The sequence below is a fragment of the Macaca thibetana genome, chromosome 6 (genome assembly GCF_024542745.1).
Source record: "Macaca thibetana thibetana isolate TM-01 chromosome 6, ASM2454274v1, whole genome shotgun sequence".
NCBI classification, from domain to species: Eukaryota; Metazoa; Chordata; class Mammalia; order Primates; family Cercopithecidae; genus Macaca; species Macaca thibetana.
Genome location: NC_065583.1, coordinates 35,958,034 through 36,030,122, shown reverse-complemented (window position 1 = coordinate 36,030,122; position 72,089 = coordinate 35,958,034). Strand labels below are relative to the sequence as shown.

At 39.7% G+C, this 72,089-nt stretch overlaps 1 long non-coding RNA gene across 1 annotated transcript; it reads right to left on the bottom strand.

The window, feature by feature from the left end:
* Positions 1-23,354: 23,354 nt before the first annotated feature.
* LOC126956817 (uncharacterized) lies at positions 23,355-48,683 on the bottom strand. The gene is made up of 3 exons (XR_007726475.1): positions 48,606-48,683; positions 28,484-28,566; positions 23,355-23,520 (listed from the first exon to the last, which is right to left on the bottom strand). It is a non-coding gene; the product is annotated as an uncharacterized LOC126956817 (long non-coding RNA).
* Between the last annotated feature and the right edge of the window lie 23,406 nt (positions 48,684-72,089).

The window sequence follows — 72,089 nt, the reverse complement described above, 5'->3', positions numbered from 1 at the left end:
CATTGAAGGCAACATGATAGCAGCAGAGAAGTGAGGCATAACACATTACCACATCCTGCTGAATTACTTTCCAGTTGCCTAGCACTATTCTAAGCACTTTACATTCATTACTGTGTTTAATCCATACAACTCCCTATGATAGATGCTATTGTTATACCCAATGTAGAGATGACAAAACTGACAAAGTAGTTAAATAATATCACTTAGGTCACTCAGCTAAGAAGTAGAAGAGCAGTAATCAAACACAAATCTGTCTAACTCCATAGCACATGCTCAATGCCATTCTGATATACTGCTTCTGATATCTATCCATCTCAGTCTGTATAGTACACTGACAAGCATTACCCAAGCTTATATCTAAGGAGTGTGCTCAGAATTGCTCTCCTTCTGCATAAGTGCTTAGAACAAAACAAAGAGAGCCCCAGGCATATCAACCCAAATAACTTCTCACTCCAGGGGCCTTCAAATCCCAAAGCTACTTTCTCAAGCATCTGGGTATTTGTCCCAAATCCTGACCTATTTCTAACTTGCATAATGATATTGTCTTCCTAATTGCCCTTGGGTATTCCACTGGGTGAAACCATGGCACAACCAGTTCTCAGCCACTAGGCAATGTTACTAGGCAGCCATTAAACAGCTGTTTCTATCCACCAGAAGAAGTAGATGCATGTCTAAAAGGAATGAAAATATTCTTTCAGAGTTTCACCACTTTAACAACTGAAAATTGCCTGGGACTTCTTTTGGGGGCATAGATCCCAAACTTTGAAGATGTGTATTCTTAAAGGACTAACCCAGTGATAAAACTGTAGCCTTGGAGAAACATTACTGAATTATTATATTTTTAAGGCAAATAATTCCTCTGGAGGTGAGATAATCCGTTCTTTCTCCCTTTCCAGGCTATTTCCACTATTTTCAAAATTTATCTTTTTATCAAAGCTATTCTATCAATGGAAAGATAAAGTGAACTGCTCAAGGCAGAACATAGTCAAGCAGAGAATAGACATCTATCATTTATGGGGTCTAAATAAAGGCCATTTGCCTCAGACGGGAGGTTAGACCCAAAGACTCTTCCAACTGGAATTATCTCACATTCAATTCAGATCAGAAACTGATCATGAAAAAATAACCAGTTCTAAAGGTCTTCAGGTGTACTGAAATAGTGATAATATTAACAACCAACATTGATTGGGCACTGCATAACAGACATTTTACATGCATTATTTCATTATAACCTCATAAAAATCCAATGAAGGAGATACTACCATTGCCTCCACTTCATATGCCAGCAAAGAAAATGTGAGAAAGGTGAAGCCATTTGTCCAGTGCCCCATGCCTGGGAATGGTGGAATCAGGACGTGAACCCAGGTACCTCTGACTCTAGAACCTAGTCCCCTCATTTCTACACCATGCTATGTCCATACATTTTCAATACTCTGTTTTCTCCTTGGAATAGTCCTAAAGTCTTGCCCAGAATTGGGACTTCTCTGCCAAAAAAAAAAAAAAAAAAGCATTTCTCAGAACTGAATCATATGGCTAACTATTAAAGGAAAACTTGAAGATGAAGATGAAGATGAAATGAATAATGAATAACCAGTGGGAAGAAAAACCCAGTATAAGAAGAAGGCACATGAGGACCAAGAGAATTTAAACACTTTTTTCATTTAGTAAGAGTGTGAGAGGAAACATAGAGGTCATCAGTTCTAACTGCCTCTTTGAACATACACATGGGAAGGGGGAAAACAACTTTTTCAAAGTCTTAATGTTAATGTTACAGTGATACAAACACAAAACCATTCTTTTTTTTTTTTTTTTTTTTTTTTTTTTTTTTTGAGATGGAGTCTTGCCCTGTCTCCCAGGCTGGAGTGCAATGGTGCGATCTCTGCTCACTACAACCTCTGCCTCCTGGGTTCAAGTGATTCTCCTGCCTCAGCCTCCCTAGTAGCTGGGATTACTGGTGCACACTACCACATCCAGCTATTTTTTGTATTTTCAGTAGAGACAGGGTTTCACCATGTTGGCCAGGCTGGACTCAAACTCCTGACCTCAGGTGATGCCCCTGCCTCGGCCTCCCAAAGTGCTGGGATAACAGGCCTGAGCCACCGCTCCCAGCCAACCATTCTTAATATATTTCACAGCTGTCAGTTTCATTATTGCTAGTACTATTATTGATATTAGCACCATTACTACCACCAGCACTACTAATACAACCACTGTGATTTTACAAGAAAACCTAAGAGATGCCTAACTTAAGCTGTTCCATGCTGTGCTCCCCACCAAATGGGCGTTACAATGTATTCTGGCACTTGTGCTTTATTTATGTGATAATGATATACACTATTACAGCATACTCAAAGCTGCTTTTATGCTCAAAACATAGTTCTCACCCCCTTCTCTCACACACACAGTCATCCTCAACTCCATTCCTTTAATTTTTTCCAAGTACTTATTATTATCTAAAATTATTTTTTATTAATTTAGATGTTAACTGGCTATATCTTACCCTTGCTATTCAATGCAAGTACTAGAAGAGCATAATCCATGTCTATCTTGGGTGTCACTATATACCTAAAGCCTTAACAGTGTTTGTTGAGTGAAGGACAGTGCCATTGGCATGGGTCAGCTCAAGTACATGAATGTTTCCTTTTAAACAGATCTGTCTGGAGCAAGATAGATTCTATGACGAAAAAACAGAAAGACAGAAGAAACATAGAACATTTCTATATTTTATATCTTATCATGATATGATCTCTGGCATCATCATTTGTAAAAAATAAACCTTGTAAATAGCATACATCTCCTTCGGCACCCAGGAAGCAGAGAGTAGAAAAATGACGTGCTGTCCTATCTTATTCTGTAATGAAAATTGGTGTAGACATTGTTCAATACTTGCTACTTCCTGGTATAGGAGCTTATGCCAGCTTTGGTTGCCCACATGATTCTGTGGGCAAGCTAAAGCAAAATAGTGTTTTAGATCTTAAATGGTGTTTTAGACCTGGGTTAGGTATTTTGGACCTAACAGTCTATTCTTCAAGATATTCAGTAGTCAAATAAACAGCAAAATATGAAAGAAGTAGATTGGTTTTTCCCAAAACATATAACTCTAGCTTTAGAAGACCACTTACAGAGGTCCCCACATAGCAGGTTTCAAACTGTAGCTAATACTTAAAAGGAAAACCTATTGCATATATAATTCTAAGAAGACAACTTTGGGCCCCATTATTTTATTAAGATGCAATCTCAGAAACATAAATATTACATACTGATTGTAATAAAGATGTGGAGGAAAGTGAGATAATTATAATAAAAGTCACTTCCAAGAAGAAAGAACACAGCTTGAAAACCAGAGGGAGGAGGGCAAGATGGCAGGTGGGGTCACAGAGGTCTCAGTATAGTAGAATGTATTGTTTTTGCCATCTAAAATCCTCTTATTAAAATGCTCCATGCCATAATTCCCTGAAAACTGTCTCAAACATTTAGAGCTAAAACATCTAGCACTGAAATAATTACTTTGGACTCTTGGGGCTCATAGGACTATACTCTGGATCCACTGATGAGCTTACAAACATAGCACCTCAATGTCACATGACAGCCCCAAGATTCTTTGCTTCAAACTTACGCTTTTATCTGCCTTTTTCCTATTCAATGTGATCTGGAAACTATTTAAATCCGATGTTGGGAAAGTGCCTTGGGTTGGGCCTTGGAGATATTTTCTTTAGTGCACACATTTTATAAAGAATTGACATAATATTTAACAAAAGTAGGTAGGAGCTAAGAGGTACAGAAAGAAAAAAAAAGATTTAATAAATAGAAAAATTCATATTGAAAAAGAAAATACAACTTTCCAGATTCTCCTGAATTTTCTTTTTTCTCTTTAACTTAGTCTATACTCCCAGATGGCCAAAAGCAGCTGAAGCTGATGAGAATTGTCCCCTTGGAAAAGGGCACGTGTTCTTCAGTTTTGCACAGTCCCCACCATCCTCTATTGTCTCTTAGCTTTAAGGTCTGTATATTGGCATTTGTCATTACACTCACATCGGTGAGTTTTTTTTAATATATAATATACAAATGTTTCTTGGAATCGGTGTCACTATCAAACATGGGAAATCAAAATATAAAGAGAGCAGTGATGGTTCAAGAAAATTCACTTGGAACGGTGAAACTCCGTCGTCCCTACAGAAAAAATACAAAAAAATTGGCCGGGCATGGTGGCAGGTGCCTGTGGTCCCGCCTTGGGAGGCTGAGGCAGGAGAATGGCATGAATCCGGGAGACGGAGTTTGCAGTGAGCCCAGATTGCACCACTGCACTCCAGCCTGGGCGACGGAGCGAGACTCCATCTCAAAAAAAGGAAAGAAAAGAAAATTCACTCGGAAAAGGCAAGGCCAAGTGTCATCAAGACAGCTTTGAAGTACAAGTTGGAGGATTCACCAACTGTCAATAACAAAACATATTACAAAACTATACTAATGAAGACAGCATGATATAGGCATATGAACAATAAACAATCAACAGAATACAATGGATGCAAACTCCTATATATGACAACATGATATATGATGAGTGTGGCATTACAAACCAACGGAGGAAGAAGGCCTGCTCAATAAATAATGGTAGGACAATTATTTAATTGATCTCAATGTTGTAAAATAAATTACCATATAGCCATATTTTATACCAGGTCCTAGTGGGTTAATACTCCAAATTTAAAGAAAAAACAAAATTTAAAAACTTGAGAGAATATAGAGGAATACACTTACAATATTGGGGTAGAAAAGGATTTGCTTAAATAATACATATAATGTACAAGCCACAGGAAAAATGAGGTAAATTTGACTATTTAAAACCTAACAGTTCCTCTCAACAAAAAGACACCATCAATAAGTTAAAACATAAATTACAATATGGGAGAAGATATTTGCAATATACATAACTAGCAAAGGATTAGTATCCAAAACTAATATAAATCAATCCAAAAAAAAGAGAGAGAGAGAGAGAGAAATAGGTAAAAGACGTTAGCAGACAGGTCTTTTTTGTTGTTGTTTTTGTTTTTTTAGTTTTGTTTTTAATTGCTTTATTTTCCCAGTGAATTGAACGTTTTGTTGAGTGAAGATGCTGAAACTAACTTTTACTCATAAGAGTTGCAACCCATAAGAGCTAAAGTTAAATTTTTAGAATTTTGTGAGTCAGTTAACTTCACATTGGCGGATTGAAATTGGCCAAGGTAAGGATATTTTCACCACAGAAATTAAAAACACTAGAAATAAGTCTTCCCCTTCCCCTGAGTGCCTATTAAATATTTACCAGTATACTATAGCTTTTTATCAATGTCTAGGAATTCATTTTATTTCTGATAATGGTTTTTTCCTTAAATATTTGTCTTAACACTATCATATATCTCCCGGATTTTATTTCCCTGATACATTGTTTTTCTTTTTTTCCCCCACTTTTTTTTTTAATTTATTTATTATTATTATACTTTAAGTTGTAGGGTACATGTGCATAACGTGCAGGTTTGTTACATATGTATACTTGTGCCATGTTGCTGTGATGCACCCATCAACTCGTCATTTACATCAGGTATAACTCCCAGTGCAATCCCTCCCCACTCCCCCCTCCCCATGATAGGCCCCGGTGTGTGATGTTCCCCTTCCTGAGTCCGAGTGATCTCATTGTTCAGTTCCCACCTATGAGTGAGAACATGCGGTGTTTGGTTTTCTGTTCTTGTGATAGTTTGCTAAGAATGATGGATTCCAGCTGCATCCAAGTCCCTACAAAGGACTCAAACTCATCCTTTTTTATGGCTGCATAGTATTCCATGGTGTATATGTGCCACATTTTCTTAATCCAATCTGTCACTGATGGACATTTGGGTTGATTCCAAGTCTTTGCTATTGTGAATAGTGCTGCAATAAACATACGTGTGCATGTGTCTTTATAGCAGCATAATTTATAATCCTTTGGGTATATACCCAGTAATGGGATGGCTGGGTCATATGGTACATCTAGTTCTAGATCCTTGAGGAATCGCCATACTGTTTTCCATAATGGTTGAACCAGTTTACAATCCCACCAACAGTGTAAAAGTGTTCCTATTTCTCCACATCCTCTCCAGCACCTGTTGTTTCCTGACTTTTTAATCATCGCCATTCTAACTGGTGTGAGATGGTATCTCATTGTGGTTTTGATTTGCATTTCTCTGATGGCCAGTGATGATGAGCATTTTTTCATGTGTCTGTTGGCTGTATGAATGTCTTCTTTTGAGAAATGTCTGTTCATATCCTTTGCCCACTTTTTGATGGGGTTGTTTGTTTTTTTCTTGTAAATTTGTTTGAGTTCTTTGTAGGTTCTGGATATTAGCCCTTTGTCAGATGAGTAGATTGCAAAAATTTTCTCCCATTCTGTAGGTTGCCTGTTCACTCTGATGGTAGTTTCTTTTGCTGTGCAGAAGCTCTTTAGTTTAATTAGATCCCATTTGTCAATTTTGGCTTTTGCTGCCGTTGCTTTTGGTGTTTTAGACATGAAGTCTTTGCCCATGCCTATGTCCTGAATGGTACTACCTAGGTTTTCCTCTAGGATTTTTATGGTATTAGGTCTAACATTTAAGTCTCTAATCCATCTTGAATTAATTTTCGTATAAGGAGTAAGGAAAGGATCCAGTTTCAGCTTTCTACTTATGGCTAGCCAATTTTCCCAGCACCATTTATTAAATAGAGAATCCTTTCCCCATTTCTTGTTTCTCTCAGGTTTGTCAAAGATCAGATGGCTGTAGATGTGTGGTATTATTTCTGAGGACTCTGTTCTGTTCCATTGGTCTATATCTCTGTTTTGGAACCAGTACCATGCTGTTTTGGTTACTATAGCCTTGTAGTATAGTTTGAAGTCAGGTAGCGTGATGCCTCCAGCTTTGTTCTTTTGACTTAGGATTGTCTTGGAGATGCGGGCTCTTTTTTGGTTCCATATGAACTTTAAAGCAGTTTTTTCCAATTCTGTGAAGAAACTCATTGGTAGCTTGATGGGGATGGCATTGAATCTATAAATTACCTTGGGCAGTATGGCCATTTTCACGATATTGATTCTTCCTATCCATGAGCATGGTATGTTCTTCCATTTGTTTGTGTCTTCTTTTATTTCACTGAGCAGTGGTTTGTAGTTCTCCTTGAAGAGGTCCTTTACATCCCTTGTAAGTTGGATTCCTAGGTATTTGATCCTCTTTGAAGCAATTGTGAATGGAAGTTCATTCCTGATTTGGCTCTCTGTTTGTCTGTTACTGGTGTATAAGAATGCTTGTGATTTTTGCACATTAATTTTGTATCCTGAGACTTTGCTGAAGTTGCTTATCAGCTTAAGGAGATTTTGGGCTGAGACAATGGGGTTTTCTAAATATACAATCATGTCATCTGCAAACACGGACAATTTGACTTCTTCTTTTCCTAACTGAATATCCTTGATTTCTTTCTCTTGCCTGATTGCCCTAGCCAGAACTTCCAACACTATGTTGAATAGGAGTGGTGAGAGAGGGCATCCCTGTCTTGTGCCAGTTTTCAAAGGGAATGTTTCCAGTTTTTGCCCATTCAGTATGATATTGGCTGTGGGTTTGTCATAAATAGCTCTTATTATTTTGAGGTACGTTCCATCAATACCGAATTTATTGAGCGTTTTTAGCATGAAGGGCTGTTGAATTTTGTCAAAAGCCTTTTCTGCATCAATTGAGATAATCATGTGGTTCTTGTCTTTGGTTCTGTTTATATGCTGGATTATGTTTATTGATTTGCGAATGTTGAACCAGCCTTGCATCCCAGGGATGAAGCCCACTTGATCATGGTGGATAAGCTTTTTGATGTGTTGCTGAATCCGGTTTGCCAGTATTTTATTGAGGATTTTTGCATCGATGTTCATCAGGGATATTGGTCTAAAATTCTCTTTTTTTGTTGTGTCTCTGCCAGGCTTTGGTATCAGGATGATGTTGGCCTCATAAAATGAGTTAGGGAGGATTCCCTCTTTTTCTATTGATTGGAATAGTTTCAGAAGGAATGGTACCAACTCCTCCTTGTACTTCTGGTAGAATTCAGCTGTAAATCCATCTGCTCCTGGACTTTTTTTGGTTGGTAGGCTATTAATTGTTGCCTCAATTTCAGAGCCTGCTATTGGTCTATTCAGGGATTCAACTTCTTCCTGGTTTAGTCTTGGAAGAGTGTAAGTGTCCAGGAAATTATCCATTTCTTCTAGATTTTCCAGTTTATTTGCGTAGAGGTGTTTATAGTATTCTCTGATGGTAGTTTGTATTTCTGTGGGGTCGGTGGTGATATCCCCTTTATCATTTTTAATTGCGTCGATTTGATTCTTCTCTCTTTTCTTCTTTATTAGTCTGGCTAGTGGGCTGTCAATTTTGTTGATCTTTTCAAAAAACCAACTCCTGGATTCATTGATTTTTTGGAGGGTTTTTTGTGTCTCTATCTCCTTCAGTTCTGCTCTGATCTTAGTTATTTCTTGCCCTCTGCTAGCTTTTGAATGTGTTTGCTCTTGCTTCTCTAGTTTTTTTAATTGCGATGTTAGAGTGTCAATTTTAGATCTTTCCTGCTTTCTCTTGTGGGCATTTAGTGCTATAAATTTCCCTCTACACACTGCTTTAAATGTGTCCCAGAGATTCTGGTATGTTGTATCTTTGTTCTCATTGGTTTCAAAGAACATCTTTATTTCTGCCTTTATTTCATTATGTACCCAGTAGTCATTCAGGAGCAGGTTGTTCAGTTTCCATGTAGTTGAGCGGTTTTGATTGAGTTTCTTAGTCTTGAGTTCTAGTTTGATTGCACTGTGGTCTGAGAGACAGTTTGTTATAATTTCTGTTCTTGTACATTTGCTGAGGAGTGCTTTACTTCCAATTACGTGGTCAATTTTGGAGTAAGTATGATGTGGTGCTGAGAAGAATGTATATTCTGTTGATTTGGGGTGGAGAGTTCTATAGATGTCTATTAGGTCTGCTTGCTGCAGAGATGAGTTCAATTCCTGGATATCCTTGTTAACTTTCTGTCTCGTTGATCTGTCTAATGTTGACAGTGGAGTGTTGAAGTCTCCCATTATTATTGTATGGGAGTCTAAGTCTCTTTGTAAGTCTCTAAGGACTTGCTTTATGAATCTGGGTGCTCCTGTATTGGGTGCATATATATTTAGGATAGTTAGCTCTTCCTGTTGAATTGATCCCTTTACCATTATGTAATGGCCTCCTTTATCTCTTTTGATCTTTGATGGTTTAAAGTCTGTTTTATCAGAGACTAGTATTGCAACCCCTGCTTTTTTTTGTTCTCCATTTGCTTGGTAAATCTTCCTCCATCACTTTATTTTGAGCCTATGTATGTCTCTGCGTGTGAGATGGGTCTCCTGTATACAGCAGACTGATGGGTCTTGACTCTTTATCCAGTTTGCCAGTCTGTGTCTTTTAATTGGAGCATTTAGTCCATTTACATTAAAGGTTAAGATTGTTATGTGTGAACTTGATCCTGCCATTATGATATTAACTGGTTATTTTGCTCGTTAGTTGATGCAGTTTCTTCCTAGCCTCAATGGTCTTTACATTTTGGCATGTTTTTGCAATGGCTGGTACCGGTTGTTCCTTTCCATGTTGAGTGCTTCCTTCAGGGTCTCTTGTAAGGCAGGCCTAGTGGTGACAAAATCTCTAAGCATTTGCTTATCTGTAAAGGATTTTATTTCTCCTTCACTTATGAAACTTAGTTTGGCTGGATATGAAATTCTGGGTTGAAAATTCTTTTCTTTAAGAATGTTGAATATTGGCCCCCACTCTCTTCTGGCTTGTAGAGTTTCTGCTGAGAGATCTGCTGTTAGTCTGATGGGCTTCCCTTTGTGGGTAACCCGACCTTTCTCTCTGGCTGCCCTTAAGATTTTTTCCTTCATTTCAACTTTGGTGAATCTGGCAATTATGTGTCTTGGAGTTGCTCTTCTCGAGGAGTATCTTTGTGGCGTTCTCTGTATTTCCTGGATTTGAATGTTGGCCTGCCCTACTAGGTTGGGGAAGTTCTCCTGGATGATATCCTGAAGAGTGTTTTCCAACTTGGTTCCATTTTCCCCCTCACTTTCAGGCACCCCAATCAGACGTAGATTTGGTCTTTTTACATAATCCCATACTTCTTGCAGGCTTTGTTCATTTCTTTTTCTTCTTTTTTCTTTTGGTTTCTCTTCTCGCTTCATTTCATTCATTTGATCCTCAATCGCTGATACTCTTTCTTCCAGTTGATGGAGTCGGTTACTGAAGCTTGTGCATTTGTCACGTATTTCTCGTGTCATGGTTTTCATCTCTTTCATTTCGTTTAGGACCTTCTCTGCATTAATTACTCTAGCCATCAATTCTTCCACTTTTTTTTCAAGATTTTTAGTTTCTTTGCACTGGGTACGTAATTCCTCCTTTAGCTCTGAGAAATTTGATGGACTGAAGCCTTCTTCTCTCATCTCGTCAAAGTCATTCTCCGTCCAGCTTTGATCCGTTGCTGGCGATGAGCTGCGCTCCTTTGCCGGGGGAGATGTGCTCTTATTTTTTGAATTTCCAGCTTTTCTGCCCTGCTTTTTCCCCATCTTTGTGGTTTTATCTGCCTCTGGTCTTTGATGATGGTGATGTACTGATGGGGTTTTGGTGTAGGTGTCCTTCCTGTTTGATAGTTTTCCTTCTAACAGTCAGGACCCTCAGCTGTAGGTCTGTTGGAGATTGCTTGAGGTCCACTCCGGACCCTGTTTGCCTGGGTATCAGCAGCAGAGGCTGCAGAAGATAGAATATTTCTGAACAGCGAGTGTACCTGTCTGATTCTTGCTTTGGAAGCTTCCTCTCAGGGGTGTACTCCTCCCTGTGAGGTGTGGGGTGTCAGACTGCCCCTAGTGGGGGATGTCTCCCAGTTAGGCTACTCAGGGGTCAGGGACCCACTTGAGCAGGGAGTCTGTCCCTTCTCAGATCTCAACCTCCGTGTTGGGAGACCCACTGCTCTCTTCAAAGCTGTCAGACAGAGTCGTTTGCGTCTGCAGAGGTGTCTGTTGCGTTTGTTTAGTTTACTGTGCCCTGTCCCCAGAGGTGGAGTCTACAGAGACAGGCAGGTTTCCTTGAGCTGCTGTGAGCTCCACCCAGTTCGAGCTTCCCAGCAGCTTTGTTTACCTACTTAAGCCTCAGCAATGGCGGGCGCCCCTCCCCCAGCCTCACTGCTGCCTTGCCGGTAGATCACAGACTGCTGCGCTAGCAATGAGGGAGGCTCCGTGGGTGTGGGACCCTCCCGGCCAGGTGTGGGATATGATCTCCTGGTGTGCCTGTTTGCTTAAAGCGCAGTATTGGGGTGGGAGTTACCCGATTTTCCAGGTGTTGTGTGTCTCAGTTCCCCTGGCTAGGAAAGGGGATTCCCTTCCCCCTTGCGCTTCCCAGGTGGGGCGATGCCTCGCCCTGCTTCAGCTCTCGCTGGTCGGGCTGCAGCAGCTGACCAGCACCGATCGTCCGGCACTCCCCAGTGAGATGAACCCAGTACCTCAGTTGAAAATGCAGAAATCACCGGTCTTCTGTGTTGCTCGCGCTGGGAGTTGGAGACTGGAGCTGCTCCTATTCGGCCATCTTGCTCCGCCCCTTCCCCCACTTTTAAATCTTTCTTTGTCTTTTTCTTTTTATCTTTTTTTTTATTATTATTATCCTTTAAGTTCTAGGATACGTGTGCACAACGTGCAGGTTTGTTACATATGTATACTTGTGCCATGTTGCTGTGCTGCACCCATCAACTCATCAGCACCCATCAACTCATCATTTACATCAGGTATAACTCCCAATGCAATCCCTCCCCTCTCTCCCCTCCCAATAATAGGCCCCAGTGTGTGATGTTCCCCTTCCAGAGTCCAAGTGATCTCATTGTTCAATTCCCACCTATGAGTGAGAACATGCGGTGTTTGGTTTTGTGTTCTTGCGATAGTTTGCTGAGAATGATGGTTTCCAGCTGCATCCATGTCCCTGCAAAGGATATGAACTCATCCTTTTTTATGGCTGCATAGTATTCCATGGTGTATATGTGCCACTTTTTCTTAATCCAGTCTGTCACTGATGGACATTTGGGTTGATTCCAAGTCTTTGCTATTATGAATAGTGCTGCAATAAACATACATGTGCACGTGTCTCCATGGGCAAGGACTTCATATCTAAAACACCAAAAGCAATGGCAACAAAAGCCATAATTGACAAATGGGATCTAATTAAACTAAAGTGCTTCTGCACAGCAAAAGAAACTACCATCAGAGTGAACAGGCAACCTACAGAATGGGAGAAAATTTTTGCAATCTACTCATCTGACAAAGGGCTAATATCCAGAACCTACAAAGAACTCAAACAAATTTACGAGAAAAAAACAAACGACCCCATCAAAAAGTGGGCAAAGGATATGAATAGACATTTCTCAAAAGAAGACATGCATACAGCAAACAGGCACATGAAAAAATGATCGTCATCACTGGCCATCAGAGAAATGCAAATCAAAACCACAATGAGATACCATCTCACACCAGTTAGAATGGCAATCACTAAAAAGTCAGGAAACAACAGGTGCTGGAGAGGATGTGGAGAAATAGTAACACTTTTACACTGTTGGTGGGATTGTAAACTGGTTCAACCATTGTGGAAAACAGTATGGCGATTCCTCAAGGATCTAGAACTAGAAATACCATATGACCCAGTCATCCCATTACTGGGTATATACCCAAAGGATTATAAATCATGATGCTATAAAGCAGACAGGTCTTAAAGAGAGAAAATCTAAATGGCCATTAACATCATAAAGAGATGGTAAACTTTGTTAAGATATCAGAAACATGAAAGTTAAAACAACAATGAGATGCCATTTCATAAACACTAATGACAAAAAAATGTAAACTTGACAATACCTGTGTTAGGATACAGAGAAATGGAGATTTTCTATCATTATTATTATTATTATTATTATTATTCTTTAAGTTCTGGGGTACATGTGCAGAACATGCAGTTTTGTTACATAGGTATACACTTGCCATGGTGGTTTGCTGCACCCATCAACCAATCTTCTACATTAGGTATTTCTTCTAATGCTATCCCTCCCTCAGCTCCCCAGCCCCTGACAGGCCCTGGTGTGTGATGTTCCCCTCCCTGTGTCCATGTGTTCTCATTGTTCAGCTCCCACTTATGAGTGAGAATATATGGTGTTTGGTTTTCTGTTCTTGTGATAGTTTGCTGAGAATGATGGTTTCCAGCTTCATCTATGTCCCCACAAAGGACACGAACTCATCCTTTTTTATGGCTGCATAGTATTCCATGGTGTATATGTGCCACATTTTCTTTATCCAGTCTATCCTTGATGGACATTTGGGTTGGTTCCAAGTCTTTGCTATTGTGAATAGTGCCACAATAAACATACGTGTGCATGTATCTTTATAGTAGAATGATTTATAATCCTTTGGGTATATACCCAGTAATGGAATTGCTGGGTCAAATTGCATTTCTAGCTCTAGATCTTTGAGGAATCAACACACTGTCTTCCACAATGGTTGAACTAATTTACACCCCCACCAACAGTGTAAAAGTGTTCCTATTTCTCCACATCCTCTCCAGCATCTGTTGTTTCCTGACCTTTTAATGATTGTCATTCTAACTGACATGAGATGGTATCTCATTGTGGTTTTGGTTTGCATTTCTCTAATGACCAGTGATAATGAAGTTTTTTTCATTTGCTTATTGGCTGAATAAATGTCTTCTTTTTAGAAGTGTCTGTTGACATCCTAGCCCACTTTTTGAAGGGGTTGTTTTTTACATATAAATTTCTTTAAGTGCTTTGTAGGTTCTGGATATTAGCCCTTTGTCAGATGGATAGATTGCAGAAATGTTCTCCCATTCTGTAGGTTGCCTGTTTACTCTGGTAATAGTTTCTTTTTGCTGTGTCGAAGCTCTATGATTTAATTAGATCTCATTTGTCAATTTGGCTATTGTTGCCATTGCTTTTGGTGATTTAGCCATGAAGTCTTTGCCCATGCCTATGTCCTGAATGGTATTGCCTAGGTTTTCTTCTAGGATTTTTATGGTTTTAGGTCTTATGTTTAAGTCTTTAATCCATCTTAAATTGATGTTTGTATAAGGTGTAAGGAAGGTGTCTAGTTTCAGTTTTCTGCATATGGCTAGCCAGTTTTTTGAACATCATTTATTAAATAGGGAATCCTTTCCCCATTGCTTGTTTATGTCAGGTTTCTCAAAGATCAGATGCTTGTAGATGTGTGGTATTATTTCTGACACCTCTGTTCTGTTCCATTGGTCAAAATATCTGTTTTGGTACCACTACTGTACTGTTTTGGTTACTGTAGCCTCGTAGTATAGTTTGAAGCTAGGTAGCATGATGCCTCCAGCTTTGTTCTTTTTGCTTAGGATAGTCTTGGCTATGCAAGCTCTTTTTTGGTTCCATATGAAGTTTAAAGTAGTTTTTCCCAATTCTATGAAGAAAGTCAATGGTAGCTTGATGGGGATAGCATTGAATCTATAAATTGCTTTGGGCAGTATGGCCATTTTCACAATGTTCATTCTTCCTATATATGAGCATGGAATGTTTTTCCATTTGTTTGTGTCCTCTCTTATTTCCTTGAGCAGTAATTTGTAGTTCTCCTTGAAGAGGTCCTTCACATCCCTTGTAAGTTGTATTCCTAGGTACTTAATTCTCTTAGTAGCAATTGTGAATGGGAGTTCACTCATGATTTGGCTCTCTGTTTGTCTGTTACTGGTGTGTAGGAATGCTTTTGATTTTTGCACATTGATTGTGTATTCTGAGACTTTGCTGAAGTTGCTTATTAGCTTAAGGAGATTTTGGGCTGAGACGATGGGGTTTTCTAAATATAAAATCATGTCATCTGCAAACAGAGATAATTTGACTTTCTCTTTTCCTATTTGAATACCCTTTATTTCTTTCTCTTGCTTTATTGTCCTGGCCAGAGCTTCCAATATTGTGTTGAATAGGACTGGTGAGAGAGGGCATCCTTGTCTTGTGCCGCTTTCAAAGGGAATGCTTCCAGTTTTTGCCCACTCAGTATGATATTGGCTGTGGGTTCGTCATAAATAGCTTTTATTATTTTGAGATATGTTCCATCGATACCTAGTTTTTTGAGAGTTTTTAGCATTAAGGGGTGTTGAATTTTGTCGAAGGCATTTTCTGTATCTATTGAGATAATCATGTAGTTTTTGTCATTGGTTCTCTTTATGTGATGGATTAAGTTTATTGATTTGTGTACGTTGGACCAGCCTTGCATCCCAGGGTCGAAGCCGACTTGATCATGGTGGATAAGCTTTTTGATGTGCTGCTGGATTCTGTGTGCCAGTATTTTATTGAGGATTTTTACATCGATGTTTATGAGGTATATTGGCCTGAAATTTTCTTTTTTTGTTGTGTATCTAGCAGGTTTTGGTATCAGGATGATGCTGGCCTCATAAAATGAATTAGGGAGAAGTCCCTCTTTTTCTATTGTTTGGAACAGTTTCAGAAGGAATTACCGGTATCAGCTCCTCTGGTAGAATTAGGCTGTGAATCCATCTGGTCCTGAACGTCTTTTGGTTGGTAGACTATTAATTACTGCCTCAACTTCAGAACTTGTTATTGGTCTATTCAAGAATTTGACTTCTTCCTGGTTTAGTCTTGAGAGGGTGTATGTATCCAGGAATTTATCCATTTCTTCTAGATTTTCCAGTTTATTTGCATAGAAGTGTTTATAGTATTCTCTGATGGTAGTTTGCATTTCTGTGGGATCAGTGGTGATATTCCCTTTATCATTTTTTATTGCATCTATTTGATTCTTCTCTCTTTTCTTGTTTATTAGTCTAGCCAGCAGTTTATCTATTTTGTTGAACTTTCAAAAAAAAAAAAAACAGCTCCTGGATTCATTGATTTTTTGGGTTTTTCGTGTCTCTATCTCCTTCAGTTCTGCTCTGATTTTAGTTATTTCTTGTCTTCTGCTAGCTTTTGAATTTGTCTGCTCTTGCTTCTCTAGTTCTTTAATTTTCATATTAGGGTGTCAATTTTAGTTCTTTCCTGCTTTCTTTTGTGGACATTTAGTGCTATAAATTTCCCTTTACGCATTGCTTTAAATGTGTCGCAGAGATTGTGGTATGTTGTGTCTTTGTTCTTATTGGTTTCAAAGAACATCTTTATTTCTGCCTTAGTTTTGTTACTTACCCAGTAGTCATTCGGGAGCAGGTTGTTCAGTTTCCATATAGTTGTGCAGTTTTGAATGAGTTTCTTAATCCTGAGTTCTAATTTGATAGCACTGTGGTCTGAGAGACTGTTTGTCATGATTTCTGTTTTTTGCATTTGCTGAGGAGTTCTACTTCCAATTATGTGGTCAATTTTAGACTAAGTGTGATGAGGTGCTAAGAAGAATGTATATTCTGTTGATTTGGGGTGGAGAGTTCTGTAGATTTCTGTTAGGTCCACTTGGTCCAGAGCTGAGTTCAAGTCCTGAATATCCTTGTTAATTTTCTGTCTCGTTGATCTAATATTGACAGTGAGAGCACTTAATGCCTAGAAAAAGACCTACAATGCAAAATAATAATCATCACAACTCTAATATTAATAATAGTAACAGTAGCTACCATATATTGAGCTACAGTGTCAAACGGATTGAGCACTTTATGTATATCATTTTCACCTCTGCTTACAAAATCGCCATGAGGATGATTACTCCATTTTGAAGATAATGGGAAACTCAGGTTCATGGAGGCTAAGTCTTTTGCCTAAGGATTCATAGTGAAGGATGAGCAAGGTCAGAAATCACAGATTTCTCTGGAGGACAGTACAGTAGTTAAGAGTATGGCCTTTGGAGTCAACAGAAGAGACATCCTGGGAAACATGCCTTCCCTAATCTTTTTGTGTGTTTCTTTTCTAAATTATGAAGGTGTTGAATTCTGTCATCTCCACAGCCTTTTCTAGCTCAATGCTCCAAATTTTCACAATCCAGCCCAAGGCAGGACCACACTACTGTGTCTTTCTTTCCTGTTCTGATCCTCCTACATCAGCTCCCGGCTCCCCCTCCTAATCCTCTAGGCAGAATAAAGTCCAAAAGTAAATTCGAGGAGACAGCTTATTCCCATATTCTTTTACTGACAGGGAAGACTGAGAAAAAATGCACTCACTCGATGACTCCAGCACTAATAGCAGTGCTTTCTAAGCCACCAAAAGGACTCTTGAAATAAAGAATTAATGGACGCCAGAACCAGCATCAGGCCTATTGGTGCCAATGGGGTTCTGCATGCATAATTTAGTGTTATACTGTCAACTATGAAATATCTTTGGGCAACAGCCTACATTTCCTTTGAACAACATGAATCTTCAGAAGAAATAGGAATAGGAGAAGAGAGAACAGTGTCAAAAGCACTCTAAGAAAGAAGATATCAAAAATGCATCTGAAGAGTTTGAATAAAATTGTCTCAAAAAATATAAAAGTGGGAAAAGCAGTATTTCTAAATTAATATATTACCTCTTGAGGTACGTATCTATATATAAAGAACTAAATAAATACTATTTGTACCTCAGCAACTATGGTACTTCATCTATAGACTTAGAAGTGTGTATGTTCAATTGGACCAAAACCTTTTTTTAAAAATATTATTCTTTTTGGAGAAAGTGCAGGATCACCTAATTCAAGATTGCCTCATACTGGGGCATATGAGGTTAAAAAGCAGGTGCTAGCCTCAATCTTACTGCTTAGGTTACAAAACAGTTCTTGAATGCCTTCGTTATGTCAGGCATCAAGCTAGTCTCTGGAAATAGAAAAAGGTACAAAACACTCTAGAATAGTGATTTCCAACAAATGTCTGAGTAAAAGCATTGTCTGCCTTAACTTTGACTTTCATATATGTATACAAGGCCTGCTTTTCCTTACGTTTCAGTAAGTATACGGTCTCTTTTGGCACCAGCTTAATGGTACGCTATGTATTTTTTATTTGCGCCAAGTCTTACTCAACTCTGTGCAGCATGGCATGATCCACTTAACTATAAATTAGAACAGATGTGAGTTTACCCATATGAAGCCTCAGTTACAGCAAAAATCAGTTCACACATTATTGTTAATCGTTTGACAGCTCACTTCTGCTAGGGATGCTGGTTGAGATCCACTGCCTGGAAGCATTCAAATAGAAGAATGGCCCCGTCACTGTATGATTCAGTGAAAACCTCTAAACCAAAGGTACTTCCTCCACTGGCCTGTCCCAATGCCTGAGATTCACACCATGGACATGATTCCAGGATGTTAAAAACAAACAAGCCATTTTTTAAAAAAGCGCGTTATGCTTGCAAGTGCCATTTAGAAGGGAAAATGCATTAGCCGCCTGAGGATAACTTATTCTAAACAGCATGTAGTCAACAAGCTAAGAGAAAAGGTTCTGAAGGAATGTGACCCAGAATGCTGCTGGGTGAGTTAGAATTGAGGAAATAATATAAAAAACAGATTATATTTTCTCAAGAAAAGAGGGCCCTGCCCTGGAGATAATAAACATCTCAGAACAGTGTAAAGAATAAACAGAGCATGGCCAAAGGAGAGATGAGCAGAGCCTGAATTGGCACTCTGCTTACTGCATAGTTTTGTCAAGAAATGCCTAAGCTAGATGAATATACAGGATTCTGTTTCCAGATCATTATTCCCCGGCTATAATTTGATATCTCTGAGTCCAATGCAGGCACTTGTCTAGATCAATAGCCCACTGTGAACAGATCTTGACAGCTGCTGTTTTTCACCCTAACATGATGCTGGTGAAATCTCAAGCAGAGACCATGGACCAATCATTCCTAGCTATCAGCCATCCGTTCTTTGGCAACAAGTAATAAAATCATAGAGAAAGTCAGAGAGACATGAGATCAAAGGAACAAAATGATTGACTAAGACTGGATTCGCATAGGAGAAAAACTGTCTCCCAAATGTTATTGTGGAAGCTCATTTTGGCCAAACGCATTGCTTTACTGATCCATTCCATTTCTTGGCTTCTCTCCCACATCCTTAAGTCTCCTGTTCAGTACTTACTGGATTACAGTGTAGGGAGAAAGGAAAAGGCAATGCTCTTCGGTAAGCAGCTATTTTGTCTTTGTTATAGTTTGAATGACGCCTTCAAAACTCATGTTGAAACTTCAACCCCAGTGTGGCAGTATTGAGAGGTAGGGTTGTGAAGAGGCGATTGGCTCATGAGGGCTTTGTCCTCATTAATGGATTAATTCACTCATGGATTAATGGGTTAATGGATTAATGGGTTGTCATAGGAGGGGAATTGGTGGCTTTATGAGAAGAGGAAGAGAAACCTGAGCTAGCATGTGAACAGGCTCAGCCCCCTTGTCTGTAATTCTCTGAGCCACCTTGGGACTCTATAGAGTCACCAACAGCAAAAAGGCTCTTACCAGATGCTGCCTCTCACCCTTTGACTTCTCAGCCTCCATAACTTAAGAAATAAATTTCTTTTTCTTTATAAATTACCCAGTTTCAGGTTTCTGTGATAAGCAACAGAAGATGGACCAAGACAGTCTTCAAACCAGAAGTACAGATTCTACACCTGTAATCGACAGTGAAAATATAATGGCTTCTCATTCTTTTTTTATGTTTTTTAAATTATTATTATTCACAGAAGACTCACTGAATGGCTTCTGATTCTCATGGAATTTCAGAAATGGTCTTCAAAAGAAATGAGAGACAGGATCAGTGAATCTATAGATATGTGACATGCTGAGGGAAGTGCAGTGTATGAAGCAGCCATGGATCATTTTCTCAAAGAGTTACCTGCAAGCTGGAGAACCAAGGCACAAGAATGACAAATGTGCAGCACACAGGCCTCTTCTCACCTCACCTGCCCCAAGACAGACATTAGTATCGATCATGGTGTCCTTTCCTACTAAGCTCACGTGCAACCTCAAATTCCTTTCCAGCACAGCACTTCAGTAGCTGCTATCCATCTTTCAAAGTTAGGACATGATTTGAGATATTTTTGCTATCTCTGGTCACAATTGAAGAGAAACAATAACGACATATTACCACCAGATATTCATGTAAAAAGTCCAGTTTTGTGGTACAAGCAGTAAGGCCGCAGAATTCAGAGGGAAGCTTCACGGAGGAAGGGACTTATACTGGCTGTGGACATTCATGTAGAATTTAAAAGTGAAAGAGTGAATTTGGTAGTGAAACAACTACTTATAAAAAGTATTTTTTTATACACCCTCTAAAATAATCTAATGTGCCTCCATTAATAAGTCTTTATTAATATGTGCCACACCAGCATTAGTGATTAGGAGGATGGGTCTTGAAAGCAAGGTAGATCTGAATCCTAACCCCAACTTCATTACTGAATGTCTGGGAGGCCTTAGGCCAGTCAACCAGCATCTCTAAATTTCCTCATTTGTAAAACTGGCAAGTAATAGAACCCAAAGCATAGTGTTATTCTGAGGATTAATTGAAGAGATTCCAATCATGTGTTCAGCAGTGCGCCCATTATCATTATTTTTAGAGATTTTTAGGTCATTCTATTTCATCCTGGCTAGGGACATCTGTTCCTCAAGGCATTTTCTATACCAGAATATATCAAGGTACAACGAAACAACAATGGTCTAGAAATTATATAGATGTGGGCCGGTCGCGGTGACTCACACCTGTAATCCCAGGACTTTGGGAGGCCGAGGCGGGTGGATATGAGGTCATGAGATCGAGACCATCCTGGCTAACACGGTGAAACCCCGTCTCCACTAAAAATACAAAAAATTAGCCAGGCGTGGTGGCAGGCGCCTGCAGTCCCAGCTACTCGGGAGGCTGAGGCAGGAGAATGGCGTGAACCCAGGAGGCAGAGGTTGCAGTGAGCTGAGACCGCGCCACTGTACTCCAGCCTGGGCGACAGAGCAAGACTCCATCTCAAAAAAAAAAAAAAAAAAAAGGGAATTAGATAGATGTGTCATTAAATCCAGGCTTCATCATTTGCTAGATGTGTAAGCTGAGTAACTTACTTCTGTAAAGTAAAATGAAGGAAATATTGAAGAATGTAAATAAGTCGTATAGAGGAAGTGCTGGCAAATTGTTGTTCCTTGGTAGGTGATAATTCTTTTTATACACACTACTGTGTCCAGGTTTTCTTCTCTGAATTTTTGAAAACTGATACAGGCTTTTGAAATCTGAAATCCTCAATTGTTTATCTGCTTTGGATCTACTTTGTTGTAAAACCTTGGATTCTAAAAAATAATTGTGCATTCTCCTTTCCATTTGAGCAAGCAAGAACAAGACTATACCAAGAAGTAGAATGAAGAAGGCCATCTGAACCTTAGAACCCAAGAACCAGGTTTCTTTCTTCCTGGCTCCTGTTGCCCTCCAAATGAGGAATTTCTCTTCTTGAATTGAAATGCAAATTGTATATGACTTTAAATATCCTTTATCTGACAGATCTGAGGAATACAGCTCCTCTCTGCTATCTGTGGGGTGGGCCACTTCTCAACTCTAAAGCTCCTGCTTTTTTAATCTAACTCTTTGAGCCAGCAAAGGAATGCACCCCCCACTGCCCAACATTGTTCTTTCTCCAGTGAAAGCTCTCACTGTAGCCTTTAACCCAATGGGCTTCAAGGTGGCTCTGGCAAAACCACTTTGACAGGTGGATAGAGTAGCTCTGTCTCCATTTATACCTTTTCCTTTCAGTTTAGCACTCCCTCTCCAGCAGTAACTCCAGCACAGCTTTGCTGAAGTGGACTCCTGCTACAATGAATGGTCCTGAGATCCATATCTCATTTCACAGCAGCTGCCAAGGAGCTGTCAGAAGGTGTTTCTTATGGCCACAGGTCAGATTTAAAGCTGTGACCTCAAGGAAATGCACATGCTTCCTATCCCATTAAAAGTAGCTTGAGCTAGACACTGGCCCCCATGGAGTCCATCAACTTTGTTTTGATGGCTGGAGTAGGGCTGTTGCTTGCATTGAGAGAAGAAGGAAAGTTGAAGTCTCTCTTAGAGATTGAGATTTCACTCAAAATATTTTTTTTCTGCTCAGCAAACACTCACCTATTTACTTCTACAAGTTAAAAAAGAAGAGTTTTAACTCTGCAATACAACCCAAGAATCGAAAGCAAGAGTCAACGCAAGAGAGTTTCAGTCCCATTATGGCATCCATGTCAACTACTTACTGAATGGTCTGGAAGAGCAGGTAGATTTCCGTGTGAGCAGCAGAATCGACAAATTATTGATAGTCACTGTCTGGAACACTGTGCTGAGAATACTAAATTGGAAAGGGGGGTGGTCAATTAGCAGTGTGCGTTAGATCCAGGATTGGGAAAGACAGCAATTATGCCATATATTTACTGACCTTACTCAATGCCAGAGCCTCCAAGTCAACTTTTCTGCTTACAGGTCTCCATACTTCAACCCATTCCCCATTCTGCCACCATAGTCAGTAATTCAACACTCACATCTAATCACATCATTTCTCCTATGGCTCACAGTGCTGTTTTTTATTTTTTATTTTTTACTTTTTATTATACTTTAAGTGCTAGGGTACATGTGCACAACCTGCAGGTTTGTTACATATGTGTCCATGTGCCAGGTTGGTGTGCTGCACCCATTAACTCATCATTTACATTAGGTATATCTCCTAATGCTATCCCTCCCCCCTCTCCCCACCCCACAACAGGCCCCAGTGTGTGATGTTCCCCTTCCTGTGTCCAAGTGTTCTCATTGTTCAATTCCCACTTATGAATGAGAACATGCAGTGTTTGGTTTTTTGTCCTTGCAATAGTTTGCTGAGAATGATGGTTTCCAGCTTCATCCATGTCCCTACGAAGGACATGAACCCATCCTTTTTTACGGCTGCATAATATTCCATAGTGTATATATGCTACATATGTATGGCTCACACTGCTCTTATATGTATGTTCCCTAGCATGGTATATAATGCCTAGTATGGTGTGCAATGCATAACTGGGCTCTAGCCCATCTCTCCAGCCATTCCTCTTATCACTCGCCACCATAACACTATGCCCTGGTCACCCCAAATTTTTCATACTCCCTGAAATGTTGATTCTTTTTGTACATGCTGTTCTTCTTCTCTGAAGTGGCTTTCCCTACCTTACTCCACTTGTGAAATTCTATATATCCTTCAAAGCTCAATTCGAATGGCACTCCTTAGTCTCCCCACCCTGGATGCCAAGATCTTTTGTTCATATGACTATTATGGCACTTTTCATATCATAGTCATATTAATGAGAAACATTTTTTTGTAACTGATGAAACCAATTCAAACTGCCTTAAGAAAAAAATAGCAAACTTGTTTGTTTTTTATTTTTTGAAACAAGAAAGTACTATTTATTCTCTTATGTTAATAAAAAGTTTGGCGATAGAGTCTTCAGACATAACTGGATCAAGACGGTCAAATGGTGTCTTCACAGCTGACTCCTTCCTCTCCAGGTATTTCTCTCCTTTATGTTGACTTAATTCTAAGTGGTTGGTTTCTACTTAGAGAACACTTCGGCTGCAGGTCTGCAGAAAGGGAGTCTTCTTTCCTAATTGTTTCAATAGAAGGTCCAGATTTCAGTCTTATTTGTCTGTCTTGGATTATTTGCCCTCCCTTGAAACAATCACTGTGACCAACAGAAGTGAATTTTCTGATTCTCAAGATATGGGTCAGCTTCCACCTCTGAAGCAGGAAGGGTAAATCAACTACTCCACCCAAATCATACAGAGCTACAGTGGGAAAGACTAGCTTCACCAAAGGAAGACTGGGAGTGTTCTATTCAGAAAAATGAGGCATCTGTTCCAGGCAGGTAAAATATAACAACAAATATATATAACACAAAATATAACAAAATATAACAAAATATAACACAAAATGGTGAGTTTTGAGTTTATATGTGTCTTTCCCCCACCAAACTGAGCCTGTCTCACTCATTCACAGTCCCCTGTGGCGTGGCCCTCAAGGACAATATAAGGACAAGCACTTCTCCTTAGTTCTTTGGGAATGTATAGTAGCTCCATTTAGTCCCTTGAGAACATGGTTATTAATTGTCTGTGTTTACTGAATATTTCCTCATTCTGTGAAGCAATTTATGAGTCGTGGTGCAGCTTGCAGAGACAAGCATTTCTCGAGTCCTTGCTTGACAAGCACAGAAGGAAATTTATGTGTTGTACTGTGATATGTATTATGTTTACTTGCTAATGAAATTTATTCCAGTTTTTGTGTTTATTTATAGCACACCAATTCAGAACTGATGCAGTCATTAGAGAATGGGTTATACGTGACCAATTTAAGATATTTAAAACCTCTTATTGTAGTGACAAAAGATAAGGGAGTTAAAATGAATAAGGAAAGAGAAGTTTTTGTTACTGACAAAAGACAAAACGGAATGAGAGGTCTCTAGCGAATACATATATATATGCATCTTATCTGAAATTTTATTTGAAATCCTATTTGATTTTTAAGTCTCAGTATGCAGAGAAAAATCCTAGTCACTCATGGCTAATCCAGAAAAGTCTAAGAAGATTGTATGAATATTAGCCTTTGAGTGGGTTATAATACCTTTAGTGGTTTTTTTCTCTGTAACTCCCAAAAGTCTCCCATTCTGTGCCTGATATAGTAGGAAACACAATGGCTTTATAGTTTTAAAGACCTGCATTCAAGTTTCTGCCTGCAATATTCTGCCTCTATTGTCAAAATACACAGTTGTATATTTTGATAACTAAGGAAAGGAAACCAAGATAAATTCAAATGCATTGTTCTATGTGCTTTATATATATTTACTCATTTAATCCTTACAACAAGTTTTTGATGCGGGTATTTCCCATTACACAAGTGAAGACACTGAGGCACAAGGCAGTTAAGTAACTTGCCTAGGATTGCACGCTTAGTGAGTGACAGAGTCATCAATTTGACACAGGCACTTGACACTGCAGTTCATGTTTTGACCATGCAGTATGTTGCTATTTACTATGTTGAATGGCTTCTCCAGTATGGCTTGGGAATAAGACAGGTCTAGGCTCAAACTCCAGCTCTACCACCTGCTAACCAGTGACTTAGGCAAGTTACTTCAACTCTCTAATCCTAGGTCTGCATCTGTTAAATGAAGATAATAATATCAATATAAACCCACTAGCACCATACTTTGCACTCAAATGTTAGCTTTCGTCCTGCAGACACACATGGTAATTGTAGACCGGCTTAGTGTCTAACCTCAGCCGCTGAGTGTATGTGGCTTTAGGAGAATATTCAAAAGAAAGCACAATTCTAGAAGTCACCCAGTGAGTTCAGGTAGAGACAAAAAGAAAAAACAAGTATTTCAGACTTGACGTATAAAAGCAAGTTTTGGCTTTGAATTATCCAATTCATTTTGGGAGTGTCAACCTAACTTATGAAACGTTGTCAGTGGTCCAAAAGTCACATTAGGATTTCAGGAAAGAAGAACTAGGCTATTGATCTGCACATTCAAGAAATATCAAAGATTCAGTGTTCCCCTGTGACAGAGTAAGTGAATGTGTATTGCCAAAACAATCCCTACACAGTGGTGTCATATGTGTGAAATCCTTCAACAAAAGACAGGTAGGCCACAGCCAAAGAGAAGATTTTGGCTCCAGTAATCACCCAGCTGGTGTTTTCTGACAACCTAATGACCAAATTGAATCATCTGCATAACCAATCTAATTGATTATATTGAAACAGATTATGAAGGTGGTTAAAAAAAAAAAAAAAAAAGATATCCAGGCAGTCTAGAGGTACATTTGCATGTCCCTATAGATACCCAATATAAACCTAGATTTAAAAAAAAAAAAGACAGTATAGCTGTTTATTTGCTTCCAAACAGTTGGCTAGTATATGACCTGTAGACACATAGCCATATGTAATCAGAGTCCATCCTCACTGATCTAAAATATGAGAAAGGATTATTATTCATCTCCATAGCAACAATTTATTGAACAACTCTTTGTTGGGCACTGGGCTAAGCACATAAGGTATATTATATAATATAATCCTCACAACCCTATTTCAATGCAACAAGTACAACTATTACCTACATTACAGACAAGGAAAGTGGCTCAAAGACTGTAATCGGCTTTCCCAGGTCCACACAGCTGGTTTATTGGTTTCAACACTTTCATCTGCATATCAGAAAAACCTAAGTTCAAACTAAAGACTTTATTATCCCACGTAACAGAAAGCTTATTAGAGGCAGAGCGAGCCCTGGAGATGATTGATTTGCTTGAGTAATAGCTTAAGCATCCTGTTAAGGTCCAAAGTTCTATTCTGTTTCTCAGCTCCCCCTTTCACAGGCTGCAGTGGTTTCAGGTATCATATCTAGAGTCAGTTCCTGTGGATTTCTTTTATAAGACAGAAACTTTCCTCAGACACACATCCCAGTGCTCCCCAGCTTCTTTCATGTCTTCTGGACTCAGAATATGTGACATAGCCATTCCTAAACCAATTGCTTAGGAAAAGGTATAGAATTATCATTAAACTAATTGGGCCACATGGAGGCAGGATGATGCTGAAAAAAATATTGGTTTCAGATTATTGGATAGGAAACAATATTGGATGAGAAAACAAATAGCAGATTGACTCTTTGTTTTCCTCAGGTTGTTGGCTATAAATCAACAGTAATGGTCATTGCAACCAAGATATCAATAAAAGGCAAACACAGGTGTGTCCAAAGTAGGTGTTCTTAATTAATGAACTCTACCACATGGTAGGTTTATATTCCCCTGTCCAGATAAACCAGGGGCCTTTATCCCAGTGCTACCAACCCAGAGAAACTGCAAAACTCCTGTTAACTGGTCATCTTGGGAGGCAATCAGTGCTTCTAGACATAGATTCGACTGTGTCAGCCTTCAAACTGAACTACTTGCTTCTGTTCTTGCCACCTTCCAGTCTGTTTCTCATTATGGCTCAAGGGATCTGATTCAAATTTAAACCAAGTCATGCCATTTTATGTTTAAAATCCTCAGCAGATATCTACAGTTATTAGGATAATGGCCAGCACCTGGAACGTGTTCCATGACCATGCATGTCTGCCTCCTGCCTATCTCTCCAGTAGCCTGTCTCTCTTTTCTGGCCACACGGGCTTCCTTCACACTATCCTCCCATGATTTTCACATGCTAGTCTCTCTTGGTAATTCTTCTCCCACTCTCTTTACCAAATCAACTCATTATTCTGATCCGGGATAAACCATCATCTTCCTCGGAGAAGTCTTTCCTGACCCTTGATAATATCAAATCGCCATCTTAGAGCCTCTCACAGCACCACGTTCCCCTGCAGCGAACTTACATTAAGCTTGGACTATTATGCCCACTTACTACAGTTTCATTTTCTATTTATTTGAGAGGTTAATTGATTAATCATACGTGTTCGTTAGTCTATAAGCCCACTGTCTTAGTCCATTTTGTGTCACTATAAAGAAATATCATGGAATACTATGCAGCCATAAAAAAGGATGAGTTTGAGTCCTTTGTAGGGACTTGGATGCAGCTGGAATCCATCATTCTTAGCAAACTATCACAAGAACAGAAAACCAAACACCGCATGTTCTCACTCATAGGTGGGAACTGAACAATGAGATCACTCGGACTCAGGAAGGGGAACATCACACACCGGGGCCTATCATGGGGAGGGGGGAGGGGGGAGGGATTGCACTGGGAGTTATACCTGATGTAAATGACGAGTTGATGGGTGCAGCACAGCAACATGGCACAAGTATACATATGTAACAAACCTGCACGTTATGCACATGTACCCTACAACTTAAAGTATAATAATAATAAATAAATTTTAAAAATAAAAATAAAAATAAAAATAAAAAAAAGAAATATCTGAGGCTGGGTAATTTATAAAGAAAAGAGGTTTATTTGGCTTGCACTTCTGCCACCTGTCCCAGAAACATGGCATCAGCATCTGCTTCTGGTGAGGGCCTTAGGAAACTTCCATTCACAGCAGAAGGCAAAGAGGGAGCGGGTGTGTCACGTGGAGAGAAAGGAAATGAGAGAGAGGGGAGGAAGGTGCCAGGCTCTTTTCAACAGTAAGATTTCACAGAGACAAAGAATGAGAACTCACTCAATCTTATGAGAATGGCACCAAGCCATTCATGATAGATCCATCCCCATGACACAGACACCTCCCCACTCGGCCCCATCTTTAACACTGGGGATCAAATTTCCACATGAGATTTGGAGGGCACAAACATCAAACCATATCAGCCATGAAGGCAGGGATGGATCCTGCGTTTGCTGGTTTGTATCCCTGGTTTTTAGCATGTTGCCTGGCACACGGTGAGTGCTCAAGACATACTGGTTAAATTAAAAACAAACTAGAGAACTTAACACTCCCACTCTATTGCCTTAGCCTCTTCACTACTGTAATTCATCTCCATTCATTCTCCCTCTCCACCTCCACCTAAGCAGATTCACATCTTGACCCCAATCTCCTCGCTCCCAATCTCTCTCTGTCTTTTTTGGTTCTGCATACTCTAAGGAGTTGGACTCACCTCCAGGATCTTTACAACTGATGCATGGTGCAGCCTGATCTCAGCAGCTGGATCTAGAAAACAACTAAAATGCTCCCAAGTTCCTAAGATGTATTAGAAATAATGAATAAGCAAACAAGTAAATAAATTAGCAGCACAGTGTATGACTAAAAGCCCAAGCTTTGCAAGTTACAACAGTGAGATCTTAATTTACTAAATGTATACCCAGGTTAGCTACATAACCTCTCTGAGCATCAGTTGTTTCAGCATAAAATGGGGATAATGATATTGATTTCACAAGATTTTCATAGGTATTCAATAAGCTAATGTATGCAAACATTTAGCCCAGAAATGGAAGCTATTATTAACAAACCAAATTCCTATAATGACAAAAATGTTCCTCTCAGAAAATCTGTCTTTGAGCCAAACTCTTTAATAAAATGATGGAATGAATTAAGGAAGAGGGGGTTAAAAACTATTGCTATACAGATTTCAGGCAATGGATGTAGTTAATATAAATGGTTCGCAAGGCAAAGTGCTTGACTTTTTGAACCTAGTCAGTCCATGCTGTGCTCAGAACCCCAACAAAACTTTTAGGTCCAATAGAGTACTGAAATCCAGGTCAATTGTTCTTTTTCCAGAGTCCAGTCCTAGATTAATTCTCTGCATTAAAACTTTTCCTGTATTAATTAGCTCACTCCCTTCTGCTCTGTTAAACTTGGTATTATTCTGCCACTTAGTTTTGACAACAAAGAGCAGTTGTCAACAGCAGTTTTGGATGTTTGCATATTCTGCTTGTCTTCTCTGTCACTTTAGCTGTATGTTACAAGAAAAGGCAAGAATAATGTTTTCCAGCAGCTGTGGCAGAGTCTTTGGCATATAAACCATTCACCAGCATTTGACACCCACAGCAGACGTCATTAATCAATTAGAATGTTCTTTCCCACTGAAACGCACATGGAGTTTCTTATTCCTTTTCAATGCCAAACTACAGAAGCTGCACCACTTAATTAGAGTTGCTATGTAAGATATAACCTATTCTCCCTGCTGGACTTAGGAAAATGTTCTACAAGAAACCAGAAATCTAGTTATCATACCAAGAAACGCAAGTGTAACCTTATAAAATATCACCCATGAGGACTAGCTTTGGAATGTTAACACAATCAAGGAACTACAGTGCAGAAATAAAAAAGAACCGCAATCCAGAAACAAAAAATTATAATAATGGCAAAACTGCCCAAGTGCTTTACTTTATTTTCAAATGCCTTGAATGGAATACCAATTAGCTCAGACATACTCTATTTTAAATTTTCACTTTTCTTTCTTCTCTACTTCCTTCACACACTTCTTCCATGGCTCATTTGTCAAAATCCTCAAAATACTTGTCACCAAGCCCTAGAACATCCCCTCTTGCCCTTGTTCTCCTCCCAATTTTCTCTAAATTTGTATCACTGAAGCACAAAAAGCTAGTCTGGAATGATATAGAAGGGGGAAATACTGAAAAGGGTCATATCAGCATCATTTTTCACAGCAGGGTTAAAGAGAGGATTCAGAATTCTCACCCATTAGAAAGGTTTGAATAGACCGAGGCTGTAATTTGGGGGCCATTACTTCACCCTTCCTCCATCTTCGGAATCAACGGTTCCCATTACCAGTGCTGGCATTCGCAAAACGAATCCCAACAAGCCAAATCTAAGCGCAGCTTTGACATAATGAATGGCTTTTTTGAAGCTAATGCTCAGAATTCCCCACAGAGCTTGTGGGAAAAAAAAACAGCCACTTCAAATGATGAGAGCCTATTTCCTCCTGTATAGCCACCTTCTGTCTCTCTCATCTCTTCATCATGTAACAGAAAATGTGAAAGGAGAGGAGACTGCTAAGAAGGAGACAGCCTTGATTTCATTCATTAAAAGAACCAAAAATTAGAAACAAGTGACAACTTCATTGGCTTCTACCTCATCTCAAAACATAAAATCCCTGAGCAATAAAAGATCCAATAAAAACACACAAAAGGACTGATAGAAAATGCGACCCATCACCATCAATTCCCTGACTTTAAAGGAATCTTGATCTTTCCACTGAATGCAGAATTTTTCTTCTAGCTTTGAGTTATATAAATTTTCATTACTGACATCCAATTTTATTTGAATTCTAAAACTTTTTTTAGAATATGTACCTCACACAGCTATGAAACCCAGGATAGCACAGCTTTCCCTAGGGCCCTCTGTAGTTCAGGACAACCAAGCACGTATGTTCTGATTCTATGAGGGATGAATAAGACAAAAGTCTGGAGGAAATAGAGTGCCAGAAAAGCTCACAGAAGGTCAGAAGCAAGTCTTTAGAAGAGAGAGAACCAACTGAGTCAGGGATTCTGAAGTCTACCAGGCCTACTTAGAAAAGACTTATATTCAAATCAGCAAAGTGCCCAATACGCCTCTTCCAACCCAGGGTTGAAGGCACCCAAGAAAAAGTCCCTATGGCTACACTCCAGCACCTCAGGAGATGGCTTACAGGTATTAACTGCAGCAAAATGATATTACATCAGCATCAAATTATATTAGATGGTCTGAGAGAGAGGAGAGAAAGGAAAGAAGGGATTGCTGGCCAACTTCGATATTACTTATAGTAGGGAAGTACCAGACACTATCCAAAACAGATAAATGTTTTGTATAAAGGTATAATAAGGGTAACCATTAGACAGAGCATCCAGATCTTCCTAAATGCTGATCTATCAAGAAGAAAAAGGAAAGAAAAGAAAAAGAAAAAAGAAAGCAATAAAATAAACCCATAGGGAAACATTATTGATGTACACACACCCCACATCACATAAAATAAAACAATATAACACAACTGAGATCAAAGCTCTCAATCATATCAATAAATATAAATGGGCATAACAAATCCATAAAAAATGTTTAGGTTTGCTAGCAAACCAAAATTCAACACATCTGAGAGACACATGCAAAACAAACAAATTACGAAAGATTAAAAGTAAAAAATGGATATATGAATAAGCAAAATCCAATTCAAAGCCATCATTGGAAGGGGAAAAGCCTGTTTACAAGGACAATAACTATTATTATTATTACAGTAATAATAACACCTAAGTAAAATCCACATGAGAAAAAGTAAAAAATATTTCTGAAAAACACAGAAGCAGACTTGAACAAATAAGAAGGCTGTCTTTCCATATTCTAGACAAGGAAGTACCAACATCAAAAAGTTGGCAGCGCACACAAAGTTAACTTTTATTCTTTGTGAGTGCCAATAAGATGTCATCAGGTTTTTATTTTCCTAAAGATGAAGTTGATTATACCACTAATTTGGAAAAACACCAAAAAATATAAGAAATAGGAGGGGGAAGCCTAGCCCTGCCTGATATTAAGATGTTTTTCCAAATCTATAAAACTTTTAAAATATGGTATTGGTTTTATTTTTTATTATACTTTAAGTTCTAGGGTACACGTGCACAATGTGCAGATTTGTTACATATGTATACATGTGCTATGTTGGTGTGCTGCTCCCATTAACTCGTCATTTACACCAGGTATATCTCCTAATGTTATCCCTCCCCCCTTCCCCCTCCTCACAACAGGCCCTGGTGTGTGATGTTCCCCACCCTGTGTCCAAGTGTAAAATGTGATATTGGTATTTGAATAGACAGAAGGACAAATGGAACAAATAGAAAATCCAGAAATAGATCTGATCACATATGAAAATTTAGCATTTAATAACTGAAATGTGTAAAATTAATATTTTTTATTAATTCAGATTCAGCATCTGAAATTAATTGGGAAAAGATGAATGTTTTAATAAGTGGTATTGAGATACATGGTAAGTCACCTGGAAAATGATAAAATTGGATCTATTCCTCACTCCATATACCAATATAAATTCCAAATGTGTCAGATTTAAATGTAAGACTATGACCAGGCACAGTGGCTCATGCCTGTAATCCCATAACTTTGGGAAGCGAATGCAGGCAGATTGCTTGAGGCCAGGAGTTTGAGACCAGCCTGGCCAACATGCCGAAACCCTGTCTCTACTAAAAATACAAAAATTAGTCAGGTGTGATGGTGCACACCTGTAGTCCCAGCTGAAGCAGGAGTATCACTTGAACCCAGGAGGTGGAGATTTCAGTGAACCATGATTTCACCACTGCACTCCAGCCTGGACAATAGAGTGAGATTCAGTCTCAAAAAAAAAAAAAAAGATACAATAAATGTAAGACTACTACTATATCAGTACTATTTTAAAAATGGTTGAACTTGGGAGTAGGAAACACTTTCCTATGACTCAAAATCTAGACGCAATAAGAGAAAAGTTAGATAAACTTGACATACAAATTAAAATTATAAAAACTATACAGCAAAAAATTCTTAATTTAAAATTTTTTAAACCCAGAGAAAAATACTTGCCACTTTTTGCAGGGATAACGAGTTAATATTATAAAAATAGAGGAAAAAATAGGTCAATTAATTATAGTAAACTGGGCAAGAGCTATAAAGAGATATTCCACCAAAAAGTAATGTAAATGGCTCTCAGTCCATATGAAAAGAGACTTAATCTTACTAATAATAAAATAAATGCAAATTAAGATTATATATGCTATTCACTCAGAACGGTAAAAAAAAATCTAAAAGTTCAATAATCCACTCTTTTGGCAAGGTTGGAGGAAACATTCTCATACATTGCTGGTACAAAACAGAACAAACCCATTGAGAAGAGATTGACACTATCTAGCAAAACTAATAAGCATTTACCCTTTGACTCAGTAATCTCACTTCTAGGAGTCCATTCCAATGGCAAAAATAGAAAAAGATGTATGCAGGAAATTATGTGTTACAGCACAATTTATTACAGTAAAAGTCTGCAAACAAACCAAATAGCTATCAACAGAGAACTGGTTTAGTGGTCAGCAAACCACAGTGCATGGGCCAAATCTCCAAGCCTGTTTCTATACAGCCTGGAAGTTGAGAGTGGTTTTACATTTTAAACAATTATAGAAAAAAAAAAAACTGTGACAAATATGTTATTATCTGGTTCTTTAGAGAAAATATTTGCTGAACTCGGCTATGACCCAGCAAGGTACATCTGCACAATGAAGAACTACACAATTGTAAAGAAAAATGAGGACTAAAAATAACAACTGCAATAGATTGAAACACAACAAATATGTGAATTGATACCAATATTTAAAAACAGTAATGTGGGGCCGGGCGCGGTGGCTCATGCCTGTAATCCCAGCACTTTGGGAGGCTGAGGCGGGCAGATTACCTGAGTTTGGGAGTTCGAGATCAGCCTGACCAACATGGAGAAACCCCGTCTCTACTAAAAATAAAAAATTAGCCAGGCATGGTAGCACATGCCTGTAATCCCAGCTACTAGGGAGGCTGAGGCAGGAGAATCACTTGAACCTGGGAAGCAGAGATTGCGGTGAGCCGAGATCGTGCCATTGCACTCCAGCCTGGATAACAAGAGTGAAACTCCATCTCAAAACAAAACAAAACAAAACACAGACAATAATGTGGCTCATTGTTTGTGTGGCAGTGGTTCACACCTGTAATCCCAGCACTTTGGGAGGCCGAGGCGGGCGGATCACAAGGTCAGAAGTTCGAGATCAGCCTTGCCAACATGGTGAAACCCCGTCTCTACTAAAAATACAAAAAATTATCCAGGCATGGCAGCAGGTGCCTGTAATCCTAGCCACTCAGGAGGCTGAGGCAAGAGAATCGCTTGAACCCAGGAGGTGGAGGCTGCAGTGAGCCAAGGTCTCGCCACTGCACTCCAGCCTGGGCAACAGAGCAAGACTCTGTCTAAAAAAAAGAAACAACAACAACAATAACAAAACAACTCATTGCTCACTTTTGGAGAATGCCAAGAAACAGGCAAAAAAAATGAAAGAATTGAGCATTTAACCCACTTTTCCTGAGAAACCAGTTGCTACTATCATGACAAAAAGAGGGACAATAAGGTATATGCTCCTTGATATAAATAATAACCGCCATCCATGAAATAATGTGGAAAACAAATCAAATCTTAATCTGAGTAAGCTTTTAAATCTGGTTATCAATTTATAGAATATACACAGGATAGAAAAAAATGCTTTTAATGACACCACAGAAATAAAATTAGCAAAATTTAGACTACGAGAAACTCTACTGACAAAGTGACCAGATTTTTCAACAAATAAGTTGCAAAGAAAGAAAGAAAACCTTAGATCAAAGGAGGCTTAAGAGACCTATTAAACAAAATATATGAGTCTTATTTTCATCATAAGTCAAACTAATTATGAAAACAAATTGTGAGAAAGCATTTCTGTAGCAACTGAGAAAATTTTAACATAGAGTAATACTTGAAAAAATTAAGAAATTATTAATTATTTTAGTATAATGATTGTATTGAGATTATGTTTTTTGTTTTTGTTTGTTTTCTGGGTTTTGGCTTTTTGTTTTTGTTTTTTTGTTTTTGTTTTTGTTTTGGGACAGAGTCTCGCTCTGTCATCCAGGCTGGAGTGCAGTGGTGCAATCTTGGCTCACTGAAACCTCTGCCTCCCGGGTTCAAGCAATTCTCATGCCTCAGCCTCCCGAGTCGCTGGGACTACTGCCATGTGCCACCAGACCGGCTAATTTTTGTATTTTTTGTAGAGATGGGGTTTCATCATGTTGGCCAGGCTGGTCTCCAACTATGGACCTCAAGTGATCCACCGACCTCGGCCTCCCAAAGTGCTTTGATTACACGCCTGAGTCATCGTGCCTGGCTGAGATTATGTTTTTTAGGAGTCCTTATTTTTCAGATTGAAACGTTAATGGAAGAAATGATATCAAGTCTTGGATTTTCTTCAAAATAATCAAGAGGTAGGGGGGTTAGCAAGAGCAGCACATATGAAGTTGGCCAAGAATTGACCATTATTGAAGCTGGGTGACACATTCATCTAAAAAGGCACAGGGGTTCATTGTGCTTTCTTACTTCGTATATAACTGAACTTTTTCATAATAAAAGTATTGTGTTTAAATAAAACCAGAAAAAAAAGAAAGTAAAAAACTGAAGCACCACCATTCACCTCAAGCACTGGGGATAAAGTGTGAATTTTGAATTTTGGGGTCAGCAGTGGTCTGTGGTTTCATTAAAAATTCTCCACTGAGCACAGTGTTTGAGCTGAAGTTCTACATCATCCACAAAGATATCCATCTTTAAATTCACTTTCCTTTTCTTTCCTTTCCATAGACTTTCCACGTCAATCACTGGCTCCCAAGTTTGGTTAAGAAGCAGAATCATCTAGAGAATCTATTTTCAAAATACAGATTTCTGAGTCTCATCCCAGTTCACAGAACCAGGACCTCTATGGGTAGTGCCCTTGATTCTATATTTTTTAAATGCTCCAGTGATTCAGGTGGAGTTAGCTCACAACTCACTGTGGCACTGAAAATTAAACCAATATTGCTCAAGCTTTTATAATCTATGTCCCCTTTTGCTAAACATAAATATATTATATCTACCTTTCATATTATTAATACAAACACTGGAACTTGAAGAACTTTTTCTAACTATGTAGAAAGCTTCTATTTTATACATATTTATATGTAATGTATACTGTATACATTTTACATATTTTATATATTATTTGTATAAATGAATTCTTTATATAGATATATTATGAATTTGTGTGTGTGTGTGTGTGTGTGTCTGTGTGTATCTATATATATATAGATATATATACTAACTACCTCACCTCTCCAAACTCTCCATTCAAGCCTTGGGTCAGTCTTCAAATTATTTCTTGATTATTAACTCAAAATAGTTTAAGCGGCCGGGCGCGGTGGCTCAAGCCTGTAATCCCAGCACTTTGGGAGGCCGAGACGGGCGGATCACGAGGTCAGGAGATCGAGACCATCCTGACTAACACGGTGAAACCCCATCTCTACTAAAAAATACAAAAAACTAGCCGGGCGTGGTGGCGGGCGCCTGTAGTCCCAGCTACTCGGGAGGCTGAGGCAGGAGAATGGCGTGAACCCGGGAGGCGGAGCTTGCAGTGAGCTGAGATCCGGCCACTGCACTCCAGCCTGAACGGCAGAGCGAGACTCCGTCTCAAAAAATAAATAAATAAATAAATAAATAAATAAATAAATAGTTTAAGCAACCTTAAAATAAGTACTATGTCATATTTATTTCATCAACTTCATCACCATTAGCTTCACAATTGGGCAGAATAATTAATTCTTTTATTTAAGAAGTATTTACCAAGCATCTGATATGTGCCAGACATAGTGCTAAGGATACAATGGTGAATAAGATTTCTGCCCCTTGGGAGACTATATCCTAGCATGCAAAGACAATTAATGACTATGATAAGTCAAGATAGTGATGAATTCTATGAAAATAACAAAATAGGGTGAGGTAATTGGCTGGGATAGAGCATGGACTCTACTTTTGAAGGGATATTCTAGAAAGATCTCTACAAAGAGATAACATTTGAGCTAAGACTCATTGACATCTCAACTTTTGAGTTTCAGAAACTAAAGCAGAAGTTTCCAGATTCCTACACGACAACCCTCCCACGTGGCTTCAGGCTTCTATAGTTAGGAAGTCGGGGCAGAAAAGTTCAAATTAAGGGAGTGGAAGATTCCTCAGCCCAAGGGGAATAGGGAACATAGCAATTATGATCCTGGGAACCACAGCTAGAGAGTTTCAATCCTAAGGAGCCAAGAAGGGCTTAGAAGAGTTGATTAGTGATAAGCAGAGTAGACTGAAGTCCAGAGAGCCTTTCCCAAATGTAGAGGACTGCCTAAAACACATGGAGACTTTCCACATCTTTGGACTGTTTAGAGATCTCTAGAATACAACTGAAATTCAATTTCTGTCCAAGGAAATTGAAGAGATCAATGAGGACACCATAAATGTCATGAGCAATAAAGAAATGTGAGTTTTCTCGCACTTGAGAGTTAAGCCTGAAAATTCATAACTACCACAATGAATAATAACTACAATGAAACAGATAAGGTTACTCTGTACTTGCTCTTTTCTATATATAATTTCTAACTCCTACAATCATCTTACAAAGGAAATATTATTACTCCTCCTCAACTCCCCAGTTTGCAGATAGGACATAGAGGCTCAGTGTAAGGTTTCCCAAGGTCTTAGCAAATGAATTTTAAAACCATTTACCTAGTGGCACTAAACACAGTACTAGGCATCTTGATATTTATTTAGTAACTGGCCAGTTGAAGAATCTCTGGCTCAAAGAGTTTTGAACTCATAATAAGTTGGTCTGGTTTACTATGGGTCACTGAAGTGACTTATATATTTAGCATCATGATTTAGGAATTTACTGTGTATAAGGAAAGCACTATAATCAGTCTTAGGAACAATAAAATAAGGTAGATGCTAACCTGTGCAAGCAACAATCTACCAGTAGATAAAAGCACACAAACAAGTATAATGAAGTTAAATAAACTAGAAGTATGAAGCATTTCTTTGGATATTTATAGGAGGGAAAGATCACTTCTGCCTTGGGATTCTGCAGAAAAGGCACGGGACAGGGAGGTAGTTTTAGGTTTTCAATGCCAGTGAGAACCACCCAAATCTTACTCATACTTTCATGAGGATGCCTAAGCAATTACCTTGTGTATTTGAAAATATTAGCTGGCCTAATTAGTTCAGAACCCAAGCCTCTTTACCCTCAGCATCAAGTTTTTGCCTGGATTATACGGATAGTTTCATTAGTCCTCTTTACACAGCACAAATGAATTCCATTTGTTCCAAGAAGCAAGAATGAAGTTCTACAGACACTGCCCTCATATGGATAGTTAGCAAGTTGCACTGACTCTCAAGAAAAGATAAAACCATGTCACAGCATTGATTTACAAATATGTGGTTACCTATTGAATGCCTGTCCCACAACTTCTCCTTTTCTGTAAAATGCACCTCATCCCTAGGGGCTGGGGAAAGAATAAGGGCCTTTCTCTACTACCTGATCCCTGCCACAACCACAGCTGATTGGACCCAGCCTGGAATAAATCTGGCTTCTTTCTCCCAGCAGTAGAATTGGGATCCAGTGTGAACTTCTTTTCTTAGCTCAAACTGAGAAGATGGGCATTTGGAGGCTATGGAAAGCCATATTCTGGCATGAATCTATGAGAAGAGACAATTTGTTAATAGGGAAAAGTAGACAGAGATGCAAAAACAATCAGAAACACAAGTCCATGTAATTAAGAGAGAGAATTGCCAAGAAGGTAATTAATTGCCTTGGCTTCTGATGTTTTTGATTCCTGGGTATAGCCCTGAGATTCTTATAATAAATTCCCTTTTATTTGCTTAAGATAGTTTTAGTGCTTCTGCTACCTGCAACCAAAATACATTTTCAGGAGGCCAGAAGGAAAAAAAAAAAAAAAAAAAAAAAGAGTATAACAAGACTGGGTATGGAAGAAAGTACTTTGTTCCATCGCTGAGGAAGGCTATGGTTCATGAGATGTCATGTTCCGACACTCAGCATCAGGCCCTGTGCTGTTTTTACGAGGAGCTCTGACAGCCTGTATCCAGCCAGAGCTGGGAAGGCGCTGTGACTTCCACACCCTCACGACCATGGCAATTTGACAGCAGAGGATAATGAACCCCACAGCTGGGGTTGGGATGCTTCTGTCTGCTTCAGCAATGGCCTCTTCACTCAGGTATTGGAAAAAAAAGTACTGAGGGGGAAGCTGCTTCCCAGGTCAAAAATGATCCTCGAAAAATGCTGTCCAAGGGCCGCTTTCAAAATCATAATGTCCACAGTAGGCAGGAAACAGGGAGGCATGAGCAAAAATGGAAACCAGTGCTCCTCTGAGGACAAATTTTTCTCTCTACTGAGATGGAAATTTTTCTCCCTTTCCTTTGCTTCTGCTACCATGGAATGGCCCTCTATCTTTCTCTTTTCTGAATTCTCTTGGCTACATGATATAGTTGTTTGTCTTCTCTCTCTTCTACAGGAAGATAAACACTCTGAGAGTAAAATCCAGGTCAACTTCATTTCTAGACTTACACAGTGCCTCACACAGAAAACATGCTCCAGGATAAATGTTTATGAAGGCTCTGCCACTTACTACCTATGTGATCTTGGGAAACTTTCTTAACCCCTTCAAGTCTTATTTTCCTTATTTATAAATAGTGATAATATTCCTTTGCTTTCTGGATTATGTGTAAGTGAAGATTAAGACATCTGTAAAGTGTCTTGCATGGGATAAGCACACCATAAACGGTAGCTATTATTTGTAAGCTGTGGGCATGAGCAGTGGCAAAACCAAACTGCACTCCCTTCTCCCCTGCCTTGACTGTCCTACCTGGTTTCTGTTTCAACCCCAGTGTGCCCCAGTAGCAATAGTGCATCCATTCGTCCAGCAGAGGGAGCTAGACTAGAAAGTAACTACACTAAGTGAACCCTAAGTACACAATAAATAGCTGCATCATACCCGGTTTTGAAATGTGCAAAAAATTATACCTGCTCACGCCAAATTAGAAATGGCTTTCAAGTGCCTGATGCTACATTCATCACCATGTCCCAGAAAGATGCTGACTGAAGGTTTTCAAAAACTTCAAAAGACTCTTGCAATAATTGCATATTCATTAGACAAATTAGTTCTAGATTATTTTTAAAACCATAACTTGGAGGAAAAAAAAAGACCAACAAAGAATTGAATAAAATTATGCAGGAGTGGTGTTTGGAATATAAAAATGTAGAATACTATTCATTCTGTATGAAAGCATTAAATGGAAAAAAGTGGGGAGAGGGAGGAGGAAACCTAAAAATAAAAAACCCCAAAGAGAAAAATAATCTGTCTTTACAAAATTCAGTCCTTGGAAAGTGGATAGAATTTTTCTATTAGTTTTGGTTGGGAGGAAAATGTACAGTTTCCACCTCTGATGGGGGACCCTCATTGGGAAAATAATAACCACTATCATCATAATACTACATTGGCTGAAGTAGGTGATTAGCACGGTGCGACATCTACAATAAGTATCTGTTGGGATCTTGTTCTCTGAGGAGTCACAATCTGGTATAACAGACCTGGCTTCCTTTTTTGTAGGCTCCATTATATCCAAAATAAGCTGCTGCCACTTCGCCCTGATGTATTAACAGGGTAGAAGGTCAGGAAATGCAGAGAAAAGCCACCAAGGGTGCACCCAGGGGCTCAAGCTTCCTGCCTTGAAGTGCATTTCTAAATGGAAAAACAAGTCCGAGAATACCAGACCAGGCAGGGCTCTTCGTGACAGCAGCCGTGAGGAGGGAAATGCTGGTATTTGCCATGTGGGAAGGTTAGGTGACGCGCTCCCTTCCTGAGGCCACATGTGTACAATATCAAGGTATAAATTAAAGAGCCCAGCAGCAGTTCCTGTTACTTGCCAATGCCCATCGAGGTTGATCATTTCACCATATGCAAAGGGCTGGCTGGCTTTCACTTGGCATAAAAATCAAGAAGCTTTTCAACACTGCTGGTTCCAAAACTAACATCATCTTCATGATTATAAGCACAGTGCTATATCACGGGACTAGCAGCGGAGGACGGCATTGAGAAAATAACCACATAATTAATTTATAATTCTAAATTGTAGCTCATGCCCCAAAGAGGAAAAAAGACCAGAGAGCCATAGAAAAAAATTAAGGAGGATTATTTATATTGGGTGAAAGCAGTCACAGAAGACCAGTATTTCTAGGCAGTACAGAATAGTTAAGAACCTAGGTACTGGTGTCAGAAAGATTTAGATTTGAGCCTGAATTTGTCCTTTACTAGCTCTGTGACTTTGACTCTAGGTAAGTCATTTTCCTCTTCAAGCCTGAGTTCTCCCCTTTGCAAAATGAGGATAATACCTAGATAGTAACTAAAGATGTAATGATGTGTTCTACACTAGCCCTAGAATAGACTCAGCAATCAACAAAACTTATTATTGAACATGACAGTCCAAACAATACCATAACCAGTATATTAGTTTGCTAGGGTTACTGCACCAAATACCACAGACTGGATGGCTTAAACAATAAAACTTTATCTTCTCATAGTTCTGAAGGCTAGAAGTCCAAAACCAAGATGTCAGGATGCTTGGTTTCTTCTGAGGACTCTCTCCTAGACTTTCAGACGACCACCTTCTTGCTACGTCCTCACGTGGCCTCTCCTCTGTGTGCATGCATCCCTAGTATCTCTCTGCGTATCCACATTTCCTCTTGTTAAAAGCACACTAGTCACATTGGATTAGGGCCCACCCTAACGCTCTTATTTTACCTTTATCACTCTTAAAAGGCCTTATCTCCAAACACAGTCACACTCTCAGATACTGGAGGTTAGGGCTTCAACACATGAACTGTAGAGGAGAGGGGGAACACAATTAAACCCGTAACGACCAGTTATGGAGCTAACCAATCAGAGAGGGTGCTGCTTGGTCACTGGCCAGTAGAACGAGCTGCCAATTGTATAGAACAGTAGAGTGCACTGATGCACATTGCTTATTGGTATTATTATTATTACTAACTGAGTTTTATTAGCACCGCCTCTACTCAGGGATATACCAGGTTTGTAAGCAGAGTGACACAAAGTTTTCTAGAGGGGAGATTCCAGGAAGCAAAACAGTCTCCAATAAATGTTAACTTCTATATCCTGCTGTGCCTGGAACTGGACAAATACTGAGACGCATCAGAGCTACCTTGTGAAAAGAGACAGAAGGAGAAGAGCAGGAGCGGGAAGGAAAAGAGAGTTAGTGGTGACTGAGTTTGAACAAAGACAATGAGGAAGAACATGTAAGTAGAGGAGAAAAATGACATGAAAAGAGTCAAGAGTCCCGGAGTGAAAGAAGTCTCAGTGGGTCGGGCCCTAGCTTTGGTTCTACCAGGCTCAACAAACCAATCTGAACTTTTATGCGGTCAAAATAAACTCTTCTTAGCAGACCTTCTTCATGAAATCCTGCTAAAAGAGATTCTTCCTCTTCCTCTCTATCCAAATGGATGCTTTTGTTATCCTGTGTTGTTTCAGACTGTAAGTCATGGGAGGGAAAGCAAAAAAAAAACCACTAAAGCCGGGTGCGGTGGCTCACGCCTGTAATCCCAGCACTTTGGGAGGCCGAGGCGGGCGGATCACAAGGTCAGGAGATCGAGACCACGGTGAAACCCCGTTTCTACAAAAAATACAAAAAAAATTAGCCGGGCGCGGTGGCGGGCGCCTGTAGTCCCAGCTACTCGGGAGGCTGAGGCAGGAGAACGGCGTGAACCCGGGAGGCGGAGCTTGCAGTGAGCCGAGATTGCGCCACTGCACTCCAGCCTGGGCGACAGAGCGAGACTCTGTCTCAAAAAAAAAAAAAAAAAACCACTAAAATCTATCACTCTCTTCTGTATTGTTTCCTTGTTCCTCTCTTTGGTTAGCTTTCATTTTATGCTTGCCCATGTGCAGGCACTGTGCTTCACATTGATGCTTTCATTTAATCCTCATAGTTGTTCTGTTATTATTTCACAGAGGAGAAAATGTGAGGTTCAGAGACATTTAGTGACTTGCCAAAGGTCAAACTAAGAGTAAGTGAAGAGCTGGGACTTGAACTTAAATCCATCCCACTTAAAGTCCCTGCTCTTAACCACTATTATCATCCTGTGGCTGTACATTCAGGAAGCAAACAAATGGATAGACCAATCCTGGGGGTAGGTAATGACCAGCACCAGCATTTGGAGTACAGATTGTAGCCATGGGTGCTGTTGGCACCACTAAGGCAATAACAGTCATCATGGGGTCTAAGGTCAATGCCAGGATTTGAGGTCACAGCTTTAGGAAAAACTAAAGATGCAGGGAGGCTTCAAAGTCCAAGATCAAGTTGGGGTATAAGACAGATATAAAGAAAGTTGAGCTGTTGGTCTCTGATTTCTCTTCCTCCCTCACTGTCCACATCCAATTAATCATCAAGTCTTATTTCTTCTACTTCCAAAATATTTCTGCCATTCTTCTGCCTCTCCCCATCCTGACTGCCACTATCCCAATACATTGGGATACATTGAGAGAACCAGTTGGTCTCTCTGTTTTCAGCTTTTCCCCTACACCTTTCATTCCACTGCTGCCAGAATGCTTACTCTCAAATATAAATCTAATCCTACCACTTGCCCACTTACGTGGCTTCAGTAGCTTCCCATGGCCTCAAAGGGTTCCAAAGCTTTCAATTACCAAACCCACCTCACCGCCCTGTTTTCAGTCTTCCATCAGTCATACTGAACAACTTTCAGTTTCTCTGATGTAATACGCCATGTTCTCTCTAGTCTCTAGGTCTTTGCAAATGTTATTCTTGCTCTCTAGAGTCCAGTTTCTACCCTAATGTTTTCAAGTCTCAGCTTGGACATTGCTTCTTTGCAGAAGCCTTCTCTGGCATAGCTGAGAATTTGGAGGACAAACCTAAACCTCATCACATTGAAGTTCCTCCATTATCATTTTTTTCCTACCCTCAACACTTATTACAAAAGCAACTATAATGCTTCATTACAATACCACATCTGTTTCAGGAGTGCTATAAAACATTGTCTATGAGTGTAGAGAGGGAAGTTCTATAGATTAATCAGAGAGAGAGAGAGACCAGAAACAATTGCCTGTAGTAAATATTAAGTCAGTACCACTGTAAAAAGCAGGAGTCCCAGCGTATAGAGAAAAGAGGTAGAAAGCCACTGACCCACAGGAGAAAGTAGCCCTGCTCTGCAGAGGGTCACCTAGAAGAGAAGGTAGACAACCTTCAAGCTCCTCAGCCCCCTATCCTGGAGAGTTTCTGTCTCTGAGTTCTGTGAGGAATCTCCTCCAAGATTTTCAGAGGAAGGATCGAAAAAAGCTGCTTTACTTCTCTGTTCACCCTGGTCCCTGATATCACCATTCTTTGAAAAGCCCTTTGTCATGGGTTTCCCATGTTATATGGGAATGAAGAGCATGGTGACGTATAACTTCTTCACCAAATCAAGCTTTTCTCTTCTGCCTTTGTTCTTTATCGTAGGTAAAAGTGTATGTTACAGAGGAAATTACACACGTAAACCCACTCACTTTACCTCCCTCCTAAGTCTGTTACATGATTGCCTGTAGCATCCTGTGCTCAGCCAATAGAATTGCCTCACCCAAACCCTACATACACAAGATTATAAACCCCCTGTAGGTAGGAACAACATCTGAGTTATTCATTTTAAATCCACCACCTAGCACAGTGTCTGGCTTATAAAGGGGATTTTCAATAACTAAATTTGAATTAATATTTATAATATAAATGAACAGTCTAACCATATGTATGCCTTCTCATTAATAAGATGCATAATAGGTGAAATTTCCCCTCACCACCCAGCCCCACCCACCATTCCCTGTAGCAACAAGAACTAAACAGGCGAAGGGTCTTCCCCCAGCCTCACCTAAAAACGTCTTCTAATGCCACTTTTGGAACAGCAGAAGAAACATTCAACCAGAAATAAGAAAGCTATGAAAAGGCAGAGTTCATTTAGGGTTAGTCTGAAGACTTTGTGTGTGTGTGTTTTTTTTAAAGCAACATCTGGACAAATTTTAAAATGTACTTGTGGTCCCATTCACGAAATGGGAAGCAGACCATGGGCTCAGAGGACCAATTACTTGCCCTTTTGTTTCCTCCATTTCTTGGAGAAAATTTAGTGAGCTGACTTGCAGCATGTCAATATAATAAAGTACCCAACATTTGGGTAAATTATAGATTAGCTGCAGTAATTGTTCAGCTTTTAAAAAGAATTTTCCAAATAAAAAATATTTTTTTATTTAATTTTAATGCATTTTGTTCAGTGTCCTACAGTTTTGAAAAATGCATCATAATAGAACTGAAATGATCTTATGGCATTTTACCCACATTTGATCGAATTTCCCTAATGATTTTTCCAGCTCTTCTATTAAAGCAGGACAAATTGTCATCTAGAGAGATGATGACAAAAAAGTAAGGAAATAATTACAGCTTTTTTTAAATTTGTCATTCAGACCTGGAGATGCTAAATGATGACCAAGAGGATCACCAGGTTACCTGGAAGGAAGTGTTCTCTCTGGTTATTACCATGTCAATACTGCTGTTCTTTAACAACGTGGCAGTGTTAATAGGACTGTTCTTTAGGGGATGAAGCTATGGGGGGTCTTCTGACCTCCAAGTCTCTTGGCAGTTTTTAAGAGAAAAATGCACAAGATGTGGGGTCAGGAAAGCCAGGTCCCAGTCTTAGCTCTTCCATTTGCTTCCTTCATGGCCTTAAAAAGCACATCGTCAAAAGACAATCAGACAAACCCAGGTTGAGATTCAATCTACAAGGTAACTGGCCTGAACTCTTCAAAAATATCAATGTCATGAAAGTCACGGAAAGGCCTAGGAACTTCTTCTTAAGAAAAATAAAGAAGCATGACCGTTAAAATGCACAACATATGATCCTCGACTGGATCCTGGATCAGGAAATCAAAGTGCTATAAAGGACATGATTCAATCAACTAACAAAATTGTCATTTTTTTGCTTATTGATGTGTTACCTTTCAGATTGTCTCTTTCCAGTAGAAACTCCATGAGAGCATGGACATTTTCTAATTTATTTGCTTATGTATCACTAGCATTTAGGGGATGCTCAGTGATTTTTTTAATGACTAAATGAATGAATGAGTAGAATCAGATCTGTCAATCCAATCACTGTCCACAAACTACCAGTATTTCCTAACTTTAAATCAATTAAAGATTTAGATGCTTTAAATCAATTGTATTATTTAAATAAAGTCAGTGCTATTAGTCCCATTTTATAGATTAATAAACTAAGAATCTTATCAAAGTTTCTATCTCCCAGTGAAACTAGAGGCAAAGCCAAGATTTAAATCAAGTTCAGACTCCCAAGTCTTTGTTTCTTCATTGCATGGTGCAGCCTCAGAAAAGCAGCCACATTCACAATCTTCTCCTGTGATCCAATGCCTCTCATTGGCATCCTGAAATCATATATGCAAGGGCTTGACAAGGTTTCATTTTCTTTTGCCACTTGTCTTTGACACGATGCCTTCAGCTGCTGTGGGTGATGGGAAGGCTTTTAACCTGGTGAATCAGTAGCTGATCCCTGTCCACCTTCATCAATGGCACGACACATGGCAGCCTCAGAGACATCTCAGGTCTTTAAGGCATCTTGTTTGTTGCCCTCTAGTCTGACTTTGGCAATTTTCACAACATTAACTTGTCCTTTGGATGAGAGATAAAACCCTCAGTAGTCATTTAGGGCGTGACTTGCATCAGCAGTAATGGTAGCTTGAGTTTTGACATTACTTCATGAAAGTAAAAAGAAAGCATGGAAATTTTCTAAGGAAGTCCTCGTCAAATATTAATTCAGTTACCTATTGAGTTCTAGGCATTGCTCTCAAGCAGGCTGCAGTCCAGTGACAGAAACAGATAATCAAACAATATATACCATCAGAAAGCAAGTACAGCATACCACAGGAAAGGGGGAGAAGCCAAGAAAGGTTTGGGACATGACATCTCTGCTGATGCATGAATAATACATAGAGATACACAGTTAAAAGGGTAAAAGATGTTAATGTTCTTAGCAAAAGGAACTGCACATTTAATGGCCTGATCATGACAAAGCATTACACATTGGAAGAACTTAAAGAAGACCCATGTACCTAGAGCATAAGGTGCAAACTTGCAAATGACGCAACTATAAAATCAGGCAGGAGGCAAAGGTATGTACCTTCTTCTAAAGGCAATGGGAAGCCAATATTAATTTTCTATCAAAATGATCTTCTTCAGGCTTCACTGGAATAATGGCAAGACAATTCAGGTAGACTGAGACGAAGACTGTTTCAATCAGTCTGGTCAAGAAATAAAAACTGCACCAGTTATTTTAACAAAAATAATTTAATGTAAAGAATTGTTAGCCAGGTATTGGACAATTGGGAGATCCAAAAGGAGATACTGAGATATCGTAAGCATAGTAACCACAGGAAGCAGCTAATACTTCAACAACTAGGAAAAGAAAGAGAAGAGGCTGGTATTATTTTAAAAGTACAAATATGGGAAAGAGATGCTGGAGAGATCGAGCCCAAACCTCTGAGGAGAGGGAGCTGCCTGGCTGGTGCTCATTTCCCAGGAGTTTAGAGGATCCAGCAAAGCTGGGATTTAGGCTTCCCAGGAGAGGCCAGTTGGCAGGAGCTGATGTCTCCAAGAGACCTCCGTGAGGCAGGTCCTTAGAGTGTTAAAAAAAAAAAAAAACAACAACAACAACAACTGCAAATAGGAACCAACTTCTGCTACTAGAAACAAGTGACACTGCCAAGGAGAAGCAGCACTGCTGTGTTACAGAAACAGAAAGGAACAAGGCCCCTGTTCCTCCTCTAGTTTCACATCTTCTTCCGGCTTCCTCTCTCTCATTGGCAAAGCCTACCAGGGAGCCAACCAGTAAAGGAAAAATGTGGTTTGCAGAGTTCCAGCCCCAGTATCAAAAAGCTAAGTAACAAAGATGACTTTGAGCTGAGAAACAATAGCTTAGTATTCATCACGTCAGAGGTCTGCAGGCTTCTGTCTCCATAAATACCTTCCTGACAGCTCTGGGGATAGGACCAAACTGAGAGCCATGGATTTAAGCAAGTTCCAAGGAGAGGGGAGCAAAAAAAGGAGATGAAGCCCACCCTGAGAGAATAACAGGGGGGAGTCTGAGCATTCAGAAGATCATGGCAGCCCTATTTCTACTGCCCACTGGAAGGGCACAGCCCAATCTGGAGCAGCCTAAGTCCACGTAGAGCAAAGGACAATTTATCCTCAGGGCTTTGCATCTCCACTTACAACTTCCAGCGTGGGGCCCCTTGCCAAACTCCAGGTTTCCTAAACAATGGCTCTTTGGTAATCCTGGAATACTTTAAGTGCCATTCACCTTACTTCCAGTTTCCTTCTGGGGGTCCTTTTTTTTTTTTTTTTTTTGAGACAAAGTCTCGCTTCATGGCCCAGGCTGGAGTGCATGGTGCAATCTCCACTCACTGCAACCTCCACCTCCCAGGCTCAAGCGATTTTCGTGCCTCAGCCTCTTGAGTAGCTGAGATTACAGGCACACACAACCACGTCCGGCTACTTTTTGTATTTTTAGTAGAGAGACAGGGTTTTACCATATTGCCCAGGCGGGTCTTGAACTCCTGAGCTCAAGTGATCTACCCACCTTGGCCTCTCAAAGTGTTGGGATTACAGGTGTGAGCCACCACATCTGGCAAGGGTATCCTCTTCCCTAACCCTTGGTGCTTACGGTGAAGTTCCAATTCAGTTTAGCAGTGGAATATAGGACAGCCTTGAGCCAATCAGAATGCCACGTGTTCCTGGCCACCGTGATTGGTTCAGGGTGTTGAGGTGATCCAATGAGACCCAATGAGACTAAGAAAGGGACTGTTCTCCATCTGAAACTTAAGCTGGCATTAGAGAGTAGGGGAACTCCTGCAGCTACACGACAACCGCAAGAGGCAAGCTTGTTTGCATACACAGATGCTACATCAACATGGAGGGCACAAAATCCAGAAATGGGTCCTGGTGCCATCATTTGAGCTCCGAGCTGTAACTGAAGCCAAACCTACTGTCAGGTCTTTTCAGTAGGGTGATTACTGCATTTCCTTTTTTATTTAACTCACGTGAAGTGAGATTTTCTTTCACTAGCTACGAAAAGATGCAGTCCAAAAAGATACAGCACCTGTTTCTTGCACTTGTCTCTCCACTCTTTCTCTTACGTGCAAGATAGCCTCTTCTTGCCCTGCTTGTAGATCACAGTGCTAGCAGGAACATGACTTCACGCAATAGAAAATAACAATATTAAGCAAATGAAAATTGTTCAGCCTCACTAGCAATCAAAGAAATGCAGATTACAATGATCTCATCCTGATTAGATTGTCTCCCTAAAAAAAAAACCACAAAAACTTTAAAAATTATAATAGCCAACTCCAACAAAGTTATGATGAAATAAGTATATTTATGCACTACATGTGATAGTGTAACTTGTGACACCTATTTTGGAAATTGTTTATAATAATCTTGTCAACTCTCTTTTGCCTATAACTGTTACTTAAATCTTGCACTGCAAGTTCTTTACATATTTTTAGCTCATCTCCCCAGCAAGACAGGAAGTTCCTGGAAGCTCTCATTTTTATAACCATTCAACAACGTTTCAGCCAACAAATATTTACTACCAACTAGAAAGTGGAAACTGTGCATAGTAGCTAACATAGGACCAAGCACAGTTGGTGGTGGTCTTCCTGGAATATTTACCCTTAAAGGAATGAAAAGTAGAGCCAAGGCTAGCCCCAAACGAATCAATCAAGCCTAACTGTAGAATCCCAGACAGCTTCAGTAATTATTTAAGACTTGGCCAGGCGTGGTGGCTCACACCTGAAATCCCAGCACTTTGGGAGGCCGAGGAAGGGAGATCATGAGATCAGGAGATCAAGACCATTCTGGGTAATACGGTGAAACCTTGTCTCCCCTAAAAATACAAAAAGAAAAAAAAAAATCCAGGCATGGTGGCACGTGCCTGTAGTCCCAGCTACTTGGGAGGCTGAGGCAGGAGAATGGCATGAACATGGGAGGTGGAGCTTGCAGTGAGCCAAGATCACACCACTGCACTCCAGCCTGGGCAACAGAGTGAGAGTCCATCTCAAAAACAAAACAAACAAAAAAATTATCTAAGACTCCTGGGTTTTCACAGAGTCCAAAAATCTTAATGAAAAGATGGCCAGTGGTTACTGTGGCCTCAGTTGTCCCTTCATGGAGCCCAAGATTGACCAGAAGAAGGGTTACTTCTCTAGCACCTCAGGATCCTCTGTCTCCAGCAGCACAGAACACCCTGCTGAATACCCTGAATACTCCTTGCTCTTTCATGCCTCTGTGCCTTTGACCACTTCCTTCCTTTTGTCTGGAATACCACCCTGGCCACCTGATGAATGTATCCTTCAAGACCTATCACAAGCGAGTCCTTCTCTACGATGCTTGCTTGAATCTGCTCCCTCCCTGATCATGGTTGATGCTGTTACCTGCTCTTATTGTTATCTGTGACACTATCCCATGGATTCCAAATACTTATTTACATGGCTCATATTTTCACAATGCCACACAGTCCTTGAGGTACTCATTCATCTTTCTATTCCAGAATTTAGAACAGTGCTGAGCACACAGTATGCCTAATTTATTGAGTTGAGGAGTAAATAGATTTTAAACTGATTGTACTTGAATGTTTTTGAGAGTTGCAGTCAGTGGGACAGGAAAGGTTTTTATGTCTTTTTGTCCAGCCAATTCTACAAGCTTGTGTGTACATGGAGGTACACACACACACACACACACCCCTAGGCCTCAGGTGTAACCATACTGTGCGTTTCTGAATATTAGCAAAGGGAATACTTGACCAGCTGGAGCCTTTCTCCAGGAATAGCTCCATGCATCAATCAGAAGAGTCTGGGTTGACACTTCAAGAGGTAAAAATGCTCAGTGCTTAAACCCAAAGGGTGACATTTTGTCTAATGATGTTAATTTTGCACCATAAACACTTTTTATACTACAAAAAAAATCACAGTAAATGCCTGTCAGGTCAACAATTACAAATGGCAAAGGAGAGAGAGATTAATTCCTGCAAGAGTGAACTTGAATTATACTGAAAGACAAGTATTTAAAGAACAGTTTGACATAGATTAATTAGCTCTGTGTCTTCATAAAGAAAGATCTTTGTTTGGCTTCAAATGCACTCCAGTTTCCTTAATGTTAAGTATACAGATTTGGTTTATTTTACTTGCTCAATTTTTGCCTGAAGTTTTATCCTGAATTTTCCATTATTATTTATAGCTCTTCCCACAGTCAAAATGCCTCAGTTTAGGAACACATTTTCACTCACACATGGTTACCAAGTGGATTTCTAGCAGAAGCAACCATTTGAAAATAAGAAGAGAAAATATAGGTGGATGTCACCTAAAGAAATTCATGAAGGTACCGCCTCAAACTACAGCTGTATAGAACTAAAAAATTACGTACTTCAAAAAATTGTTCCTCATAAATTCCTTAAATTACCTACTTTTGTTGAACTTTGATCCTAGGAGAAAAAAAAAAAAAAAAGAATAATTCTTTTTTTTTTTTTTTTTTTTAGTGTAGTGGTGTGATCTCGGCTCACTGCAATCTGTATCTCCTGGGCTTAAGCGATCCTTCCATCTCAGCCTCCCAAATAGCTGAGACCACAGATGTGTGCCACCACACCCAGCTAATTTTTGGTATTTTTGGTAGAGATGGAGTTTCACCACATTGTCCAGGCTCGTCTCAAACTCCTGAGCTCAAGCAATCCACCTGCCTCGGCCTCCCAAAGTGCTGGGATTGCAGGCACGAGCCACTGCACCCAGCCAGAAATAATTCTTAAATTAAAAAAAAAAAAAAAAAAATAGAAGAATTAGCCAGGTGCAGTGGCTCATACCTACAATCCCAACACATTGGGAGGTCAAAGTTAAAGGGTCACTTGAGGCCAGGAGTTTGAAACCAGCCTGCACAACATAGCTAGATCCTGTCTCCAAAATAAAAAATTTTAAAAATTAGCCAGGCCATGGTGGTGTGCACCTGTATTCCTAGCTACTCAGGGGGCTGAGGTGACAGAATGGCTTGAGCCCAGGAGTTTGGGGCTGGTGAGAGCTCTGACCAAACCACTTCACTCCAGCCAAGGTGAAAGCGTGAGACTCTATCTCTAAAAAAAATTAAATTATAATTATAAAAATTGAAAACTTAGGGTATCTATGTATTGAAACACTATATAGACTTTACAAATAATGTTGGAGAAGAACATATAAGAGTTGGGAAGATGGTCTTAATATAGTGATGGGGAGGGAGCAAATCACAAGCAATATTTTGAGGCAGCAAAAATAGTGATTAAGAGCCTGGATTCTCAAGCCACACTGCATTGGTTCAAATCCGAGTCCTATCAATCACTAGATGTATGACGTCAGGCAAGGTCGTTAACCTTCTAGTGCCTCTGTTTCCTCCTCTGTAAAATGAGGGCAAATAGGACCTAGAGCATAAATTTTTTGTGAGAATTAAATCAATATAAATACATAAATACATACAAATAAAGCACTTAGTACCTGAAACATAGTAAGTGCAACATAACATTGGCTTTTGTTAACATTTACAGTAGGTTTCTGCTTTTAAACAAAGTGTATGATATATTGCACATAAAAAAATATCTTGGAAGTATATTCCTCAAAATATTAGCCATGATTGTCTCAATGGGATTAAGGGTAATTTGGGGGAGGGGGCGGTCTTTATGCGTATTTTTTACTTTTCTAAAATAAAGATGCATGATTATTAAAATATTTTAATGTTGATAATTTTTAATGAAATTTACTTTTCTTATGTGCTTTTGCTTTTAAAATATTTTATTAATAAAACACCATGTTTAAAAAGATGTATAATGTATTACAATAAAATATAATGTACAGCTTCAGACTTTGCTTGAAATTAACTACAAATTTATTATATTTGAAGAACTTAAAGTCCACGGTATAAAGTTAGGTGTGACTGTAGTTTTTGACTGTTGTTTTGTTTTGTTTTTTAATAATTTACTTCATGGATTCAACTTTCCTATATGATATTCAGAAATATCATTCGTTTAATCACTTAACAAATATTTTAGTGACTACTGTGTGAATAGAATGCACAAAAATCATTGCTTACTTTTTTTTTTTTTCCTGGTTGTCTTAAGGCTGAACATATTTTTTTTATCACTTCGTTCACCTTTTTTTATTTTTTGTAATACTTTATGTTCTAGGGTACATGTGCACAACATGCAGGTTTGTTACATATGTATACATGTGCCATGTTGCTGTGCTGCACCCATTAACTCGTCATTTACATTAGGTATATCTCCTAATGCTATCCCTTCCCCCTCCCCCAACCCCACAACAGGCCCCGGGGTGTGATGTTCCCCTTCTTGTGTCCAAGTGTTCTCATTGTTCAATTACCACCTATGAGTGAGAACATGTGGTGTTTGGTTTTCTATTCTTGCGATACTTTGCTGAGAATGATGATTTCCAGCCGCATCCATGTCCCTACAAAGGACATGAATTCATCCTTTTTTATGGCTCCATAGTATTCCATAGTGTATATGTGCCACATTTTCTTAATCTAGTCTGTCATTGATGGACATTTGGGTTGGTTCCAAGTCTTTGCTATTGTGAATAGTGCCACAATAAACATATATGTGCATGTGTCTTCATAGCAGCATTATAATCCTTTGGGTATATACCCAGTAATGGGATTGCTGGATCAAATGGTATTTCTAGTTCTAGATCTGTGAGGAATGACCACACTGTCTTCCACAATGGTTGAACTAGTTTACAATCCCAACAACAGTGTAAAAGTGTTCCTATTGCTTCACATCCTCTCCAGCACCTATTGTTTCCTGACTTTTTAATGATCGCCATTCTAACTGGTGTGAGATGGTATCTCATTGTGGTTTTGATTTGAATTTCTCTGATGCCTAGTGAGGATGAGCATTTTTTCATGTATCTGTTGGCTGCATAAATGTCTTGTTTTCAGAAGTGTCTGTTCATATCCTTTGCACACTTGTTGATGGGGCTGTTTGTTTTATTCTTATAAATATGTTTGAGTTATTTGTAGGTTCTGGATATTAGCCCTTTGTCAGATGAGTAGATTGCAAAAATTTTCTCCCATTCTGTAGGTTGCCTCTTCACTCTGATGGTAGTTTCTTTTGCTGTGCAGAAGCTCTTTAGTTTAATTAGATGCCATTTGTCAGTTTTGGCTTTTGTTGCCATTGTTTTTGGTGCTTTAGACATGAAGTCCTTGCCCATGCCTATGTCCTGAATGGTATTGCCTAGGTTTTCTTCTAGGGTTTTTATGGTTTTAGGTCTAACATTTAAGTCTCTAATCCATCTTGAATTAATTTTTGTATAAGGAGTAAGGAAGGGATCCAGTTTCAGCTTTCTACTTATGCCTAGTCAGTTTTCCTGGCATCATTTATTAAATAGGGAATCCTTTCCACATTTCTTGTTTTTGTCAGATTGGTCAAAAATATGATGGTTGTAGATGTGTGGTATTATTTCTGAGGGCTCTGTTCTGTTCCATTGGTCTGTATCTCTGTTTTGGTACCAGTACCATGTTGTTTTGGTTACTGTAGCCTTATAGTATAGTTTGAAGTCAGGTAGTGTGATGCCTCCAGCTTTGTTCCTTTGGCTTGGGATTGTCTTGGCAATGCGGGCTCTTTTTAGGTTCCATATGAACTTTAAAGTAGTTTTTTCCAATTCTGTGAAGAAAGTCATTGGTAGCTTAATGAGGATGGCATTTATTCCATAAATTACCTTGGGCAGTATGGCCATTTTCACAATATTGATTCTTCCTATCCATGAGCATGGCATATTCTTCCATTTGTTTGTGTCCTCTTTTATTTCACTGAGCAGTGGTTTGTAGTTCTCCTTCAAGAGGTCCTTCACATCCCTTGTAAGTTAGATTCCTAAGTATTTTATTTTCTTTGAAGCAATTGTGAATGGAAGTTCATTCATGATTTGGCTCTCTATTTGTCTGTTATTGGTGTATAAGAATGCTTGTGATTTTTGCACATTGATTTTGTATCCTGAGACTTTGCTGAAGTTGCTTATCACCTTAAGGAGATTTTGGGCTGAGACGATGAGGTTTTCTAAATACACAGTCATGTCATCTGCAAACAGGGACAATTTGAGTTCCTCTTTTCCTAATTGAATATCCTTTATTTCTTTCTCCTTCCTGATTGCCCCGGCCAGAAATTCCAACACTATGTTGAAGAGGAGTGGTGAGAGAAGGCATACCTGTCTTGTGCCAGTTTTCAAGGGGAATGCTTCCAGTTTTTTCCCATTCAGTATGATATTGGCTGTGCATTTATCATAAATAGCTCTTATTGTGATACATTGCATGTATACCGAATTTATCGAGAGTTTTTAGCATGAAGGGCTGTTGGATTTTGTCAAAGGCTTTTTCTGCATCTATTGAGATAATCATGTGGTGTTTGTCATTGGTTCTGTTTATGTGATCGATTATGTTTAGTGATTTGCATATGTTGAACCAGCCTTGCATCCCAGGGATGAAGACCACTTGGTCATGTTGGATAAGCTTTTTGATGTGCTGCTAGATTCTGTTTGCAAGTATTTTATTGAGGATTTTTGCATCAATGTTCATCAGGGATATTGGTCTGAAATTCTCTTTTTTTGTTGTGTCTTTGCAGGCTTTGGTATCAGGATGATGTTGGCTTCATAAAGTGAGTTAGGGAGGATTCCCTCTTTTTATATTGATTGGAATAGTTTCAGAAGGAATAGTACCAGCTCCTCCTTGTACCTTTGGTATAATTTGGCTATAAATCTGTCTGGTCCTTGAATTTTTTTGGTTGGTAGGCTATTAATTATTACCTCACTTTCACAGCCTGTTATTGGTCTATTCAAGGATTCAACTTCTTCCTGGTTTAGTCTTGGGAGAGTGTATGTGTCCAGGAATTTATCCATTTCTTCTAGGTTTTCTAGTTTATTTGTGTAGAGGTGTTTATAGTATTCTCTGATGTTAGATAGTATTTCTGTGGGATCGGTGGTGATATTCCCTTTATCATTTTTTATTGTGTCTATTTGATTCTTTTCTCTTTTCTTCTTTATTAGTCTTGCTAGCAGTCTATCGATTTTGTTGATCTTTTCTTTTTTTATTATTATTATACTTTAAGTTCTAGGGTACCTGTGGACAACATGCAGGTTTGTTACATATGTATACATGTGCCATGTTGGTGTGCTGCAACCATTAACTCGTCATTTACATTAGGTATATCTCCTAATGCTCCCCACCCTCCTCCCCACAATAGGCCCCAATGTGCGATGTTCCCCTTCCTGTGTCCAAGTGATCTACTTGTTCAATTCCCACCTATGAGTGAGAACATGCAGTGTTTGGTTTTCTATCCTTGCAATAGTTGGCTGAGAATGATGGTTTCCAGACGCATCCATGTCCCTACAAAGGACATGAACTCCTCCTTTTTTATGGCTACATAGTGTTCCATGGTGTATATGTGCCACATTTTCTTAATCCAGACTGTCACTGATGGACATTTGGGTTGATTCCAAGTCTTTGCTATTGTGAATAGTGCCACAATAAACATATGTCTTTATAAAGCATGTGTCTTTATAGCAGCATGATTTATAATCCTTTGGGTATATACCCAGTAATTGGACGGCTGACTCAAATGGTATTTCTAGTTCTAGATCCTTGAGGAATCACCAAACTGTTTTCCACACTGGTTGAACTAGTTTACAGTCCCGTAAAAGTGTTCCTATTTCTCCACATCCTCTCCAGCACCTGTTGTTTCCTGACTTTTTAATGACTGCAATTCTCACTGGTGTGAGATGATATGTCATTGTGGTTTTGATTTGCATTTCTCTGATGGCAAGTAATGATGAGCATTTTTTCATGTGTCTGTTGGCTGTATAAATGTCTTCTTTTGAGAAGTGTCTGTTCACATCCTTTCCCCACTTTTTGATGGGTTTGTTTGAAAACTGGCACAAAACAGGGATGCCCTCTCTCACCACTCCTCTTCAACATAGTGTTGGAAGTTCTGGCTAGGGCAATCAGGCAAGAGAAAGAAATAAAGGGTATCCAATTAGGAAAAGAAGAAGTCAAATTGTCCCTGTTTGCAGATGACATGATTGTTTATTTAGAAAACACCATCGTCTCAGCCCAAAATTTCCTTAAGCTGATAAGCAACTTCAGCAAAGTCTCAGGATACAAAATCAATGTGCAAAAATCACAAGCATTCTTATACACCAATAACAGACAGAGAGCCAAATCGTGAATGAACTCCCATTCACAATTGCTTCAAAGAAAATAAAATACCTAGGAATCCAACTTACAAGGGATGTGAAGGACCTCTTGAAGGAGAACTACAAACCACTGCTCAGTGAAATAAAAGAGGACACAAACAAATGGAAGAACATGCCATGCTCATGGATAAGAAGAATCAATATCATGAAAATGGCCATACTGCCCAAAGTAATTTATAGATTCAATGCCATCCCCATTAAGCTACCAATGACTTTCTTCACAGAATTGGAAAAAAACTGCTTGAAAGTTCATATGGAACCAAAAAAGAGCCCGCATTGCCAAGACAATCCTAAGCCAAAAGAACAAAGCTAGAGGCATCATGCTACCTCACTTCAAACTATACTACAAGGCTACAGTAACCAAAACAGCATGGTACTGGTACCAAAACAGAGATACAGACCAATGGAACAGAACAGAGCCCTCAGAAATAATACCACACATCTACAGCCATCTGATCTTTGACAAACCTGACAAAAATAAGAAATGTGGAAAGGATTCCCTATTTAATAAATGGTGCTGGGAAAATTGGCTAGCCATAAGTAGAAAGCTGAAATTGGATCCTTTCCTTACTCCTTATACAAAAATTAATTCAAGATGGATTAGAGACTTAAATGTTAGACCTAAAACTATAAAAACCCTAGAAGAAAACCTATGTAATACCATTCAGGACATAGGCATGGGCAAAGACTTCATGTCTAAAACACCAAAAGCAACATTAACAAAAGCCAAAATTGACATATGGGATCTAATTAAACTAAAGAGCTTCTGCACAGCAAAAGAAACTACCATCAGAGTGAAGAGGCAACCTACAGAATGGGAGAAAATTTTTGCAATCTACTCATCTGACAAAGGGCTAATATCCAGAACTTACAAAGAACTCAAACAAATTTACAAGAATAAATCAAACAACCCCATCAAAAAGTGGGCAAAAGATATGATCAGCACTTGTTGATCTTTTCAAAAAACCAGCTTCTGGATTCATTGATTTTTTGAACGTTTTTCTGTGTCTCTATCTCCTTCAGTTCTGCTCTGATCTTAGGTATTTCTTGCCTTCCGCTAGCTTTTGAATTTGCTTGCTCTTGCTTCTCTAGCTCACATTGTGATGTGAGGGATCACATCTGTGATGTGAGAGATTTGATTGTGATATGAGGGATTTGATTTTAGATCTATCCTGCTTTCTCTTGTGGGCATTTAGTGCTATAAATTTCCCTCTACACACCGCTTTAAATGTGTCCCAGAGATTCTGGTACGTTGTGCCTTTGTTCTCATTGGTTTCAAAGAACACCTTTATTACTGCCTTCATTTCATTATGTAGTCATTCAGGAGTAGGTTGTTCTGTTCCCATATAGTTGAGCAGTTTTGATTGAGTTACTTACCCCTGAGTTCTAGTTTGATTGCACTGTGGTCTAAGAGACAGTTTGTTATAATTTCTATTCTTTTACATTTGCTGAGGAGTGCTTTACTTCCAACTATGTGGTCAATTTTGGAATAAGTGTGATGTGGTGCTAAGAAGAATGTATATTCCATTTATTTGGGGTGGAGAGTTCTGTAGATGTCTATTAGGTCCACTTGGTGTAGAGCTGAGTTCAATTCCTGGATATCCTTGTTAACTTTCTGTCTCATTGATCTGTCTAATGTTGACAGTGGGGTGTTAAAGTCTCTCATTATTACTGTGTGGGAGTCTAAGTCTCTTCGTAAGTCTCTAAGGACTTGCTTTATGAATCTGGGTGCTCCTGTATTGGGTGTATATATATTTAGGATAGTTAGCTCTTCTTGTTGAATTGTTCCCTTAACCATTATGTAATGGCCTTCTTTGTCTCTTTTGATCTTTGTTGATTTAAATCTGTTTTATCAGAGACTAGGATTGAAACCCCTGCCTTTTTTTTTTGTTTTCCGTTTGCTTGGTAGATCTTCCTCCATCCCTTTATTTTGAGCCTATGTGTGTCTCTGCATGTGAGATGTGTCTCTTGAATACAGCAAACTGATGGGTCTTGACTATCCAATGTTCCAGTCTGTGTCTTTTAATTGGAGCATTTAGCCCATTTACATTTAAGGTAAATATTGTTATGTGTGAACTTGATCCTGTCATTATGATGTTAGCTGGTTATTTTGCTCGTTAGTTGATGCAGTTTCTTCCTAGCATCGATGGTCTTTATATTTTGGCATGTTTTTGCAGTGGCTCGTACTGGTTGTTCTTTTCCAAGTTTAGTGCTTCCATCAGGAGCTCTTATAGGGCAGGCTTGGTGGTGACAGAATCTCTCAGCATTTGCTTGTCTGTAAAGGATTTTATTTCTCCTTCACTTATGAAACTTAGTTTGGCTGGATATGAAATTCTGGGTTGAAAATTCTTTGCTTTAAGAATATTGAATATTGGCCCTGACTCTCTTCTGGCTTGTACAGTTTCTGCCGAGAGATCCACTATTAGTCTGATGGGCTTCCCTTTGTGTGTAACCTCACCTTTCTCTCTGGCTGCCCTTAACGTTTTTTCCTTCATTTCAAATTTGGTGAATCTAACAATTATGTGTCTTGGAATTGCCCTTCTTGAGGAGTATCTTTGTGGTGTTCTCTGTATTTCCTGAATTTGAATGTTGGCCTGCCTTGCTAGGTTGGGGAAGTTCTGCTGGATAATATCCTGCAGAGTGTTTTCCAACTTGGTTCCATTCTGCCCGTCACTTTCAGGTACACCAATCAGACTAGATTTTGTCTTTTCACATAATCCCATATTTTCTGGAGGCTTTGTTCATTTCTTTTTACTCTTTTTTCCTCTAAACTTCTCTTCTTGCTTCATTTCATTCATTTGATCTTCAATCACTGATACTCTTTCTTCCAGTTGATCGAATCGGTTACTGAAGCTGGTGCATTTGTCACGTAGTTCTCATGTCATGGTTTTCATCTCTATCAGGTCATTTAAGGACTTCTCTACATTGGTTATTCTAGTTAGCCATATGTCAAATCTGTTTTCAAGGTTTTTAGCTTCTTTCTGATGGGTTCAGAGAAGTTTGATCATCTGAAGCCTTCTTCTCTCAACTCGTCAAAGTCATTCTCCATCCAGCTTTGTTCCATTGCTGATGAGGAGCTGCATTCCTTTGGAGGGGGAGAGGCACTCTGATTTTTAAAATTTTCAGCTTTTCTGCACTGCTTTTTCTCCATCTTTATGGTTTTATCTACCTTTGGTCTTCGATGATGGTGACATATAGATGGGGTTTTGGTGTGGATGCCCTTTCTGTTTGCTAGTTATCCTTCTAACAATCAGGACCCTCAGCTGCAGGTCTGTTGTAGTTTGCTCAAGGTCCACTCCAGATGCTGTTTGCCTGGGTATCAGCAGCGGAGGCTGCAGAAGAGTGAATATTGCTGAACAGCAAATGTTGCTGCCTGATCGTTCCTCTGGAAGCTTCTTCTCAGAGGGGTACCCGGCTGTGTGAGGTGTGAGGTATCAGTCTGCCCCTACTGGGGGATGTCTCCCAGTTAGGCTACTCAGGGTTCAGGGACCCACTTGAGCAGGCAGTCTATCCATTCTCAGATCTCAAAGTCTGTGCTGGGAGAATCACTACTCTCTTCAAAGCTGTCAGACAGGGACATTTAAATTTGCAGAGGTTTCCGCTGCCCTTTGTTTGGCTGCCCTGTCCTCAGAGGTGGAGTCTACAGAGGCAGGCAGGCCTCGTTGAGCTGTGGTTGGCTCCACCCAGTTCGAGCTTCCTGGCCGCTTTGTTTACCTACTTAAGCATCAGCAATGGCAGGTGCCCCTCCCCAAGGCTCGCTGCCACCTTGCAGTTAGATCTCAGACTGCTGTGCTAGCAATGAGGGAGGCTCCGTGGGCATGGGACCCTCCGAGCCAGGCACGGAATATAATCTCCTGGTGTGCCATTTGCTAAGACCCTTGGTAAAGCACAGTATTAGGGTGGGAGTGATCCGATTTTCCAGGTGTTGTGAGTCACGGTTTCCCTTGGCTAGGAAAGGGAATTCCCTTCCCCCTTGTGCTTCCAGGGTGAGGCGATGTCTCACCCTGCTTCAGCTCTCACTCATTGGGCTGCACCCACTGTCCTGCACCCACTTTCCAACATGACCCTGTGAGATGAACCTGGTACCTCAGTTGGAAACACAAAAATCACCCATCTTCTGTGTCACTCACACTGGGAGCTGGAGGCTGGAGCTGTTCCTATTCAGCCATCTTGGAAGGCTGAACCCATTGCTTTCATATTATGTAACATACTAGAAGACAATAATTGGGTCCAAAGGAAAAAAAAAAAAGGAAAGAGTGGCAGCAATTAGGCAGAGGGATAAAGGGGAACAGAGAAGAGCCAGCTACAATGTTTAAAGGGTAGTCATGCTAAGCCTCGGTGAGCACTCACTAATGCCAGAACTGATGAAAAGCCCTTTGAGAAACACAAAGGCGAGTATTCCATCACTCCCCACATAGTTACTGGACACTTAGAATGTGTCAGATCCTCAGCTGGTTACTATGGATTCAGTAGTGTCCCAAAAATTCATGGATTGTGCCTTACTTTGCAAAGTATAAAATCTTACGGTCAAACAACACTAACAAGTAAAGAAAAAGATATAAATAATTACAGATTATCCTAAGTGTGCTGAAGGAAACAAACAGGTACAGGCAGGGGAGCTACCCCTTTAGAGCAGTTGGAGATGCTCTCTCTGTAGAGGTGACATGAATGCCAAGACCTGAAAGATGAGAATAAGTCAGTTATGTCAACAGCCAGAAGAACAGATGCTTAAATACAGCAAAGAGTGTGTGCAAAAGCCCTGAGGCAGAAAAGAGCTTGGTGTATTCAAAGACCTGAAGGAGGCCTGAATGACTAGAGGCTAGTGGACTAGGAAGCAAGTGGTAGGGAAGGGGGAATAAGGTAGAGAGAAGCCAGCTAATGCACAGCTATATCACTTTTTTAGAAGAGAAATGTGGTCTTGGTCAATTTCCCATGTCACCTCCAACCTGCTCTTATTCCTTGAGTTGTCCCATGACATCACCCTTGCCCAGGAGAATTCAGGTTCTGGCTCAGAGTCTCTTGTGGAATTGCAGTGAAGTTTGCAGGTAGGCTGCAATCAACTAAAGGCTTCAAAGGGTCTGGGGCATCTGCTTGCAAAATGGCTTGTTTACATGGCTAGGGGCACGAAGTCTCTGTCCCTGCTTAGGTGGGCCCTTCCACAGGACCCTCACAACATGGCAGCTGGCTTCTCCCCAGAATGAATGACCTAGAGTGAGCAAGGAGGAAGCTGCAATGTGTTTTATAACCTAGCCTCAGGAGTAACGTATCATCACTTCTACCATAGTCAACTGATTACATAGACTGACCCTGATACAATATGGGAGAGGACCACACAAAAGCATAAATATCAGAGGTAGGGGATCGCTGGGGTCCATTTTAGACTCTGGCTAGCTAATTATCTATGTTAACATATGTGCATATGTGAAAGTTTAATCTTCAAGCTTGTGTGTGTGTGTGTGTGTGTGTGTGTGTGTGTGTGTGTGTGTATGGATATAACTCTCTCTAAATATGCATATATAAATATAACTCTATATATATCTAAAACTTGAAAATCATGTATATATGGCTTAGTATAGTTTCTGGCACATAGTGAGCAATAAATAATAGCTTTTTTTTTTTTTTTTTTACCAGTGTTGCTCATAAAACAGCCATTTGCCAGTTTAGTAGCCACTTCTGTGCTTCTCCCTTCTCAAAGTATTTCACCTCTTTAAGAGGGCTCCTGAGAGAGGCACTGCTTGACACAAAAATATCACACATCTAATGGTGAAAATTTCATAATTCCAAGATTCAGGAATTATGATCCCTTCCAAGAACATATACCTCAGAGACACCTTCCATTTGTTCATTCCTTTATTCACCAATATGTATTTGACCTACCTAAACATTCCAGAATTACTTCTTTATCTCTAAAATATCTTTTTGAGATAGGGTCTCACTCTGTCATCCAGGCTGTAGCGCAGTGGCGTGATCTCTGCTTACTGAACCCTCGATGTCCCAGGCTCAAGTGATCCTTCCACCTCAGCCTCTCGAGTAGCTGGGACCACAGGTGCATGCCACCACACCCAGCTAAATTTTGTACTTTTTGTAGAGACGGAGTTGCACCATGTTGCCCAGGCTGATCTGGAACTCTTGAACTCAAGTGATCTGCCCACCTTGGCCTCCCAAAGTGCTGGGATTGCAGGTGTGAACCACCACACCCAGCCATCTCTAAAATATTTGAAAAATCATTACAGTTCTTAATGTTCCCAGCAATTTGTTGAGAACTCCAAGACTCACCAATAAAAGAATTAATTATTTAATTTTAAAAATAGAATGCATACAGTATGTACTAAAAAATAGTATATATTCAGACCACTATTGGTGATGAAGGGTGGAAGAAGTCAAGACATGAAGAATAAATCAGAGTAAGTAAATGATGGAGGCAGGGGGTACCGATCAAGCAACAAAGTGGAGGTATGAAAGAGAGGAAAATTATATATATACACACATACACACACATATATATGACATAAATATGTATACACACACATATGCACACATACAATATATCTGATATATGATATAAGACATATATTTGTCTGGTATGGTATACATATGTGTGATATATGTAGACAGATACAGACATAGATACAGGCATCCCTGTGTACAGGTCTTGCCTGGAGTGCTACTCATGCTTTTCCTCATTTAATCTCACAGCAACCCTAGGAGTCAGTGCATTCACAGGTGAGCAAACTCAATGAGGCTAAGAAACTTGCTGAAGGTCTTACAGCTGCTCAATGGTACACCCAGAATTTGAACCCATATATGTCTGGCTCCAAAGCCTATGCATACAAGCAGGGGTCAGCAAACTAACCACCTATGGGCCAATTCTCTCTGCTGCCTGCTTTTATAAATAAAGTTTAGTTGCAACAAGCCAACACCATTTCTCTACACAGTCTTTATGCTGCTTTTATGTTAGCAGAGTAGAGGTCAGTAGTGACAACAGAGACTCCATGGCCTGCAAAGTCTAGAATATTTACTTTCTGCTTCATTACAGAAAAAGTTTCCTGACCCTCTACTCTTTATCATCATCTTATCTGAAAAACTAATTTGAAGATTTGGGGGAAACTGTCATAAACGTAGTCCATTTCGATAAGAAAAGTCTCTTGGGTGTGGTTGTGTCTCCTTAGACAGTTAAATCTATGGTGAGTTGGGAAATGGAGACTGTGCCTTTAAGGTTTAAAGCATTTAATGCTTGAGAATTACAAGAAGACATTTTGTGACATTTGAAGCTGTTTCGATTTCAGCTGCCTGTTATCTGACACTCCAAAATAAAATCACTAAAAATTTGCAGCCTACTTACTTCAAAGTTTACATATAAGAACTGTGGTTGTCCTAATGTCCCTCAAAAAAAAAAATGCATATATACACATATATATACATGAAGTTTTGGTTTGCAAGGCAATTCAAAACATAAATTCAAGATCTTTGGTATTATTATTAACTAAAAATATCATTCAGGCCTCTTTGCAAGCTCCAAAACATGAATTTCTATTACAAAGCTACAGAAAGTTTAGATTTCAATTCCAATTCATAAAACCTCATATATTTATTCATTCAGAAAATTTTGACTGAGAACCTACTATATACCAGGCAATGCTATTGTTTACAGAATGGTTATTTGTCAGGCACCAATTGCCTTACCTGTATTATACATTCATCACCAATGATATTTTAACTTTTAAATGAGATTTAAGAACAGCTATGTCCCTATTATCTTGGAGCTTATAGTCTATAGGAGGAGAGAGAACTCAAATAAACACAAGTAACTAAATATATCAATACAAAATTGTCTTAGTCTGTTTGGGTTGCTATAACAAATACTATAGATGACTGGGTGGCTTACAAGCAACAGAATCTTATTTCTCACAGTTCTGGAGGCTGGGAAGTCCAAGATCAAGGTGCTAGCCAACTTGTGTCTGGTAAGGGCCCACTTCCTGGCTCATAGAACAGTGCCTTCTCGCTGTGTCCTCACCTGGTGCAATGCAGCTGTCTGAGCCTTCTTTTATGATGGCATCTATCCCATTCAAAGGAGTTTCATTCTAATGATCTAATCACCTCCAAAAGACCCCACCTCATTTTTTTTGAGATGGAGTTTCATTCTTTTCACCCAGTATGGTATGATCTCAGCTCACTGCAACCTCTGCCTCCTGGGTTCAAGCGATTCTCCTGCCTCAGGCTTCCAAGTAGCTGGGATTACAGGCATGCACCACCAGGCCCAGCTAATTTTTTGTATTTTTAGTAGAGACGAGGTTTCGCCATGTTGACCAGGCTGGTCTCAAACTCCTGTCCTCAGGTGATCCGCCTGCCTCAGCCTCCCAAAGTGCTGGGATTAGAGGTGTGAGCCACCGTGCCTGGCCAGCCCCACTTCTTTATATCGTCATCACCTTGGGGTTTAACAATTCAACATAAGAATCTTGGGAGAAATACAAACATTCAGTCCATACCAGCACAATGTGTGAAGAATAAAGTTCTAAGAAAGACAGTAACAGCGTACCTAGTTCCTTTTGGAAGACTGGGAATGCTACTTGGGGTAAGAGACATCTGAGGTGGGACCCAGAGATGGAGTGCAGCAAAGCTATGTGAATTATTTGAGGAAGAGAAGCCTTGCTGCAATGTTCACATGTCGGAATGCTGAGGATTTGGGAAAACTGGGACCAGTATATAATACTTAACATTTGCAAGTTGGATATTAGTATTATTACACTTCTGTACACACACACATCACACACGCGCGCACACACACACACACACATCCCAATTTACAAATGGGCAAACTAAGGGTAGGAGAACTGCAGAGTCATCCATTTGCCAGGTAAATGACAAATCTGAGGGTCATACCTAGGCTGACTGCAGGAGCCAGAGCTTTCCACAGACCCATGATTTGCATCTCTTCCCTGCTCACTGACATTAATGAAATAGGAAAACCCTTGCACTGCAGCCTGCTTCCCATTTCAGTTTGTGTGACACTGGGGTATTTTTAAAAGAAAACTGATTTCAGAGCCATATGAATTTGCTTTAAGATTTCCAAATTCAAAGAGAAGAAATGTCAAAAGCTGTCGTTTAAACTAAGCGTGGACCCAGACTCTCCAGTGCTCCAGCAACCCACTCACCCTACCCTTAATAGCGCAGCTGCCTCACAAATTTCTTTTCTGGAAAGAAAACATCACCATCCATTCTTTGTATTCTTGAGGATTCCAAAAACAGACTCTGGGGTTTGATGTTTGCCCCTTCTTCTTTTGGTTTCCTGGTCCCAAAGGGGTCCCTAACTTCCTGGGGATGTAACACCAAGTTCAGGAAGCTGAATATAAGTTCTGCAACTTCCTGAACTTTCCCAAATGAAAAACCATTTTCCTTTTAGAGCAACCACAGACATGGACACGCACAGTCACATATATCTCTGTGATCACACGTAATTCCCTTTTTTTTTTTTAAATAATCACACAGTTAATTCATTTTAATAGGTGAAGAAAAATGGTTGCAGTGGAGTGATGTAACCCCTGCAAGCCTAACAGACATTTAGACTATATTCCCGAAATGTCATCAGAACCCAGTGGTCTTTCTGGTCATCAACAGCATCCCCAACTTTCCATCTCCTCTAGACATCAACCTGTAACGATTTTAGGACCCACAGACCTAGATTCAAATCTCCAATCCTCCACCCATGAACTGCGTGATCTTGGGCAACTTAAGTGATGTGTGTGAATTTCAGTTTACCAAATCCATGTACTCACAAATCATTAACTTATTTTCCTAAATCCTCCTTTCCCCACCTCCCCACCCCCCACTCTCAACATGGAAGATTGATATGCTGCTGGTTTTCACCAGCAAGGTAGAAGCATTTATAAAAATATTAAATATTATCTGTAGTTTTCATAAATAGCCACTGTCAATATCACCAGAATCTCTCCATAATCTAGCAACAAAAGGGTTAAAAACTGGTACATCTGGGACCTCTAGGACCCGCAGCTGGTATCGTTTCTTACTGGTAGATGCCCAAGACAGTCAAAGCACTCAAAAGTGTCTGTCTTTGCTGCCCACCACAGGTTCTCCCAGGGGTCCCCAAGGACCAGTCATGCTCCATCCATGTATTCCTCTCAGCCCTGGGGATCCCTGGGTGAACACTTCCAGACCATATGGGAGCATCCAATTCACTGTAGCTCACAAATACCAATATCTGTTCCATTCGCCAGAGTGTATCCTAATCTGGCAAAAGCACTATGGGGAATACCTTTGGCAGCGCATTTAACACCCAGGTGAGCAAGTCCCTCCATGGCCATATGGACCAGGAAGACTATGGCTGCCCATCTCAGGCCAGCATGCCATTGAATTATCTCTGTGTGACCACTTATGGAAATTACAGCCACTGGGAGCCAGGCTCTGAGAGGACCAGAGAAAGATGAGGAAAGCAGATGGCCAAGTCAGGAGATATTAGGTGCCACTGTAGGCTCAGGCCAGTGGCTGAAGGCTTCAACTCCATAGATGGCAATTCCAAGACAGAAGAGTACTTTTTGAGAGTCCTATAATTCTCCCCATTTCACAGATTAAGAAACTGAGGAACAAAGAGATTATTTAAAATGTAGGTGACAGAGTCTGAATCCAAACCCAGGCACCTTGGCAACAGAGGAAGCACACTTAACCTTCACACTGACTGCACTGCCTCTCATTTGACCTGAAGTATACTTTCAACTTAATTAAAAATGACATTCCAGTAAATGATTTTCATGGCATAGTTGGTAAGAGAGAATTTGACCATATAAAAATTTTAGGCAACATTATAAAATCTAGAAAAAAATTAATGTAATTGCTTAGTTCAGCAGAAGCTGAGAAAGGTCTCAGGACCCTGAACAATAGTATTGACTTTAAAAAGAAATTCTCTATTTTTTGAGAATGCAAGTCTCCTAATGATTATAGACTAACAAATGAGCAAAGAGGTTGGTGGAGGAGTTTGATGTAATTCCCTGTGTCAAACCACAAGGTGTCACTTAGCATGTGACAGGATGCCATCAACAAATCACAGCAACAATTTCTAAAAATCAATAAATGAACTGTAAATCATTATCTTTTTAATGAACTATGTGCATTTCAACTTATATCACTTGGTAAGCAGTTTAATAATTTAGATTAGAGAATTACAAAATATACATTGAAGGCCAGTTGCAGTGGCTCAACCCTGTAATCCCAAGCACTTTGGGAGGCCAAGGCAGGCAGATCACCTGAGGTCAGGAGTTCAAGACTAGCCTGACCAATGTGGTGAAACCCCGTCTCTACTAAAAATACAAAATTAGCCAGGCATGGTGGCGTATGCCTGTAATTCCAGGTACACCGGAGGCTGAGACAGGAGAATCGCTTGAACCTGGGAGGCAGAGGTTGTGGTGAGCGGAGATTGTGACATTGCGCTCCAGCCTGGGCAACAACAGCAAAACTCTGTCTCAAAAAAAACAAAACAAAACAAAAAATATACACACACACACACACACACACACACACACACATACATTTAATGTTTTTATTAATAGCTTGATTTATACATTAACATGTTATTGTAATGCTTATTAAGTATTTTTAATGCCACCCCTGTAAACACTTATAAAAAGGATATTTCATAAATATGTATGAGAGTGAGCTAGCAAATTTAAGATCATCTGAGTATGGTGTTCAAGCACCACTACTTTGCACAAAGCAGCCCTTCAAATCTAGTAATCATACAGACCACTTCTTGTCTCATCTGTGTCTGAAGGTAGAATCACGTACAGAGAAATAGGACATCAAGATAAAAGTAAAGGAACTATAGTAGATGGGTTTAGATGTGTTTTTCTTTTCTCTGTTTCTTTTTTATTATTTTGGCTCTAGGATCCCTCCTTGGGGGAATCAACAATTCCCTACTTCATGAGGTCCTAGCAAAATGCATCAGGATGCTTTCTTTGACATAAATTAAGAAAGAAAGAAAAAAACTCTGTCAACTAGCTTAAAATCTCACACAAGAAGGCAAGAGGTAAAGCAATTCAATGACATTCGGGTCTCTAAGTAGTTAAGAAACTTGCCTGAAGCACACCCATGCCCAGCAAGCAGACTTACAATTCATGCTTCGTATCAATTGGCTAAAATTAGGTCACAAAAATTTGGCTGCTTCTAAGCCAAGGAGCACACAGGGAAAGGAATTATCCCAAATGATACAGACTAATCAAGACTCCCTACCTACCAAGGTACCCTTCAAAAAACTTCAGCAGCCAAAAGTCAGAGAAGATACCACTTCTCTGTGGGCTTGAGTTCCACAATCACTAGAAAAAAATTTTTAAGGTAGATCTTAAAGAGGAAAGAAAGTCATTTAGCAGACTGATGCATCATTATTTCCCTTTCTATTAAAACACAGCAAATACCGTCAAATAAAGCAATTACTCAACTCTCAACCCTGATGAAAATGTACACTAGCCATGCAAACAGAAAGCTGGGTCCAAGTTGGAAGCTAGATTCACCATTCCTTTACTGGTCTGTGCAGCACCCGTTGGCCATCAAGTGTCAAATATACCAAGTCTTTGGAAGAAGCCAGACAAATGACCAAGCAAACATAATCTATTCAGAGCAGAGAGTTAGTAATATTAATTGTATCAGATAGGAATTTTTATGCAAATTGTTTAAAACTCAGGTGAAATGGCTTAAGCAATTGATTCAGAGTCAGAGTGGGCTTTAAATGAACTTTGTTGATTCAGCAGTTTAGACATTATTACCAAAGACCCTTGAGGTCTCATCTTCCTTCTGTCTCTTAGCTCTCCTTTCCATAGGGATTGCTCCATCATCAGATTCCATGTGGTAGACATGCCCCCAAATACACACAATAGCTTCAGCTTTACTCTTAGGACAACCAAATTGCTGCCTCAGTTTCAAGCCACACATGCTAACCCTAAATGCTCCAGGGAAAAGAAAATGTCAGTTCCAATAGCATATAGCCAGGTCTTGGGATCTCTTTCATTGTCCCGAAATGGGACATTTGACTAAACCCAAACTAATAACTGTAGCTACGGAAAGAAGATATAAATTGGCTTAGGTCAATTACAGTCTAATCCTTGAACTTTGTGACAGATCAACTCCACACCAAAATCATACAGAAAAGAGAGATGTTCAAGGTATAGTTAGAGGGAAAAGGGGAGAAGAAAGGAATTGGTACTGGAACATCATACAACAAATTTCCCCTGCACCTGTCCTCCACACCTGAGTGTCTGCATAAAGAACTCTTTCCAGCAAGCCTCAAATTTCCAGGTCTGTTTCAGAGCTACATTTTACAAAATCACATGGCTCATTTTACTCATGCAACTTAGAGAGAAAAAAAATCCATAAAGTCATAGCAATTTTATTCAACAACTGCTCCAGAATTAGAGTCACGGTACCTGAGGCGTCTTCCTCGGTTGGCTCAGAAACAGGTTTTGTGGCTACAGTTCTCCCTGATGAAACATCATGTCAAGGGGGTTTCTGGATTTGTGCTCACTGGGCTGTAGTCATTGCTAATCGAGCTTGGAGATTTAGTTGCTGGCATTACCCACAAGATGTGAGACAAACGCTGGGCTAAGTGATGAGATGCCAGGCCAGATTGGCATATGGATCATTTTCACTCAATTTCCCTCCACTGATGGATCAAAACTCTAAGCACAGCAGTCAACCAGGAGAAAATTCCAAAATCTGCATCTGTCCATCCAGCTTCCAGCTACAACCTGGAAACAAAGTAAAAGACACAGAGGGAATTCCCAACCTCCCAAGATATATCAAGCAACGAGATGAGAAATGAGCAAAACATGATCTGCAGCCCAAATACGGTGTTACTGGGGTAACATCCCAAGTCCACAGCAATCCGTGAGCAGCAGTCTGGTGTACTCAAAACACACCTGAAATTTGGAGTCTGTATACTCACATTTGACAAAGTACTACTTCAGAATCACTTGGTGTTACTAAGGTTTAATTTCTTCCTCTGTAAAATAGGAAACAATATAATGAAATAGGTAACTTTTGAAATACCTGCCCAATCCACAATTGTTCCTCCTAATGTCCCCCAGTGTATAGAGGAGCCATTTTGTAAATAGTTTCCTCCAGGAGCCATTTTCAACAATAGCGGCAGTTGACTGGACCAGGAGTGAAATCTGGTCAAAGCTGGGCCACCTATGTTTCCCTCCTATATAAAATTTAGAATTGGGCCTGAAAGGGAATATAGTCTCCTTCAGAGTGGTGGGACCAGTAAAACAGAGAGTTGGGCTGTTAGCAGCCAGATGCACTTGTACTGACAGGCAGAGGCAGATGAGTTGTGCAAAGAGATTAGAAAGCACATACAGGAAGGAGCTGAGAGATGACTGTGAGAGAGTCATGGCTGCTTTCCAGGCCCTTCCAGAAGCCCAGCTGAGCCCTACCCAAGGGTTGCAGAGCAAATCCCCTATTTTTAAAGTCAGTCTTTCTCAATCCCATTTTCTTGTTTAAGACACTCAAGGTGGTTTCCGTTACTTGCAAGCTAAGAGTATTTACGAACATATAATGTCGAACTCACTCAGAGGTTCCGAGAATTAAATAAAATAACAATGCTTTACAAATAGAAAGCACTCTAACAACTCATAAAAACAATAGATCTGAACCCGAAAGTATTTTTTTTTTTTTTTTTTGAGATGGAGTCTTGCTCTGTCACCCAGGCTAGAGTGCAATGGTGCAATCTCAGCTCACTGCATCCTGCACCGCCTGGATTCAAGCGATTCTCCTGCCTCAGTCTCTTAAGTAGCTAGGAT